A 66,666-nucleotide genomic window follows, 5' to 3' on the forward strand; every position below is an offset into this window, starting at 1 on the left:
ATACGACGGGAATTGAAATAAAATATACGTGGGTGTACAATCAAGATCTAGAATCTCTAAATATGTTACTTGCTCTTTGTTGTTTTCTGACTCTTAATATACATTCAACTGGCTTTCAAAGTGTGGCCATATACCAAAAATAGAGGAAAATAACTATTATTTTTCTCGTATTTTTATGGTGAATTAAAAGTAAGTGATATAACTGAGAAGATGATAGATTCTTCCTGTAGTAAGTAATTTTTCGTATAAGTGCTACTGAACTGAAATAAATAATAAATAGAAACAGGTCCATTAGTTATTATACCGTAATGGCCAATCGTATGTTTTTGAACTGCCAGCCTGTTGTTCCTGAGTCCTGACGTAGCTTAACGACCGCGGTCTCAGAACAACAGATGGAACAAACGGAAACGTAATTAGGAAGATTATTTTGAAGTGTTTTTCCGAAACACTTAAAACTGTACCTAACACAACTGTAAAATATATAGAAACAGTAAAGTACTAAGTAAGAAAAGTCAAGCTAAGGTTGTATAAATATAGCATACGTGAGAACCATTTTGGTACCAAAGATTCTGTTTTTTATCTGATTGTCTGTTACATTTCTTATAGGATATACTTCCACACTTGTACCCAATCTAATTACGGGATTTGGATGACAGCGGGCCGCGTCAAACGGACAGATATCCACTTATTTGATTCGTTCCATTAACTCCCCTCCTATTGTTGTACGAGAACACAAAAAGATATTCTGAAAACGTATTTTAATAATACCGTAAAAGCCGACTTTTATTATAGTTTAACCGACACATTGTTACATAAAAATCCACTCCCAGTGTTCAGAAAGTTCCCTGCAGAAATATAAAGATAAGCCTCACGATGTTTCCTTGCTAGAAACAACATTTACAACGAAAAGGATTCATTGTATTTTAAGAGGAGATATTTCTAGAATCTTTGTCCAGTATATTTTTATCGGACAGGTGATTTGCACGTTTTGTAGCGCGTAAATACAAAAAGGTTCACATTTAGGATGGAGAGTGTTGTGGCATCCCGTCGCTCACTTTGAACACTCACTTGACTACCAAAATATAGTACACAGAGGTCACACGCGTCTCGGGCCCGTCTCATCCATTATTCAGAGTTATCGGTCGTCCTACCATCGGCGTCCAACTCGATTCTCTTAATGGAGATTAAGTGTTTATTGACATTTCCTGCTCCCTTGTGGCCGCTCAAATCTTGTAGTTTACTCTCCTGAAATATTTACGTATATAATTACCGTATAATGAACGGTCACATAATGTATCACTCGTTTTGACAGGATCAGTAAACAATCCGACACCATTAACTTGGTGTCGCAATTATATTATTATATAGTTCAAAGCTAGTGAAACTGTTACCTAAAAGACATATTTTCTGGTGCAAGTCACTCTAAATCATTTAATAAAAGAAAAATTGCCTCAAAACGGCCCGTGCGCGGTGTTCCGCTTAACCATTTTCCTTTTTTGTTTGAAGAATTGGCTTGCAGCGTGCAGCGCGCTTGGATTTCCTTTAGGATTTTTTGTTAGCTTAAGCTTTATATGGCTGAATTTTCCTTCAGTTTAAAAATATTTTTGTGCGAGCCGAAATTAAGTTTAGGAATTTTCTAAACATTTCATTTACGTTATTTTACTTTTTGTTAAAAAAATATAAGCTACTGTTCCAAAAATCTAATTTAATTTCATATAATAAAGAGAGGAAACACCATTTCGTAGGAAATATGTATAGAAATATAGGTGACCATCAAAATAAAATATGCAATCACTTTAATAATAATTTACTTACCGTCCGGAAGACCTACTCATCGGCTGACTGCGTCGACTTCGTATCTCTGTAAACATTGTGTTGTAAATAGCAGAGTGTTGGTGATACAGGGCCGCTTCGCCGGTGGCAGAGAGCACATTATGTAAATTGCACCGATTACCTGCCGGCCTACCTCGGTGATCCCACCGCGTGTTAAGCACAAATCACTTTGCGTTAGCTCTCCGGAGGATTACGTACGGCAACCTTGTTACCGGATTAATCCTAAGGTAAATACCAACAACCGACGTACGCGACTCTCTCAAACATGATCAACGTCAGACTGTTTAGTCGTTTTCTCTAACAAACGGATTCCTTTGCCTTTTCGATATCTATTTGCATCGAATTAACTGAATTCTTGAGACATTGCTGTCCTATTATTATAAGGATATTGCTCTGAATAGGGAACATTCTTGACATAAAACTAGCTGTGTTCGGCACATTCCACCGTATTTAATCTTCTGTTTATGTTGTGTATAATAAAATGCTGTATTAATATTTAAGTAGGTACTTAGCTTTAAAACACATCCATTGTATGAGGTTACACATTCATATAATTATGTAAAAGCACACAGTTTAATGAAATACTTACCCACCACCGTGTATAAAACCTCGTAATTGGCCGACCAATACAGTTTTAATTGGCTACTTTATTTCGTATCTCGTAACTCTTATTATACAAAGGTACGAGTGTTATTGGAAATGAATGTGCCACTCAAAGATGACCTGACCGTAAAATCAATCTACATCGCTCACATGATGTTGACAATGACGGAGTGGATGTGGGAACACCTTAAACAAACTAATACGTGATTTCAGGCTTGAATGTTCAAACATCGAGTAAATATATTGACAGAAAGGGGCTTATTATATTTGAGGAAAAACGAATTATAGTGAAAATGACAAACGATCAAGTGGTCAAATAGTGAACAAAATTGCCTTTAGACAGTAATTCTCAAACTAGAACTGAGTGTATTCATCTTTAAGGTTGATAAAAAAAGAAAATATTTTTACTGTCGAGCAAAATAATTCAAGTAAGCTATAGTTTTCTCGAGCATACATTCAGAATACAAAATCAATCAGCATAAAGCTGAGCTTGGCTCGCTCAGCTCTCCACATGCATGCCGCGGCGAGCCCCACTCGAGAATTTATCGAGTTGTGGAATGCATCGAGTAAGTGGCCCAATAATTGGGTTGGCGTTCCGGCCTGAGCCCACATCGAGACGATATCGACGCCGCACGATCATTCTCTACGAGCTTCCAAGACGACACAAGAGGCTCTTAAATTTACTACGCCTTAAAAATGTTAAACAAGATTGATAAGTTTTTAGCATTCTTTAGCAAATATCTATTCAGTCAATATAATTTCTTCGAATAAGAAAAAACTCCATTCGAAAGAAAGTCCTTTAGAAACGAATTAAACTAGCAAATACAATTTATTACTGTTGTAAATGATTGTTTCGAACCAGTCGTATTTGATTTTATAGAAATTCTAAATTGAAATACTAATAAAATACGAGCTCAGTCTGTCGGAAATTAAAAATAAAAAGAAGAAAGATTTAATTAAAGAGGAGCTTCCAGTTTTTTCCACTGACAATGTCATTAAAAAGCGTTTCTTAGTTCGAAACAGGAACGATTGGAAGTATTTGATTCATTGTTACAATACCTGACACAAATCACTGATTAATTTGAATGGGTATTTTGCGGCAAAAGTAGATTTCATTATGTAATTTTCTTTGGTTGCTTTTATATTTTTATTATTCATTGTGATAACACAACTTTCATTTCTTTGTATGATATTTATGTTGAGTATAGTGAGTTAGTACATTATAGTGTCGTATATTTCTAAGGAAAAATATGTTCTCTTTGTGCGTTAACAATGATACAAAGATAACAAAACTGTATACGGACAAAGTCGCCATTCAAAAGATATTAGCGCCGAAAAAATAGACACTTAATAACGTCCGCTTATTAAAGCCAGTCGTGTCAGGACTGACGGCTTTCACAAATCCATTTCCTTTGCTCTTTGAGATCCCTTTGTCAACTTCGATTATTCGTGCGACAACAGCCTCTCACTTGTTCCAAAGATGTGATGCGACATCTTAAAATAACAAAAGATGCCGCGTAATACACACAATTGATGAATGATAAAAATTGACTTATTGAATATTCTTACTACGCGAGACAAAATATTAAATGGTTGAAACGTTTTGCAAATTTCCTTTCGCAGATATTATTCTTTCAATGTGAAACATTTTCTTGGAATTATTATAAAAACTCTGCTCGTCCGGTGAGTGGAATAGGAATAAAGCGTTATATTTTTAATATAATACTTTTGTATAAATGCAACATTAATGAAAATGGAAAATAGAATGGTTGAGATACTGTATTCATCTAATGAACGAGAAAAGACGGTTTCAGGCTTTGCTTCATATTCTTGGAAATAATTATGATACTTTCGAATTTCGATATTTTTGACATATTTTTTAAAGACGTAACCTCCTACCAAGTCTTTTAGACTGTAGCAGATTGAATTATTATCCGTCAGTCACTTAGCTATCTCTTTTATACTTAGATATCGATTAATGATATCATCACTGCGGAATTAACATTTGAAGTCACAGACCTACGTCAAAATTCATCAATGCGTCAGACTAGATCACAAATGACTTGCCAGGTCGATTTAAGATTATCGTTTTGTAACAGAATATATGTTATGTTTAATAGTACTACTTAGATAATAATATGTTTTATTTATACAACCCTCTGTAACTCGACCTGGTTCGGCTTATATACCCATGCTCAAAATTTCTATAAGCCTGAGATTTCATGCACCTCATCATTTCATGAACATATCATTGTAGAAAAAAAAATACTTTCTATAGCTTTCATACAAAAGCTTTTTACTCAAAACATATAGAACAGTGCTGTGGTGTTAGGAGATAATGGAAACAAAATGGACGCAAAATATATGAAGAGGAAATGAAGGTGGCTACTTTTATAAAATCCTTAATAACCTGCTCATTAAATGTTGCCCCAAGGTAAAGCAGCTTTATTTAAATATTCAGTTTTATGTGTACCGGTGTAGTGGCGTCCCGGCGACTCCCGGCGACTCCCGGCACTGGGTCGCTACGCAAAACTTTTTACCTCGACCCGGAGACAGAGCGATTACAACTTTTAAGATTGATGAATCCGGGTGTTCTAATGTATTTTTTTCTTGAGTTTTTCAAGATGTTAAAGGGTATTTTAAATTAAGTGAGTTTAACTTAATTTTGCAGCCAGCAGCGAGTCGGTACTTTATCTCCGTCTTTTATCTTAATTATTTATTATCTGTGCTGTCTTTTCGTTTATATAACGGGCTAGGGGCCGAACGGTTATCTAGCGAAATATGTTTGCCAGAATGTTTTGAATAAAATAAATATAAAGTTGCATCGTTCAGCGGTAATGATAACACGAATTGCCCACCGAGATACTGCGGTTCGCATAAATTAATGTAATAGCATGCAAATTTTATTGCCTAACAGTATGTTTGAATGTGACCACAGCTCCACAATCTCTCCCTAAATGAAAACCAAAATGTACTGGCACGTATCGTTACGTTTTACAAACATTCATCATTAATGAGTGCGCTTAGAATTAATATCCACTCATTGTTACGTCGCTAAAATCGTTATTGCATTGTTCATTGATATCCATCAAATGAATAAATTTCGTACATGCGATATAATTATTTGTTACTATGTATTAAATTACCCGCTAACAATATTACTGTGAACTCCTAGAGATTCGTTTCGATTCGTAGAATACATAATTTTGATAGTCTACCAAAGATACCGATGTAGATATGAATCAACATTTTACTTTTACTTTCTGAATTATTATAATATTGACCTTTTACTATATTTATATGAACGCGGCTTTATTTGTGAATTCGGGGACGGTGGTGAATTAATTTTAATGTATGTAAACAAGAGTTTACAAAAGCAATTTATTAATTTAAATATGATTGGATAATTTTGGTACATTACCGCTGCATTTGCAAATATGTGGGCAGCCATTGCAATTTCAGTGCAAAGCATGTGTTTCATAAATAATTTTAATAAGCGAAATTATTTCATAAATTGTGAAAGTAATTCAATTTTTCGTAGATCAATTATATTAAGAGTTTAAAAAAAGTATATACCCACTCAGTTAATCACAAAAAATAGTAAAAACATTATTCAGTCTTAAAAGAATAAGTACGTATAATCGTAAATAACTGTCAGTATATAAAACGAAGAGGTCAGGCTAACAACTTAAAGGGGTCAGTGTTCTCATTGTCACGTCTTTGGTAAAAAGCTCTTTAGGCCGTCAAAACTTTGAGGTCCAGGGACCGCGGTGAAGCTTAATTACTTTTTTCATTTCGGCTTCTTTACACGTTATATACTCGGCGATTATGTAATACACTAATTACCTAAGATAACCTCTGCTTACGTAAATGAATGAAAATAAACATTAATTTAACGGCGGAGGTATATCTAAAAAAGTTCTTTGTTCTAGACTCATCTTGCATTAAAGTCATAAAATAATGTCTTTTCTTCCCAACGGTTTATTTTTCTATTAGTGAAACTATTCAGTTTCACAAACAAGTCGTCCAACGCATTCGCTTTCAAAAAAGATTACCTCTCGCCTCAGCCGGAGCAAGCAAAAACTCGCCCGGAAAATGTGGAAAAAATACTTAAACCTGTTACATTTTACTTGTTATTCCGCTAATTGGAATTGAACTAGTTTCATTTTCCTTTCAGAAATAAGTAGTAAGAGTAATTTCTACTCGATTATTTATTCTTTTGAGCGTATTTTATTTCTCTGAACTAATTTACGATCTATTATTCATCTACAATTTCAGGAAATATCTATCCTGGAGTGATGATGAACATAGATATAAAATGCTTTTTAGAAAATATCGGAAACAAAAAGTTAGAAAGTCTTCTAGTGATTATAGATACATGTTCTCACGTCCACATGTTAAAAACATAGTACGTACATCTGCTTTTAAAATAAATTTTCCTAAGACTGATATTGTGTTTTGCATAACACAGGTTGTCTTTTCAGGTAACCGCGTTAATAAACAATTCAACAAACACGGCTCGTTGTATGTAGTATGATTCAACTATTTAGCAGTTTCCTGTGCCGTGGGATTGCAGAGTTTGCATCTAGAGCAGTTCCCCGAAGTAGAGCGCTAGGGAGTAATGCTTGAGGGACTTCCAGCTTGTACCTGTTTGTTTGTGGAATAACTGATGCCAATCAATTCCACATTGCAGTGGTTTCAATTTAATTAGATGCTATCGACACAAGCAGCGCACGTAGCTATTTCGTTCTACTTTTTTTATTAGCGTGTTGAGATTTTTTCTTCATTCAAAGTTTAATTAATTTGCTAATACCTACATATTCTGAACGTTATTTAAAATCATTGAAATATCTACATATACACTGAGCTCTAGATATTTAGAAGGTACTTAGTCGTTTTCATTGTACATCTCGGCACCTATAAAACTTACTTGTGATACGCGAGGCGTGATTATTACCCGAATAATTTGTACTTATTAATTACAATAACTAAGGTACTGTCTTATATCATATTTCTACCTGATACCAGACTCGATACTGTAAGTATAGTTTAGTTATAATGCTAAATATAAATTTATGAGCTTACATACGTGTTGGTTTTGAAGACGCTCGTAACTTAAAAGTTCCTGCAAAAGCTTTTCAAGTACAATAATTCGTTTTAATAATATCGTTAGTTGTTTAAAACATTTTAACTGCACGTTTGGCGCAGTGGTTTAAGCGGTCACCTCGCCGCAACAACCGTAGCGCCGCGTGTGGTGGGTTCGAATCCCACCCGGGACAAATCTTTGTGTGATGAGCACGAGTATTTGTTCTGAGCCTGGATGTTAATGTATCTATATAAGTATGTATTTAGAAGTATATAAGTATGTTTATCAGTTATTTGGTTACCATAGTACAAGCTCTGCTTAGTTTGGAATCAAATGACCGTGTGTGAGTTGTCCAATAATATTTAAACATTTAAATTTATTTAAACATAGGAAACAAATTTTAACTTCGTCATTTCTTTTACGCAACGAACTATTGTTACTTAGGTACTTACATATAAAGTTCAATCTATACTAATATTATAAAGCTGAAGAGTTTGCTCGTTTGTTTGATTGTTTGAACGCGCTAATCTCGGGAACTACTGGTCCGAAAATCTTTCAGTGTTAGATAGCCCATTTATCGAGGAAGGCTATAGGCTATATATCATCACGCTACAACCAATAGGAGCAGAGTAACAGTGAAAAATGTTACAAAAACGGGGAAAATTATGATTATCTTAAGTGACGCAAGCGAAGTTGCGCGGGTCAGCTAGTCAGATAATAAAATTGTTTCTCGTAGTATTAGACGTATTTTTCTGCGCAGTATATTATTTTATTTTTGAAACTGCTACAGAAAAAAACTACCATATAAATTCAATGAAGTTTTTCGTGAACCGTCCTTTTATTTTACAACTGAATTCAGCTTTTATAACTGCGTTGGAGATGCTTCTAGGAGTCGTTAGTTTTATGTGAAGCTTTCAGCAGTAAACTAAAACCTTTTTGTTGAGTAAAATGCTTCCGACTTACAAATGTAAGTAATTAGTTACAAGCCCCACCGGCTACACTGACGGCCAATAGTAACAAATTAAATTGTCAAACTTAAAACGAGTAAGAGTACTTTTGATCAAACAACTGTCAAACAAATAGAAAGTTTGCAAAATTATTTAACAAAAAAGTTAATTTCATCTTAAAATTTAGTTAAATTGTAACAAAATTAATACAGTTCTCTTCTAAAACTAACATGTTTTTGTGTCGGACGTCGACACAATAAAGCTTTTCTATTAAATTGCTTTCAAACGCCAACTGCACTCACAAAATATCAGTGAAAAAATACAAAAAGAGAATACGATCTTGTTTTCCGCTACTGGCAGCTTTTGACTTACATAAACCGAATGACCTAAATTGGATGATTCCAAGTTTGAAAAGCTGAAAGGAGGAAAGGCAAGTTGACATTTTCTTAAGCTGAGTAATAGCGACTATTTATCTCGGCCTTAGTCGGCGCCTCCGTTCACGGCTCACCTGACTCTTTGAAAGCACCTTATGCATGATTGAATTAAGAGGATAATTAATTTTGATTATTACGCGAGTACTCACGTAATTTTATCAGACTAGAGAATTAGTGCTAACAAATTGCCGACACTCGAATAAAATTGTTTTATCTACATAGATGTTATGATAAAACGATGACAGTATTTAATCAAAGTTAAATGCTGTTAAGTGACGTTTTAGTGGGGCTAATTCAGGATGATATGTAAAATAGGGGATTAGTGAAACGTCACCTGTTACAACAAACAAACGGACCTTATTCAGATCTACTGACATAATAGAGGCATCAAGTGGGCTGTAGTTATTTTAATGGGCGCTTCTAGCTTGAGGCGTGTTTAGTCGTCGCGAGCAATTTAGCCAAGCACTTAGCCCGTGGCACTCCGTCACGCCACGTTAACGCCACCCGATGGCCTCTCGGCCGTGAACATGAATATTATATAACTATCTATATCGCGTATGCATCGGGATATACGGAACGCAATCCCAAAGGCGCTGATGCATTACTGATCTACTCAGCTTGTGTATTAGCCAACGTAAACCAAATATGTACATCTCTTGGTATGTTGCTTGTACATGTTTGAACCGAACTAGTACCGAAGTGCTACGACACAGAGTTATTTCTGACATAGATAGAAAATTATAAAGAAAATTAGTTGAGAAAAGAAGTTAAAAACATTTTATTCTAACGAGAATTCTCTACAGATAAGAATAAACAAACGAGAGAACTGACAAAAAAGTCAATACAAATTTATTTCGTTGTAACAAAATAAGTTTAAAAGTGAACATTTTGTTTGTACGCAAATAGACTCGCCTAACAATCACATGTCTAACAATTCATGAGTGTCAAACTTCGTTCCCAAAAGTTCTCGCCGATAAAAAAGATGTCAGAATATATTATTGGTATCAATCCAAGTGATAGTTTCTTAGGGAATTATTTGTTACAAGTTTGGCAAGGCAACATAAAATTAGATAGATATATTAGAACTATATGAAGGCAGGCATGAACTAGCTAAGCTTTAAGTGCTTTCGTGTTCTAAATTGATTGTGCTCATAATATAAGTGAGGTGACACTAAAGAACGACGCCATATTGCGTTTAGTGCTAACTAGATTAAGTAATTACTCCTAAGACGTGAATACTCTCAGCCGCCATCTAAGATGAACTTGATATTTAAATATCTATTTATACGTAAGATAATTTTAGAAAATGTAATCAGAAAAATAATCACGGATATCCATCGCTTTGAAGTAAAGTCACAAAAAATGACATATTATTATGCCAGAAATATTTCTTCTTCCTACATTTTAAACGTGGGCGCTGGAATAAAAGCGATTTTTAAAGCTCATGTAAAGATAACATCCGAAAAAAATATCGTCAGATAAAATAACTTATCTGAAGAATAACTTATCTGCTAAATAAACTTTATGAAAATAAAATCCCGTCTTAGTAATCATATATTTGGTACTTATCTCGAGGTGGTGAAACCGGGTCTAAATAACCTGTCTCCCGATGCCTTACCTGTGTAGGTTGATTGTTTTTAATTCTGGAATCCAATTATAATAGTTGATGCATTAAGTGGTAAACATAAATCGATTTTAATCTGAAGTTAATTTGTATGAAATAACCGCAAAAAGCTCCAGTATGCATGTCGCCGCGGTTCACGCTCCATCATGCGGTGAAGCGACAACGTTGTTAAGTACATACTCGCTTCACAGTGCAAATTGCCGACAGCAAAGGACCTCTATCTCGATTGATTTCTATGTGAAAAGCTGTATCAGAGTGAAGAACAGTTAAAATTAATTGATTCTCATTTATTGCGTCGGTGTCATAGCGTTTAGACGTAAACAAAAATCCAAATGTTCTGACTAAAAAAGTTATTAGAATAAGCCAACCCGCACTCGGCTAGCGTGGTGGACCCTGGGCTTAACCCCTTGCTTATTATGGGAGGAGCCCCTTGCCTAGCAGTGGAACATTAAAGGGTTAAATAGTTTTTTTTTTATTTTAACTATACATACGTAGCGCTATTTTCTACAGTCGGTACTTTTGTCTATCATAAAGGTTTTCATACAAAATTCGTCGAATGCTAGCCTATGGTCGACAATCGCTAGTTGTAGAGAATCTCGCTACTATAGCGCGTTTTTCTACAGTCGGGACTATTGAACATCGAGTATCCAAAACTTGTTGATAGCTAGCTGACTTTCGATAGAGTAAGAAAATCACGCTGTTAATCAGTAGATGTGTCAATCAAGCTCATCAGCAAATATCCTGTTAGATAGCAACTCCTGTCTCATAGACGTATCGCTGTCAGAAACATGAGTTATAGTCGCATGTCACCTGACATTCAATACTACGCCATGTCGTGATACGTTTGACGTAAGACATGTGTAGCAAGAAGGTAGATAGCGCACGATCACCATAACCTTAAACACATCCACTACTGTTTCACAAGTCGTTTTATAAATCAATAAATTAGATTTAGAACTCCAAAGAATCACAAAAACATAAATGGCATACATACTTACGTGCCAGTAGAGGTATGTATGAAATAAAAATATATATTGATTCTAACGATTTCATACCAACAAAATTATTCGTGGCCTCATATAAGTTCAATATTGTTTCCTTTAAAGAAGTCTTAGTCAGAAGGTATAAAGGATACATAAATTTAAAAAAACAAACTTTAGTTTTTAACACAATATTAATACATAATATGTGATACTTGATTTAAGAGTTGTTTACATCTTGTAAAGTGATTCTACTAACACCGTTATTTCTCTTGGCTTGTGTTTTGTTTCCTGTGCAAATGCAAAGTAAAAGGCTTTTATTTATAATCAAAAGCATCTATTTATTAAACGGAGAGACGCGGGCTTCCTTCCTTTGACAAACTAAGATAAATAGTTACAATATTGATTGAGCTTGTAACATAAATACAAGTTTAAAGCAACTATGGAAGACGGTTGTTTGTCCAAGGAAAGGCGATAGCGGAACTGGCCCCCAAGGACAGCCGGATGCCATAGTGCGGCAAGGGTATAGAACCGGTGACGCATAGAAGATGACCCTTGAGGGGCCTTTAGAAAAGAATCTGATGTTACCCTGCTTCCTGGGATTAAGCCATTATCTGTATTTCTTAGCTTACGAATAGGAAATTCTAAAACTTAAAGCGTGTATTAACATTGTTTCTGTAAAAGCAAAACTTTTTCATGTTAATATTGATGCCAATTAAGAAAAGACAAACTACTTTTCAGAGTCATTATTTGGGTTATTAGTTGTCTAACTTATAACTGTTTTGAAATACCCAATAAAATATTCAAGACATTGGTTTTTTTTTAAACTGAATCTTCAATGTGCAACAGGCCGAACAGGCGTAATGTTATTAATATTCTAAATCTCCTTATAATTTGCGGAAGAGTAGTGTACTTGAACGTTGCGTAATTGAGTGTACTCATAACACACGCGGGTTGAAGCCCGTGTTTACCCGGTACCGGGTAGGGCCGCTGTTTGCGCCTCGCCTCGCACAAATATTGACACAAACACCAACTTATGCGTCAGAATCAACTGCGCACCACTACACCGCCAACTAAAGCAAAAACAATCATATATTATTATTTACGTGATCCCAATTCCATGTTGACTCGAACTCATTATAGAACATTGCTACACAAATAAATATCCTTTACACAAATACTTAAGTTTACATAATTCATGTAAAGTAGTAGTATTAAATGACTGATCACCAAAATATCGCGTTTTAATATTACTTTACTAAACTTATACAAAATATATCTACCACGCCTACTAATTTCAGTCGTAACCACTCGTAGCCATAGTTTCTATTGAAATAGAAACGTATTTGAAACCACAAAATTCGAGACTACATTCAGTATTCTGTTTGTATCCCCATTTCTATTAAACCGAAATATGAAATGACTTTTATTTTGTTAAAAACTTTGAACACGTAACGCTTTCACAACTTATTTCAGTTCCATAAAGCTTTTTCATACAGCTACGGCAGGTACTGAATAGTCGAGTAACTTTTTACCGAATACGTAAAGTTTCATAGTGCATTTATTTTTATTGCCCGGATTTCCGCGTTTGAAGTCTGAATAGGTTGTGGTATGTCTATTTTAAAGCGTTTGCGGTCATAAAAACTCATAGAGTAGAGTTTGAACGAGCCACGGGCAGCGCGGGCTGTGAGGGGCGTGCGGTGCGCGGTGTATGTGTTTGCAGTTGAAATTCAGCCATTTCTCCATGTAAACACGGTTCTTCCGTCGCTGGGCCGCAGCTGTGCGGTGCTTGTACAGAACAGATAAACAAAATTCTTTATAAAACTCTAAACCACTTTCGTGTGCGAGCGCAAGTAAAATTATATATTTATTCCGCTTTCACAATAAAATGCATGGACTTTATTTTACAACCTCTAAACTTTCGCGATGCATGTTTAATATATAATAGAATATATAGACATACCTAACGTCTCGGCGCAGGTTGCACTCGCCGTGGTACTATATGTATAAAGTTCATGAATGTTCTAAGTATGTCAAATATTCAACATAATGTTTTATAGCTTGAATAATTATCAGATCCCTATGATAAACATTCAAATTGGCCCCGCCCTGTAGTATAAACAAGCCTAATTAGACACGATAATTAGATTAATTTGCTCTATCATCATCCAATTATTCCATTACGTGCTGCCTGTTTATAAACATGTATAAGCAGAGATACATAATATACATCCAATGCATCAATCAAGTCCTAGTTAAAAGCATTTTTTGTATAATGTTTAATAATGTAGAATGACATTAAATATTTCGGCCAGTCCCCCTCGCTGTACAGTCAGTCAGTGGGCGTCAAGACGGAAAAATTCCACCTCTTCACACGCTCCGAATGCATCCTATTTTCTCATCTGTAAAACGAATAAAACGATTTTTCTTCCCGCTCAAATATTCATTGTCGTTAAAGCGTGACCACTTTTCGAATCAAGGAGCATTGAACTCGATCAATTGTATTCTTTCTTACTTGCATCTGTAAGATTTAATTTGTTAGGTAGATAATTTATTAGAACTGGTAACAATATAAGGTCATTAAAATTGCCTGGTAAATGTGTTCATAAAGGGAACCTCTCGAGTTTCCATTATCGCCCGCTAATGAGATTAAAATTCGATTACACGGCTTACGAAATTATATTCGCCGACAATGTTTTACCCTCGTCACAATGCTTTAAGGAGTTCAAGGAAATATTCAGCCGACCGTATCTATGGAAAATATAAGCACAAGTACCCCACGGTGTGGAAATTTAAAGGTGCCTGAAGATCTGAGAACAGCAATTTATAAAGTTCCTTTGAATTGGAAGAGGAATAAATTCGTCAAAGAAGCGAGATCGGCAAATAAATTAGCCGCGAGCGAATACCTGTGAAACGCTCTTGGGATGTCGCGGATCATTGGCGAACCCACTTAAGTACTCACTTGCCGCCATCAATATCCTAAATAATGTTGTAGCATTTATTTAACAGTGGGCTAATTATTCTAACTTACCTATATCATTATTAAATATTATGTATATTAAAACTATCACATAATAAAATAGCTATCTTGTTAATTAAGCTTCCATAACTTATTCATAAATTATTTAAATGTCATTAATTATACATTAATTTAAAACAACAACTATTTGTTTAAACATTCGGATGTGTCAGTGTAAAAAGCAATTCCTACAATAAATTCAAGTTATCATTGAACGACAACAGCTCTCGTTTGTCAACAAACCGAATAAAATCATAATGGAAAATGTAAATCTCTTTGTCACGGTAACTGTGTACAATAAATCCATTATTAAACCGATAATTGATTTCGTATTGTGATTTGATGCAAAATTTTGGGATCGCTATTCTCCGACCTAAAAGCATTACCATGTACTCGTTATTTATTGAAAGCAGTAAATCAATAAAAGGGCCATTGTATTAAAAGTATTAATTTTGAAGAATTTTGAATACGTTCAGGGTTTTTTTTAGTATCTGTAGTATGTATGCGGAGGATAGAACATTGTTTAATGTTTTATTGATGGCTTTTTATTGTTTGGTATACAGTCCCTGGCCAAATTATTAGACGCACTATAACATTTTATATTAAATGTTAATTATCAGGTCATATTATACAGATCTATGGTTTTTGCTAGATATAATGTATTTTTTTTTATTATTCACCTATTTATCTCACTTTTCAACATAAATAAAACATCATACTATCGAAAAAAAATGTATTTATTAGACATTGAAAATAAATTAAATGAATGTGACTAAATTTTAATATTTTGTTGGGCCACCTTTAGCCGCTATGAGAGCTTTAATTTTGCGTGGCATACTATCAATGCATGACTGTACCATCTTCTGCATTCGAAGATGATGATTCCACACATGTATAATCTTTTCTAAGAGCTGGGTTTTGTTAATGATCACATCTTTAGCCACTTCTCTTTTCATGAACTCCTACACGTTTTCAATTGGATTCATATCGGGGCTATTGCCCGGCCAGTCCAACAGAGGGATGATTTGTTCTACTAAATATGCTTTAACAGACCAAGTTGTGTGACAGGAAGCTCCGTCTTGCATAGAAGTGAAGGGTTCTCCATTTGGAAACCGCTCTTGGAGCTGTGGAATTAATCGATTTTGTAAGACTTCTTTGTACTCATCCTGTCTCATCATGCCATTTACCACGTACAGACGTCCAGTACCCTTGCCACTGATGACTGACCAAATCATTACTTTTGTAGGATGCTTTACAGTCTGTAGGACACAGTCAGGATGAAACTTTACTCCATGACGACGCCGCACAAATTGAGCTTTGGTTTGTAAAATTTCAAATGTACTTTCATCACTAAAGCAGACTTAAAAACAATAGAAAAAAATAACATAAACATCAAGAGTAGCACATACTCTTGCTTAAGTTCATAGAGAATTATCAAAAGTACCACTTCTGATGAAATAATAACATCTTACCGATCTCCAGAAGTCCATATCTTTATCACACCACTGTTTGGCGCATTTTAGTAGCTTTGCCTTCATTGCAGCTGTTAACTTGGGTTTCCTGGCGGGGCGGCAGGCCTTAAAACCTAAATAATTCAATTTCCTTCTAACACTGCGCTCAGAAGCATTCACATTAGCTTCTTGGAGTTGCGATGTTATTAGTTTCGTGGTGGCAAACGGTTTTCCAGGCATATTTTCTTTAAACATCTTTCTGACCTCCGATTGAAAATAGGCTTTCTGCCGCATCTCTTCTTTCGTTTCGGGCTCAATTCCTCCCCTGACTCAATTTTCTTCTTTATGCTACACTAGCTTCAGAAATCTTCAGTCTTCGTGATATTTCTCGGTTTGAGAATATGATAGCATTCACGAGGGCCTTTACTTTAGCTCTTTTACGAGGTGAAAGATCTTTTTTACCCATGTTGAAAATGCTCTTATCGATTATTTAAACTGTGCACACGAAATAAACAAATAACTGCATAACATAAAACTACGAAACAAGTAAACACAGTACATAAAGTCACAAAAATATATCCGCAACTCAAAAACGCGCGCGAACGCGACTTGTACAGGTTAGGACTTACTTACGTTAGTTTTTCAAAAGTTTAACATAGTATTGCCATACCTTAAAATAAATACAAATACGAAGTATAAAACAAATCGCTTTAATAAACTAACTATTTTATTTATGTGAACATACAAACATTCTACATAAAAACTAGTATAAAATACTAATCATTCAAAAAACTGCAGTGCGTCTAATAATTTGGCCAGGGGCGGTAGATGCTTTTGTTTACAATACGTGTAATTAGATAAGCAATTATGATACTTTATGAGCAAAATAAGGTCACACAAAATAAATCTATACTGTGCAATATCCACATATTGTTCGCGCAACGCTCGAATTGTACGAAAATCCTAACGTTTATTTTGTCCGTGACTCAATTTACGTATACTGTAAAATTAAACAAAATTGTAGCGTTTGTGCGAATGCAGAGTGGAACGAAAATTTCACAACGTTTCAGAGAAAATTCCATTAAAATCAGTGAAGAATATAAAATATTTCGCGAGAAAGAATTTGAAAACAATTTTTTGTTTTTTATTTTATTCGGAGCCATTTAATCCCCTGAGACATTGTGATTGTTATTTTCTTACAACTTCATACTATTCTGTAGAAGTTAAGTGAAATAGAAAAAAAAAGCATCGTCGCGCCGTGTAAAAAGTTTTGCTATGCATAGCAATTCACGTATTTACATTTAAATATTTCTTTAACCCGCCCTTAGCAAGCATAGTGGACTTACGGCCTAATATAATAAGTAATTAACCTATATATCAGGCAAGGATTATTTACCGCTTTCAGAACACAGGTTTCACAACAGGTACGAGCAGAATCAAAAGATTGTTATTGGTTAAAATGTCATAAAGTTAGTAGATGTCATCGGTGCCGGCAGTCGACTCGTAAAGCATGGGTGTCAGCGCTTTCCGAGCTCGCATCCATCACGGATGCACGGGAAAGGTTTAATATCACTATGTTAACATCACAACAATATGCTGGCGAGCTTTATTGTTTGATTTCGTGCACGCGGAAAAAACAAGAAATATTTTAGGGCGTTTCTTTTCTATTGTAAGGGACAAGGAGAAGGGGGTGCCGATTTATTGCATGCCATTTACTTTTATAGAATGAAAGGGCATATAAACACCGCTGCTAAAAAAACACTATGGTATTTCTGGTATATAATATAACAGGAAATTGTAAGTGAGGCAGAATTAATAACAATTTCTGGCACAAGTATTAAACCGCGAGGCTCTTAAAAGTTATGCTTGTAAAAGCATCTTAACTTTTGATGAACGTTTTAACATCTTGGGAATAAAATCACCAATTTCAGCTTACACGTCATAAAAGTGTTAGTTCCAGCTCGTTTCAGAGTCGGGTCTAAATACGTAAGGCATTGTTACGACCTATTTGCTATGTAGTAGGCTGTATGTAGGGTTGTGCCATAAATAGAGGGAGCTGGCGAGGCTGACGCTACCACACATCACTAAGCATGCAATTATAACAAACTGTTGACGCTTTATTCTTGTTTACATTTGGACTTAGGATTGCGAAAATATTTTTTGACATTGTGTTTTTTGTTAAGCTAATATTTTCGACATAAATTCAACTTGATCTAGTGTAATAAACATACTCTTACACTAATATCCATCATTAGTATTGTAAAACTGATTAACGAAATCAACTTCTCACGAATTTACAACTCAATCAAATAAAATTGCGCCGCAGTCCACTTTATTTAAACTAAGTAGTAAGTACCCACGCAGCATAAGTAATAACTTCAAAATTTTGGCATAGCAGAGGTAACAAGATAAAACGCTAAAACAGCGAAAGTTTAATGCAGTCTCAATGCAACTTCGTCTCGAGTCTCAAGACGCCGCGGCTGCGGTAAAACGATTAGTCTCATCTATTTACCGGTGTCTAGCCGCCTGTTCAAACTTCATTTTCCTTAAGTATCGATATTATATAACTAAGTAACACCAGTTATCAACAGTGTCAACTTTATCACTGAGCATTAACTCTAGTATCCGAAGTTACGAACTAGATGGAGACTTAATGCACAGCGGTTTACAAGTTTTAAGCCTTTCTAGTTTATGTAAGCTACAAGTACTTAAATGTTACAAAGGAATATGCAAGTTGCATGCTGAATAACAGATGGACAATAATAGTATAATGGGTGACCTATATAAATTTCAGAAACTGGCCAGAAATATTTTTCTGCTATATACACTTCGCTAAAATATAACCCTGAAAAACATTTTTTACAAAAAAAAAACGGTAAGAGTTTAGTGTATTATACCTGCAAAACAAAATTAAAATGCCGAAAAAAACTGATTGATGATTTAAAAAAAAACAATTTAGTCCCACATCCTTTTCTTTCCTTAAAGTCACATTCCACACCCACAAAACAGAGGAATGTTAATCACATTACCAAGATATCAGTATACAATACCTTAATGGAGAACATGCTAATGTATTCTGTTGTAATGTAAATTGGACCAAATTGGCGATTTCAGGTCGATCGGTCAATTACCAGTAATAGTACTGGCCAACCAATCAAATAGTACGCCAGCTTTTATAACAGAGTGTAAATGACGCATTCGAATGAAAACACGGCTGAAGTTTTAAATGGATTCCTGAAAGGTATTTAGTTAGGTCTTGAATTTAGAAATTTTGGCAAACGGCGGTAGGTACAGTCAGTTAACAGTTGTAGAACAAATTCATATTTTGCAAGCCGTGATTCTCGGTAGTAATAGTGTTATAGAAATGTTTAAAGTGCCAATGCCAACAAGAAACATTTACGAATGTCAAAGTGTGATCCAGCAACTTTTGTTGTATGTATTCAATACAGCATTAAAATAATATTCAAAATAAACAAACTCAAGGAGGTAAATTCCAAGATTTCAGTACTGATACTTGTATGAGTGGGTAAGTTAAACGAACGGCTTATAAACACGCAACTATTCTGAGATGCTGCAACAAAGTTTGAAGCTTTCAAGCATCGATCGAACGCCGAGCACAGGTAACTAGTTCAAGTTTCAAAAGCATCTACAAATTATAATGTTATACTCAAAGAATTTGTGTTGAGAACATCTGAGTGGGAATGTTAGACGACTGCGTGTAAGGGAGCGAATGTGCAAGCTGATCTCGGTATCTTAAAGAAAGATTTTATACTAGTGTATACTCCAGGGTATACCTATGTATGTAAATGAAGCAAGGGTTCGTAAAGATCATACCAAGTGGCGTTCTTTAGTTACTGCCTACAGTGCCTACCCCTATGGAAAAATGCGTGATTTTATATGTATGTATGTTATAATCAGGCTTTAAAAGATCGTAGCTTTGTAAACAACATTGTTAAACATGTTCCAGCAGAAGATATCCGAGCTAAGTGCACGTGTACTTACGACCCTAAAGCCGTAATTCGCAAACGATTATCCCAGTAGTAAGATACCCTAAATATTTGATAAGTCACATGCTCACACGTCACTAACGACTTACTTTAGCTTTCCTAAAACCACTCGCATAAATATTTCAGTGTGTTTGACGTTTCATACATCATTCTTACTTAAGATTTAATACGGGTAGGTTGCGTTAGCGTCTTAGACAAAGTATTAATATTAAAGTTCCATTTGATTTATGTGTTCAGACTTCTCAAATGATATATTACTTGTGTGTAATTAGCCTTTGTTTTACTAATATTTCAAAATCTCTAAACGAATGACATTAAGTTTCAACTTTTCGACGGTGTTCAAAAGCTACTGTTATTTTGCAAAGTTGTCATCGATCATTATCAATCAGTTCGTTGCCTAACGTTGACTAAAAGTTTCCGTCGGACCAAACGAACGAAAAGCGCTGGAAAAACAAAATGAAACAACGTCGAGTTTGAAAAAGTAGAACCGCCTTTGATTTTCATCGAGCTTATTAAATGTACTTCGTCATTGGAAAATATTTTTCACCTCTTTTTTCAATTGTAAAATAATTGTTTTCCGTCATAAAATTGCGGATATTACGTGGTATACATGGTCAGGCATCTACAAATTATTTCATCACTTTCGTAGTTGAACTAGAAATGAAAAGCAGTTTAAAAAATAAATTGACAATACTTTATGATCGTACATATTGATAAAGCTGCATTTTTAATTTCATTCGCCCCTTCAACCAATTTAATCCCCACTACGTCAACCTCGGTATAGATGGATAAATTAATCTGTGAGACGGATTCTGACAGACGAATTGAATTTATTAACGGGACCCTCTACCGGAAGCCGTACCGTATCTGGCCGCGATACTTCCCCATCTCTAGATTTAATACTAGCTTAAACGGCACGGCCTTGTTTTATCTCGGCTATGAAATGAGCAAACAAATTTGCGCGATCAATAAGTAATTCACCCGTGAATAGAACAAACCGGTAAACTTTGAGAAGGAATCTATAATTATGTTTGGTCGAGACCCGGTTCAATATTTATTATTTGGCCAATTTTCGAACTCCCACACTAATGTCAGGTGAGATACTTTGACAGTTTGTGTTGTAGCACATTTAAGACGACGTCGTAATACGTCGAGTAACATTATCCGCCTCGGATAAACTCTCGACGCTCAGCGCTATTCCATAATGCAGACGACCTTTTCATGTATAAGTGCATTAGTCAAATATGCCAGAGACAATTTGAAACGCGTCTTTAAAGACGTTTCTGATATTCAAATTATTATGTTGTTAAATACCTGATAATTTTCACCACTTTTTATACAGCTTCGTTAAAGTAATACATAGCAAGAATAATTAAGTTGAAACGTAGGCAGATATAAACACGTCGTATACCACATACAATCATACACTAATATGTACATACACAAGCATTTAAACAGAAAGTCCATTTGCATATTACGAAAATTATGAGGTTGGTAACTGAGGCTCCGGCCGCGCCGCTATTATGACAGTTCAAACTAATAAAATTATGTGACCTCATTTGTTACTTAGCCTGGCCGACGAGGCTTTACGTGAGAAATTACGAAAAGCTCCTAGAAGCATTTATTTCTGCCTCACTCTTCAATAAATCTTTCTAAAAATCGGTCAAGAAAGATTTAGCGTGGCGCCCAGGGTTCTGCTGCACAGTATATCTCCTCTACGACCTTACAAGAATATTTAAGGATACATTAAGAGACGAATGGCGGTCACTCGTAAAGCTAGCCATCAACTTTCCTTGTGAATTTATTTCTCAACCATAAATTGCAACAATCTATTACATTTGTAAGCAAGACAAATGCATAAACATTTGTTAATAAAATTACATTTCCAGCATTGCGAGAAATGAAGACAAATTGAATACGGTATTGAAAAACAGGAAAAAACAACGCTCAAACTGAATAAAGGACAAAGTAAATTATCATTCATTGATAAAAGTGGAACCGAGGAACACTTAGCAGAGAGCGATGCTACTGTGACGAGTTGAGCTGTACAATTTTTATTCAGGCCCTGGAGGTGATCTTATTACGACAAATGAATATTCACGAGTAATTTTGTGGCTGAAATACAAGTCTGTATTCAATTTGGCGACACCGCACTGAGACGCGAATAAATTAAAACCACTCCATCACACCATCTTACGTTGACATAATGACATTTTCCCTTACACAGCTTTGTGGTTACAAATTCGCCAAAGCCTTTTTAATAGAGCTGCGATAAATGGTACAAACATTACTAAATAGCTACATGGAAACTTTGTTGTTATTCATCGTCTTTATGAGAGCACGTGCTGTTTTTTTAAAGATTCGAAATACACCTTAAACCGAGAGCTCAGGGCAGATATCTTATGACAATGTCTGTTGCAACTGACATCATGCGACATCACTTGACACGGCACAATATCTACGATAAATCCAAGAACATCCCGGGGCGTGTCACTTATACCCAACCATTCGCTGTCCTTTCCCCGAAGGCCTGCAACAAATGTTATCAAAACACAAGCATAAAACACGCTACAGCTGAAACATCTGTGATTTAATACGATGTTAAACAGAACCTCTCTATATAGGTGTCTATTTTATTTCTAAGAAAATCTTATGAGCTATATTGTCATACTCGTACGATACCAAGAACTCCGGCGACTATATAAGACGTATCAATAATGACATAATAATGAAATATTTTATCTCGCAAAAATCTCTTTATTCGCCTGCAATACGAAATTTTTGTGTTTGCCGTAAATATACAATATATTATATTATAACGTGATTCTTGCCTTGGGTATTCCGCGGCACGTTTCAATTTTCAATAAACCAAATGTTTTACTTTTCCTTTCGCGCGTCGCTTCGGTATAAATTACATTTTGTATGACCAAAAAGTAAGCAAGTCGATAGCCATCTTGATGATTTTCAGAAGGTATTTTTGAAGTATAACATATTTTTATTTAGATCCAATTTATCCCGATGTTCTTTTAGTTTCGTTCCCCTTTTAGTTTATGACTTAAGATTCCAAAATCGATTTCAGCATTTATGTGCCTGGCCGGTGTGAGTAGTTAATGTTACTCAATTTCGTCGCAAGTTAACTGTCGTCCATTTCACAGGTAATCCGGCTTTTAGGAGCCCTGGTAGACTTGGTAGTTGGTCACACCTGGACTTACGAGGTCGCTCACTGTACTTAGACACCTGACGCCCAGAATTATAGCCCACCCAGCCGAAATAGACACAAAAAGGATGGAATAATTTAGATGAACTAGTTTCTTGAAATATTAACAACAGGTGACACGTTCGTTGTGACACATAAATCAAACTTGTTTCTAAGTTTCTGACTGAGTAACTGTAACTTTAAAACACCCGACTAAATCGTGTTAGAATTTTTGAGAAAATATTATGCACACTTGGAAACTCCTGGAAACTTGAGAAAATAATGCGCTTCTTTAATCAAGAACTACTGTGTTTCACAGAGAATAAAACTTTCTCGGCCAGGTACCTAGAAAATGCACCAGAGTGGCTCATTACCTTATATACTTAAAAATGTACAAAGGGCCAAGGCACTAATTATAAAGGCTGGAAATTGCTTATACGTATTATGTCGATAATTTTGCTGCATTTATACCTACTACCAAACTGCTACGAACTAAAATTCTGATAGTAAAAGTTTACTGTAATTCACAAATGAAATACATAATAAACAATAGTTATCTACTCATGGATCTATGACAATATTAATTTATGATTTCCACTAAATTAAAGAACAAACACAATCCAAGCGATTCCTCTGATTTATAGCAATAATAATGTGTACACAAAAACCGCAAACTGCACTGTGCATTGTGAAGCAAGCCAGTAAAAACAGGGAAGCAATTTTAAAAATTCTCTTTGCGAATTTTTTGCCTGTATTTCTGGTAGGTGGTTCGTTTGGTAACAAGGAACAGGCTCGTTTGTATAATTGTGTTTGTGTATGTGGCTGCTGTCACCGGCCCTCCATCTATTCGACCGGTTCGGAGACTGACGTGGACAAATTGACATGTCCTGTCCTTTCCACCGCCTTATTCCAAATTGTATAGACGTTTCGTTCACGTCACGTTAAACATGTTACATATTATGCTCTTTATATTGTGTTGACTTTTGCTGTGAGGTATATTGTCAGGCATTATATTAGGGAAAATGTCGATTGAATGACAATTCAGTATGTGCTCGGGGCTGTCTACAGTTTAATCATTGGATTGTTTGCGAGGTAGTGTGTACACATGCGTCTATTGTTAAGGAATGAAGGAATAGAATTAGACCACATTATGTTATTTCGGCTGCTGTGATAGTCTATTAGTGAGTTTTACGTGATAATTATTTTGGTACGTACACGTATAAGAAACATTAGGCATGCAATTCTTATATTAAACCAACTGGTTACATTCCCAAATTGTGTAATTAAATGTGTTAGCAAAGTACGAGTTTCCTCGTTCATTTTATAAAATGTCCCACCGAGATCTGCTAATGGCTTTCATTAAAATACTTTAGAGATGGACTTTTACATGTTGCTGTGAAACATACCACAGCTCTCACACAGCAGACATTGAAAATTATATTTAAATATTTTTCTAGAGGTGAATCTGTAAACGCTCAGGAAGACTCTATCCGTAGACTTACTTTTGTTCTGTGCTACTGTCTTCATGGTTATGAAAGAAAAATTATCACTACTTTTCGAACTCTAATATCATCCGTTTACCACAGAAATGTGAGAACTATTGTAGAATTATTTAGACTTCTGTGATTGTACCGCACTATAGTATTGTTATAGCAATATTGTTAGAGCACTTGACACGACAGGATCCGATAAGGCGGTCCGGTCGAACCGGCCTTTATTTTGCATAATAAATCAATGTCACAATCCACGATGGCCGTCCATAGCCCAATTTCTGAGATGTCGCCAGTCGCCACTATTGTGTTTGATGTGACATGCTGTCATTGGACAAAATTGAGCTCTAATAAAATTGTGTCGAAATCGGTTCGATCTATCGAGTGATTGACTCATCAACGTCTTGTTATATGTTATTACCGACGCCAAAAATATATCGAGGTTTAAGAAAATGCCAATATTTTTTTAGCTTCTTTCTTACGGGTTTGTTTTTTGGCGGTAGTTAAGGAAATGTTTCTTTTTAGATTTGTGCGTGTGTTGCACGTGTTTCAATGTTTTCCTTGTTTTTGTAGGTATCGGCTATTATATTTAGCTTTTTATTGGAGCTTGACATACTTTTTTAAACATAACGTCAATATTGTATGACGAACATAGATATTATTATAGCAACAATAGTTTGCACAGATGTTAGTAGGTAGCGTCCTTGGTCATTGCTGTATCTCTTGATGCCCGCATACCTACGTAGAGTAGTCTAGGCTTCATCAATTACAAATAAAATATATGTACCTAATAACTATTATTTACGGGTTCAATTCACACACTTTCACGCAGAGTTAACGTGGAATAATATAATGTAATCCAGTAGGTTAACAGGCACTTTATCTAATCCTATCGTGGTTCAATACAGTTTCATTGCTAACACAGAAGTATACGTCAATATCTGCATTGCACCGTCAGCAAAGTGACACACTTGCCTATACCTTCATATAGGAGCCGTATTTCCTCTCCATTGTTTCACACTCTCTTTATAAAAAGGTATTGTGTACATAATGAACCTCGAAACAATTTGCAATTCAATGAGACTCTTGTCTCCTTATTTCTACGGAACAATATTCTTATTCTTGTTGTAATGTATAAACAAGTATTGAGATATTTACATAATTTTGCATGTGTTGTTGAAAAAAGTATTATTTTGTCAAAAAAGATTAGGGCTCGTCCGGGATTTGAACCCGGGACCTCTCGCACCCTAAGCGAAAATCATACCCCTAGACCAACGAGCCGGTGATAGAGACGCCGAATACACATTAAACATTCTAAAGCGTTATAGATGTTATTATATATTGCGTAAACGCACATTGGTAAAAGTGAAAGGTGTTTGACCACATGTCTTTACATTCAGAGACGAATACGTGCTTGTTATCTATACTACAATATCTTCCAAGAAATAGTTTAATACGTATTTAAAATAAAATAAAAAATATCTCGCGTTGATATCTTTAACATCCCTTTCATATAATTATTACCTACTTGTTATAATTAACTAAATAGCACATATAAACTGGCACATTTTAAAACAAAACAACTGAATTTGTAATTCTATCATTAATTTCATTACAGCGTAGCGGTGTATATCAAAAAGTTTTTATCAAATAGTTTCAGTTGAAAATGAAATATGATAAGCATTAATTACAGTCCGGTGTTATCATTTCAGTTCTGAATAAAATTATTAACATTTTAGATCATACGGAAGGTACAAACGTACAAAAGAATATTATCTTTACGAATAAAATATGTACTCTGAATTTACTTAAGTACCTGTATTTAAAATTATTCTTTTCGCTTTACTTTTAGGTGCCTCTTTTAATTAACTACAACTGTATGAAACAGACGATTTATTAAAAAACTAAAATATTCCTATCACCACTACGCAGCAGACACTACGATTACTTTTCATATTCCATTTTGTTCAGAAAATTTATGTACAATACTCAGCAAGAATAAAAATGTTTGGGCTCGTCCGGGATTTGAACCCGGGACCTCTCGCACCCAAAGCGAGAATCATACCCCTAGACCAACGAGCCGCTTGTATGAAGCGTTTGAAATATCAATTCACAATCAACGATATTTGGAACGCGTGTGAGTGAACGTGGTTTTATCAATGTTAAGTGATGACGTCATCACACATAACGGTATCGTGTATAACGCGGCGTGGGACGTGAACCGAATTAGAACATAATATTTATGTTTTTCCTCCTACTTCTTTTAATATATGTTTATTATAAGTGAAATAGCTTCTCGAAGTACCTGTGATAACCACCTAGTACTTATCAAGTTGCTATCAATTATTCCGATTAACTACAGTAACCAAATACGTACCAAAATATATCTTTTATATCGTCTAAAAGTACATTCACATTAAATAACTATCACATTTTTCATTTATTCAACCATCTTGTTTGTTAGAATAGAAAAAGATACGAACTCCCAGTAGAGAAATAAAAATACCCAGTTATATTATTGTGACCGACATACCTGCCTTGCCCATCATGTTCAAATAGGCGTGATCTTGCCCAAAGTTATGAGAGTAATTCGTCATCAACTGCAATATCCCAAGTTGGAAGACGTAACATTTTGTCTGGCATAACCTGTGGCAATTTTACCTCCCGCATTACTTAATATTATATTCGTACTCGTAAAAACAAACAACTTTTTATTACTTCCATACTTCCACCGGGAGATTTACTGCCTTTTCGTTTACAACGATAGCTTAGTAACAGTCTTACACAAGGTATACAATTATCAAGTTGAAATATTGAAATTCATTAGGAATTTTCTTGTTCTGATTGAATGTCTGGATTTCTAAAGACTAGTGTATATGTAAGTATTCTGTCGTAATTGAACCTTGTTTAAGTGACCTATTTGCTTTTATTGTGTGTAGCTCTACAGTAGATTATGATTTGTACTTATTCTATACCCAGACCGTGGAAGATTACGAGTAAAGTAAACCTCACCCCAGGCCGTATACATTACTATTGCTATAAATATATCTCTAATAATAACGTATAAGTTTGAAAGATCATACCGGCTCATAAGCATTGAGCTAGTCCCTCGCTATCAAAAGGTTGTCCTGCAAACCATAAGGGTTCACTCCATTCACTACGAATGGGGCGAGGCTAATCCCTCGTCCAAAAATACTGTATTAACTTGTATTGTACCCACCAATTCTATAATATTATGAACGGAAGTAAGACCCGAAGGATGTTTGATTCGGTCACGTGGCTGTTGAACTCATTTCATATCAAAGATGAACGAAAAATCCATCTTAATACATAAGTACTATCCTATTGTCTACGGTCCAAGAAAATGGAGAAATATTTCCTCATTTCAAATTGAGAACGAAGAAGCTAAAAGTTGTTAAACTATACAGACTATAAATTACTCACAGTATATATTTCACAAGCACAAACTTTAAATAGCAGAGATAAGGTGACCTCATAGCCGTAAAAGTTACATTCGAACTATTTTAAAATAGGAAATATTTTATCTGTAGCGTGAGCGGAAAACGAAATTTTGGCACAACTCCTTTCGATACGTCAAACGACAAGACACATAAAACTAGAGAGGGTCCTATCACTTTATCACTCCATATTTATGACATCACACGCAAAGAATTCGCGATTAGGGTTGTTGCATAAATATGTATACATCTGTCAATCTGTTCACACATTTGTCACAAGAAGAATATGCCGTTTGATATATGTATATTATTTGTTTTGCTGACTCTGATTTGTAGGAATGTTTATATGTAAATCCTTTTCTTTATATACAGTATATGCACGAAATAAGTAAGATTCGTTGTACGCGTGATGAATACGTTAACACATGGGGATGTTGTTTTTTCCTGCATCACGCCCATAAAACACTTACGAAACATTTCACATTATCTAAGTTATCACGATATTTCTTATTGGTTTTATATTCGCCAAACAGACAAAAAACATAGAAACAACACGTAATATATATCAGACTTTTCAGAGTTTTAATGTATGAGCTACCATAGTATATAGGACGTAATAAGGGTAACAAAGATGTTAAGATCAATCGTAAACGTAGAGTCTGTTTTTTCAGATTCATTAAGATCTCAGTTATATTCTGGATTACTCTTTTATGTATAAACTGAAAAAATTAAAATTGACAAATAGTGATAGAGAACGTGGCACTGTGGAGTTAAAAGAAATAAAAAATCCTATCTTTAAATAGCGAATTCGAGGAAAACATTTCGCCAAAGTAAAGTATCGTGTACTTTAAGAATAGCCGTCAGTATCGTTCCGGGCTGGTCGTAAAACATGAGATAGCTCATGTATCGGACGAAGGAGTGCGGGCTTGCAGCGGCCGCGGCCCCACCACCGCACTAAAACGTATCGATGTTCAATTTATTCATGCTGTCTCCCACCGAATCCTGCCAGACGTCGATCTGATTGCCAAGCGCCTACCTATGCATTCCAATATATTTTGAACTATTCCAAATCAATTTTCTGCCGCTTCGAGTATTTCAACTCGATAGATATTTTTCGATGCTGACTCTATATTTGTATCGCCGACGTATGAGATTATTTTTTTGCATACTCAATGAAAAGATATTTCATAAATCACAAACCGCAAGAAGGTACGAGTAACTAAATAAAAAAGAGGAGCCATAATTTTTTTGAAATGAATAAATTTTAACTCGTAAATAACATAATGATAATAACATCGATTTAGTACGTAGTTATCTATAATTCTCTACATAGACCAGCCGTTCATTATTTTTATCTGATTCAGCGTTCACCGCAATATTCCAACATTCTAAAAGAAAAATTCTTCGATCTCAATTACTACAAACTGATCAAATAGTTGGGTGGAAACTTCCAACTCGTTAACCAAAGGCGAGTTAACGAGAATCTTTCTAGAATCCTGTCCAACAATTATTGCGAGGCAGGCTTGGTATTCGCGGTTCTATGTAAATTATGTGAAATATTTGTGATATGAGACGCTCCAAACTTTGGCATCCACTTATAGTTGAGACCGTGCATCTTGGGAACACAGTAAGTACTTAACAAGAGTATATAATTATATATTATCAAGTTTTGGGTAGATAACGCAACTTAAGGGTCTTTGTCGGATAATACAACAATATAGAGGCAACCTAATTATTCTGAATATTTAATAATACAAAATAATATGAACAAGAATAAGAATGTTTAAAAAACAGCACACTTCTTAGTCCTACTCTCTGAATTATTCAATAACACAAGACATATAAACTGCCAGCATTTTGTACCTAACTGTTATTTTATCGTTACTTCTATATTTACTCGCTGAGAAAATACTTATTGTTCCTAGATTTTATTCAAAAAGGATCACGTAAGCACTATACTCGCTATATAATACTACGAATTATCAGGAGAAAACCTTGTTCTGATTGTCTATTAATAACATTGTAATAAATGGATAGTCAGCGCCAACTAATATTACCCAAAGAAAAGAAAAAAGATTATTCGTTCCGCGAGGATTCATATAAAATATGTTATCCGATTGATATGAAATATTTACATGCCATCGGATATTAGATCCACGGAAATTAAGTCCCGATGGAATTCTACGCAATATATTAAAAAAAAGTTCTGCAAATGTGTGACGCGCTTGTGAACACGAGTTCCGCATCGATAACATAACATATTATTCATTTTTAATAACTTTAAATATTACTAATAGTTTGCATAATTTGCGAACATATTTTATGCAGTACTATTCGATCATCATATTTCATTCTCAACACTTTTAAAAGCCCAAACAGCGGTTCCACCTACATTATAATATTTAAATAACCAACGTTGAAAAAATCATACATAATAAGTTTATAAAAATATTACAAGACAAAAGGACGAAAAATATTATTCTATTAAATAATACGGAACGCTGAAAAAAGGGTAAAGAGAAAATGATTATATCTTAACAACATAATAATATGGCGAACAAAACTATTATTCCCGGAGGCAACTTCATGTGATTTCTTTTAGAAAATAATACGAACCATTTTTGTTATTACGAGATGAAATTATAAAAATAGAGTTGTTTGATTTTGTTTCTTGCTTTTTGTCTGTATTGGTTAACATTTAAATTTCAATATGTTACTTGAGGAATGTTAAACTTGCAATAAAATATATTAAAAACCATCCATCGACATGTCGGTATCGGTTCTACGTTGTATAACGTTGTCGAACGAACTTGACCCACTTCATAATCGACTACACTTTTAAACTCTAACATCAAAGATGATTTAAGCACCCTTTAGTCTTGAGCCACAAAGAAAACGATGCCTACTATTATAACAACATCAAATTATTGCTCAACTTTGCTATTAATAATTAATGCTTCGCCTTAATACTAAAGTTTTCGCCTCGTGTTGCCTGGAACACCAAATGTTCTAACTTTGATGGATAAAACAAGGAACATCGAAAATTTGTGCTACTTCAAACTTCCTTAAGGCTTAACCTTGACGGTTGAATAGGTTCTTGTTATAATTCCAAGCGAAGTAGGGAAGTTGCCGTGCGGTGCGCGGAGTGCGTCCGTGATAACATCGGATACCTTGTTGTTTTGTATTTTTATACGATAATCTGCGACGGAAATACAATATTCGCGGTTTGGTTCTATCAAAAACGAATCTATGTTTAATAAAAGAAAGTTACTGATAATAAATTACACCAAAGCTATTGTTTCATCGACGTTATCTAAATTAAAACGCGGACTCTAAAATAACTAAATTTTTGGCAGCCAAATTCAGTATTCGTATGACCAAAATTCATGATATTCGTCGATAAAATCAACGAAAACTCCGAATGACAGTTTGGCATCGTATGATTGATATTGTAGACATATGGGAGATAAGAGGGTTTCAGCTGACTGGGGTCCAAACCTACATCCAACGTACCATTCGATCAAAAGTTTTGCTGAAACCTCATAATATATACCTATTATGGAGTGAAATTTCAACGCACAAATATCTATATTGAATTTTCTCAAAATATAAAAACCTTTTATGATGAGCAGAATTAGTAAGAATATAATTTAATTAATAATTCCCATAAATTATGCAAAGTTCAAGAAAGCCTCTAAAAGCGTGGGACGATGGTAATGAGGCGATAATTAATGAACACCAAGCGTAATCAGGAGCACCATATTTTAGTTCTAAACCCGCGAATAGCACTTAGTCAAACGTTTAAAGCGAGGATGGTCATTATTCAACCCATTTGTCGCAGAGTCGCCGTTTCTAATGGACCGGGAGCTTGTCACAACTCACTTTATTTCCCATAGCACTCTAATTTTACTTCTCAAACGTCTCCATAACAGAATTCTTTGAAACTTTTACGAAGTTTAAAAGTAAAATGAGTGCGATTTTTATAGTAGACGTCATTTTATAGCGATAATAAGAGTGAAGTCCCGCGCCATTACCACAGGCCGGGTGCGGTTAAACCCCAATAAACAGTAATGATCCAATTATTATTTCAAAGGAATTATTTGACAGTATTTCCAATCGGTTGGGTCGATTCAAGCCTGATTATCTGTCCATTGATGGTGTTATGGGTCTGATAAATAATTGAATAGCATAATTGTATGACGATAATGTTTGTTAAACATATAACAGTAAATATTTTATGTGCTCGTTATTATATCGTAAACAGCTTCTTTAAGGGCGATTGGTTGTTACCACTGTATAAAGGGTTTAGTGTTGCTTTATATTATGTACCTAACACGTACTTTTTCATAAATAAATTGCTTCCATTGGTTTTATCCCCAAACAAAGGGAGTAAAACTAAAACAGTAACTCACTTTACGATAAAAGCTGCTGCATATTTTCTTACGCAAACTCGGGGGTGTGATGAGATTATCCAGCAAGCCCGCGCGTCCAATACCTCCCAATATTACATTACGCAAGAAAAGTTTTAAGTAGCAATTGGAGGTGCTTAAGGTGACTTACGGAGTGAATTATTCAAGTGAATTTTCTAAACTCAAAGCTCGCATGACGTAATCCGTGGAAAGCCATTATATCTGTCGGGAAATCTCATTTCCGGTTGGAGAAAAACGGACTCGCTGTCGGGCGGGCGCGAGCGGTTCGGAAGTGGGTCGCGACTTGAGCCGAGGACACTTCGCCGATGGCTCTGAAAGACGCGGTGCACGGGAAAACAGAGCGAAACAAGCTTTGCTTGTGGTTGTTGAACATTTAGAAATTGCATCCGAATACCTTTGCAGAATAAATTACTGTAGAGCCCTGATACCATTGCCTCATACCTATTTAATAGACAGTTCAATTCTTGTTGAAATGAAATCTATGAAATAATGATTTAAAAAAATAGTAAGTTATAAAAACAACATATGCATTTTAGAACTTTGTTTATCCCGAATTATGTGAGATCTTAGAATGAGCTCTTTTTACCTGTACATCTTTTGAGCGATATGATTTAATTAATATAGCTTAGAACCAATTGGGACGTTAGCGGAACTGTGCTTAATCATTGTCCTTTTTATTTCCTGAAGAATATTCTTTACATACATACAAACCCTTACATCATTAACATTCAGCGATGATGTTAATGCCTATTTCGATAACATCACCATTGATATGAGCAATTCGCGGAAGCGCGTCCATTATTATCGATAGTGTTATGTAATTAGTAAGCTTATTGTTCAAGACTAATGATGGAAGTGACATGCGATGCATTACAAAGCGGTAACTTGAGATATATAAACAAATCAAATCAATGCATCTAAACTTACATAGAAGGATAATTATAACGGGCACCGTATACTATACTTTTCGTTTAATGAAAAGGAAACCCATCACGAAAAGGTTCGCTTTCCGTATCTCAATATATATTATTAATAAATTGTTTTTTTCCAAAAGACTAACTATCAAAACCACACCAGACATATCACATTGAATCCCTTAATCCTCATGGATCATCCATGCTATATGCTACATAAGACAACAGTTCACATTAGATCTACAGTACCATGACAGTATACCTACAAAAGCTCAAACCATATGACTCATTAAACGATATAAGCCAAAACCATATCATAAATTTCTTCGTAACTCGTGTTTACTGTTCCAAAAAATATGCACATTAACTGAAACAAGTATGTAATTACATAAAATTAAGGAAATATACTTCAACTTCTACGTTTTTTGATCACGGAATACATTTTTTCTAATAACAGGTATTTGCTTGTTTAAGTTTTCAACCATTGAATTATGTCATTATGGTGCATTACATAAATACACGGGTATGTAGTATTATTAGAAAAACGCAATGTTTCATGTCACTCCAAGACTTAAATACTTGCTTGTTCGAATGAGAGTGAAAATATAAGAACTGCGACAAAAACTTGTGAGCAATTTTGTATTAAAAGTTTAACTATGCACTGCATACGGCATGACGTAATATTGTACATTATGATGTAAATCTATGCGGGCACTGAGCAACCATATTTTGTCGAATGTCCACAAGAAATAATGTTATTTAATAAAGTACAAGTTTAACTAAAATCAAACAACTATTGATAAATTTGTTTGAAGTATTTATTTTCCGATTATCTTTGTGATATCCGTGATCATTATTTCCTCAACTCCGTAAGAAGAACAATAAATTGGCAAACGCTGAAATAATTTTTGCCTCTAATTAGCTCAGATCAAAAAAGCAATCTACACAATTTTACAAAAAAAAAAATTTAACATTGTCACATATAATAAATATTCTTTTTATCAATTACAGCTATAAAACAGTGATAAGCAATGTTGAACATTTACAAAATATTTCCCTCGAGAAATTTCTTAACGTTGCTAGCTGTCGAGATAAGGTTCTAGACAAGAGAATTATCAATGGCTCTCTATAAATAACTGCTGGGTCTCGAGGTGACGCCTTCGTACTGCAGACGCGATTACGTAAATTCTTTTACAGGCTAATTTCGTTCAATTTAAGTGTCTTTATTTGCCTAAATATACAATAACTTATCTTTTATTTGGGAGCGATTGAAAGAGCGATGAATCTAAATATGATTTTAGAGATAAATCCACAACCTAGAAATTACCACAAAAGTCTACTATCTGAACTCTCTATCAAAAAGCTACCTTTATCTCCTTTTTTGTACTTCTTAGATGTACTATTTTAAGATATAAAGAAAGTAAGAATAGAAAGTATAAACCATTTTTTGAGTTACATGCTTTTCTATTTGTTTTTAATAATATTAAATGGCTACAACAACAACAAAAGCAATCTGTGACAGAAGCGGTATCGCTTAAGCAAATATTTTAATTACATTTCGAGTACCATTAATGGATTGAATATCAAAAGAGATACCTAAGTGGTCTCAAACGTCTGTACAAATTACGTTTGTTGGGAAATTGCCTTCTATATTCGCCTTTCATCTATCGAGATTACGTAAAATTTGATCTCAATGCTTTGAATCCAAGAAACTAAAGAATTTCGACGCTATTATACCCGCGTAAGAAATAGTACAGTATAATTGAGGATTTCGTTTAATTAACTAAAAGAATTTGGCCAACTTGTAACGATTTTAATTAAGAAATAATAAATCTGAAATGTGAGGAATCTTGTTGTTTTAATTATTAGTCGTTGGGATTGTAATTATATTACTTTTTGTGCTTAAAAAGTTGTGAAGTATACTTTGTCGGTATATGCCGCGGTGTTCGTCGGTTCGACCAAATAACATCGATCGTGTATTCATGTTAACAAGTTTGCTCGGGCGCGATGCGGCGCTCAAACGACGTGGTCATGTAAATTTTCTCATATGCGACTGAAATAAGATCGCATGGTGTCACCGCACAATGAATCGAAATTATAACCGAATTCTATCCGTATTGACGCGCAGGAGCACCGTATATGCATAGGTATATATGCTTTCTATTGTATCTAGTGTTAAAAGGGTTGAATTTAGGCCGTAACAGCGGGCTAGATTTTTGTTTATTGCACTAATACACTTTCTAGGACTAGGTCGCCAATATAATAATGCATAAAAACGATCACAAACTATACTGTACCTAATTGTATTACTATTCCATCCGCCTACAGAATTGCCTCTAAATGGTGAAAAGTTATCCGACATAAACAAACATCCAATCTTTTGAGCCGAGCAAATCTAAGATTATTTATCGGTGAAATTGTCGTGTATTTCCGTCTTGATATGAGATCTAAGCAATCTCCTTGTACAATACAAACGTACACAAGCGCAAGGCCGCGTCAGAGATGTGGCGCATCAATCCGTCGTCGGATCACCTCTGACAAGTACTGATGCCGCCTGTCGTCTTATAAACATTTTGTCTCCATTTACCCCGACCTTTATTTACAAGCTTACCTTTCAAGAATTCCTCGCGTCTCTCCATTAAGTACCGTTAGATCAGGGAGTAAGGATGTTATGAAATGTTTACGTATTTATAAGTACTAGTGGTCGCCCGGTAGTCGAAATTCGACTTTAATTAATTTAATATTAAAATGTATGACATTCAGTAAGACCTCAGTTAACATACAAGATGGAATTCCATGTCAATGTCAGTGCTCTATGTATACAAATATGCCTTTTGAACATCCAATCTTGTATAATTCATGTAACACTACTTTTGACCTCAATCATATCATCAAAGTTTAAGGCCACTCAGCTATTGAATCCTTTGAATTTTTTATCCCAATATTAAAATCGTTTAGTCGGGGGAAATCTTTGAAGCGTGCGTGGGTGAGTAATAAAAAAATATTATATGAATAAGTCAAAAACAGCCTGAGGAGTATCGAGGATGATTCTAATAAAAACTAAAACTTAAACTTAACTTTATCGAGTTTATACAAGTTAAAGTATTTTTTCAGACATATTCACTGTTTCTCTCAATAGTGAACCAGTCTAACCCGACTGAGTGCTCATCTAGACAGGTCCGTCGAGACATTATACTAGTCTAGCCAGACACTATGTGTACCAACCTACCAGTAGCCCTACCATGAGTTGGCGTAGTTAAAAACTAGAGTAGTTAACGTGAGAACGCAACTACAACAGTGGGCTCAAATAGGGAAAGAATGAACGACAAAGCCAATCTACATTCACTGTTGTTTAATTTAACTACACGTTATTAAATATGGCGACCCATGGTAGCAATTTTGGTACCTTAACTATCCGCTAGAGGCGCTGTTCGAGTTTTACGAGAACTACAGTGTCTCCGGGAGACTATAGTTACCAACTCATGGTAGCGCTACTGTACATCAGCACATCACCCCAGTCAGTCCTTCAAAGACCTATTATATAATCTTCCAAAGCAAGAAAAACACAATAATAGAATACTTATAAATAAACCACACAATTTCAATATAAACACAGTAGACATGGTTATAAAAAGAGCGTCCCTAAAATCGTAATAACTTCAAAAGGTACAAAAATAAGTAAATAATAAGAAGGCTTATCTGTCTACGGAGATACGGATTTTCTTGTAATATTATATTCATTTTTGGTAGATTACGTATTAATAACAAGGGCCGCAATAAAAACTAATTATGTAGGGGCGCTCACCCGGCTTATGTATAGATATTATTCTTGCGCCGCTTATCTGGGTGTAACCTCCCGGGTCACCAGTAATTACCGCTGTAGACACAGATAATTGCCTGGAGATTCGTACTGCTTTTCCAATTTTTGTGTCAATTTTCCTCGTTTGGGAACATTTGCAACACCCCCGCCTTGGCTGATAGCCGCGGTGCGGAACGCCGCCGCGCCGCTTAGATCGTACGTCGTATTGTATTCGACGTCATCTCATTATTTCTAAGACCTTTGTTCGTTTCACTGAAATATTGCTGAGAGTGTTGTGTTTACTTGTGTTTAGGGTTAACAACAATGCTTAGAAATAGATCTCATAAATAATTTAGAAGACACTACTTTTTCTCTGAGAAATAAGTCCTTAAACAAAAAATTAAAAGTGATAACTTTAGATAACTATTTATTTATTTACTTTGCTAAAATAGGCCGTGTTCTCCCTCTGGACCTAGCCTTAACGAACAATATCCTTATGCTCTTATAAATAATTTAGTATGCTGAATAAAATTTTTTTCCTGTTCTTCTTTATATTAAATATGTTTATTTATTAGAAGGTAAACTTCGCACGTGCGGGTAGACTGTTCCCCTCTCGTCGTCACGACGTAGACAAGACATCCAATCCCAAGCACGTAAAATGAAATCCCGTTAACATTTTCTAGAACAAAGAATATGTTTAACAGAATTTGTTATTAGCTAAACTGAACAAAGGAGTAAACACAGAAATCCTATTGTCTTACTTAGTCTTAAATTCGTTCTAAATACGTCATTCAGATAGGCCACTATCTAATCAATAATAAAAGTCGTTTTTCAGATCCAAACAATCCGTATGTTTCCTATTCCACGCCAAACAAACTCAAATAAAAAACATCGCACAAACAATCAATTTCCCGTATACAAACCTATTAGTGTACTTAGAAAAACCGCTTTCGAAAGCTAGTAAGAGAAACGGTAAGTCAGTGTGAAACGTGTGAAGCACGCGATTTTACAAAGCCGTTGAACGTTAAGTTTCTAGCTTTCGTCGACAAATGAACAGTGTAGCTCGCTGAGGCAGCGAGACGTGTTCAATTCATCAGTGAGAGACTCAGCAATACTTCCCGGTCGCAATTTTTCCGATGACGAACACTTTCGCAGAACATCACAGCGATCGCTGACTCAGGGGTGGTTATTACGTGTCGTCAACCTTCATCAAACGTAGGTAAAAGAACAGTTTATTCCACTAAATAAGTGTCGTTCACCCCCTATTTTTCTTTATCTAGGTATTGAGTTAAGAAATACTCGTAGGATTTTCTATGCTTTATTACATTAAAGAATGTCTTCTATTATGTTGGAATAAAAAAGTATATCAAAATTCTTTTGTAAAAATAAGTTTGAAATAAAACAATTAACACAGTTCATCAGTTAGGTTGTAAGAAAAACGACCAATTGATTTATTACATTTCGATAAAAGATTTTTCTTGAGAAAGTGATTTATTTATAAGAAATAAAAAATGCTAAGCTATTATTGGCTTCTTTTAAAGTCAGTTTTATAGACCGGCAACTTAGTAGAAAGCCCGCGCGCGATTTATGTAGATCTTATCTAAGAATTTTTTGTACCTCCAAAATCAAGTAGCTGTATTTAATATTGTATATTATAACGTATAACGTATTGTATAATATTGTATATATCACGAACCTTGCTTACAAGGCTCTCTTCTAAGTTGTCGGATTATAGTGATTAAGTAACACATAGAGTTACATTCTGATTTATATTCTTATGTATGTACATAACTTGTATTCATAATTGTCTACACAAGTATTAAGCAAGTCGGATATCGTTCATTTATTTCTTCTATTGATGTCAGGCTCAAACAATATGGCACGGGACAATTAATTCGGCATGAGCAATAAGCGAATCGTCTAACTAGCGACTAGCGACTAGTGACTAGTGACTAGTGAGAGTTGTCCGCTTTGTGATCGCTTTCTGTACATTTAACTGTAGTTTGAATAGGCCTCTCCGTAGACGCGATATTTCACTCCACTGAACACAGATCCGTTTCCAATAAATGGGATTTACTGTGTCACTGAATGAAATACAATGATACACTTTGTGGAGATGCTTCTAACGTTTTATATGCCTATTAATACCTATTGATAAATGCTCTACCGCTCTACTAGTCGCGGATCTCGCTGTTGCTCTATTAGAAACTCACGTTTGCTTTATTTGGCCCAATCTGAACGTCGCTTTCGTACCTAAAAAAATGTCGTATTTATTGATCAGTCTGGTAGGGATTTTTAAATGTTTAATGCCGTTTATAACTTAATTAATGACTTTTATAAAAGGTAACCGATCCTCTAGCAATACTGGCATCTAGTACGAAAAGTTTTCGCGCTACAAGTTAGCTAATTCATTTTTCACTTAGAAATATTGTAAATATACGTCACGTATAAATAGAAGTCACGTGCACTAAGAACTTTTAACTTTATTTCTTCAAAATAAAATAAACGTAGAGGGAAAAACGTTCATTTGAGAAAAAAAATACCTGAGCGTGGAATTTGCTGTAACCTTTGGAGCATAATAAAACACGAAGGTTCGATACCATAGCCTGAATGATGTCATGTCCACTCATTAACCTATTTAGCACACCCATGGAAACTAGCATTATTTTTATACTTCTGGTAGTACATAGCTACAGAACTTAGCAGTTTTTGGTGTAAGTAATTGCGATTTCATATAGGCTTGTAAAAATAATTATATTAGTTGTAGTAGTTTCTTTAGCACTTTTGTATTTAAAAGACACGTACCTATTCCATTTGAATCTTTTGTTCCATAAGAATTTAATTACGTATATTACAAAGTAATAAATTTTTTAACCAATAACTGTCCGACTGCTGGGCAAGGGCCTCCTCCCGGGCGAAGAAAGAGGTATTAGGCGTTGAGGTGGGGGACTTGACCATCAAGAGATGTATAAAACAATTTTTTGGCATTCAAGGTTTCGTCTCGATATTTCCTTCGCCGTTAGTGCAAGTGACAAACATAATGTCGAAAAGTCATTGATTTTACCTCGGGTTCGAACCATCGACCACTTTCGTGGGAGGTGCCAACTTATACCACTCGGCTGTCTGTATATTATAATACGATACCTTTATTCAAACCTGACAACTGTTTGAACAAAAAGCACACGTTGATGATCGCCCACATAACGGCTCAAATATTATGAACTGATAGAGCTTCAAGTCCGATATTAATATTCCCAGAATAATTTCAATCTCCGCGTAAAATATATCTGGTATTTTTGAATTTAAATTCTCACACAGGGTTTGAGTGAATATATTCGTATTCACATATTATAAAATATTCGAATTGAAAAATATCTGTACACGACAAAGTAATGCGTTTGCATCTTTCGGGATCACAAACATTCGCCATATTTTTAGCTAAATGAGGAAAAGTAGGAAACAAAATAATTTTATAAATCATTTCGTTCTTTTAGCTGTCTTGCTTCGGAGAAATAAGTCAGCACAACTCTTAATTAAATCGCAAAATAGTTAAACCTAACCAAAACTTTGAAGACCGTAGCCTAGATTGGATAATTACACATGAGATTGTTCCTTTATTTCGCTAACAAGTAAACAGGAAAAACTGTCCTACCATTAGAATAATATCGCCGTTGTTCATAATGTTCCTTATATTCTGGATTTGTACGATATTCAGTGAACGCACTTAAGCAGTAATTATTATCATTAATTCGTACGAGGCAACGGCCTATTATTATATGTATATATTCATGTAATAAATTCTCATTCTGCTTCTGACGATGCTAACACGTAATATTCCGGTTAATATTAATGACGAACATTTCACTCGGTTAACCTTGACTTACCTACAATGTCAATGTGAAATATGTGAATAACTAATGGCTGTACCATTTTATGCCTTTGTCGTCAAGTTACTGTCTACTCTAACTTTTGACGAAATAACTTCTTCGTGTATTTTTTTTACTAGCTGAAAAAAATAACAACTCCCATAGAAAAGGATGGTTTTCCAAAAACACTGAAACACGTGTTCATTAATTTCAAACAAAAATTCCAAAGATGAAGTTTCATGCTCCTAACTCCGAAAATGACGAACTCCCATATAAACTTTCATCCTAGGAGTGGATTGCTAAAAAATCCTTTCCTGGAGAATACGTCATAAAAGGCACCCCTTGTCCAAATTTCATGTTTCTAACATCTATAGTTTAGGCTGTGCGATGATTATCAGTCAGTCAGAACAAGTAATTATATGTACTTATAGATAGATTACTTTAGGCATTAGCCTCCAGCCTCATATGATGGTAGGTAAAATATATCGATACAAAACGATATCGAAAGTTGGTAAAAGCGCAACTGAAATTACAATTTGTATGACATAAGTGTTACGACCACGGCACCACGATGACACCGCTTGTCGCGGGTACGTTTCCGAACAAATATTTGTATGACACACTTATACATCGTAGGGTAGGGGGTGGACTCTGTATATAATTAGTCTGTTTGTATACTGTTAACTGTGACAGAAAAATACCAAAAACATACTGCTCTGTTATTTGAAGGTAGTACTTTAAACGAGGAAAATTTTCCACATAATTCTCCATCAATATTCTGTGTGTGACGCAAAATAAAAAATATCTACCCACAACATAGGTAATTGCCAGTTTGTTCATAAAAGTGCGGAGTTAGCTCTGCCTGTTCGGTATACTGATACTGCTAATATGTTCTTTTGTTGTGTTAAACAGCCGATTATTTCACTTGGCCTATTACACTATTGTATTGGTAAAACAGACGTAAACAATTTTAATTAGTTATATTATTCAAGGAAGAAAATCCACTGGGATCTTAGAAGGAAAATTTTGGCACAGGCGAAACAGCAATTAACCCAGCCGCATTCAGCTGTATCTTGATACTACGAATATACCCCACATAATATGTATATGTACATATGTGTTTCCACAACATAGTCCGATGTAAACACCCATTATATCGTATATCATACACCGTGGTCTTATAATATCTCCCGCCTTTATGGGGTATGCAAAGGGAACCGTTTATCTCAGATCCTTCGTAACATGTTCCGGTAAAAATATTATATCTAATCTTTTATCTCATGTACCACTCTTTCCTGAAAGACCATTTACCTGCAGCTCTGAGAGATTAATAAAGATATATTTAAAGAGTTATTATGGGTTCCTTTTCCCACTGAAATGAGATAGAGATTGTATTAAAAGCGTAGCGACTTTCGTCTATGTTAAAGTCTTCTATGGTACATTATTTTTTATGAAAAAGGCTATAAATAGCAAGTAGATCCACGCCACTTTCGTTTTATTACTAAATATTTGGGCGGCTTCAACTCCAGCGATACACTTAGCTAAACAGTAAAACACGTGAAAGCAAAAGTAGAAAAGCCTTCGCAAAATCTTATTGATAAGTTTTATTCCGTGTCGAGAAGTTTGTAGCGAAGGCAACTAACATGCTCGAATTTTCCAATACATTTTGCCGACAGAAGTTGTTATAGAACTTCGGAAAAATGTAATTGCTTGATATCTTTTTCTTTCTTTTATTAATGTTTTGTAGACATTTCCCAAGTTGAAGTTAGTTAGTAACTTAGAATATACGAGACAACATTATTTCCGAAATATTCTTCTTAATACTTCTTAAAGATAAAATGTAGAACTAATTTCCCAGTATTATCATTTCAATGGATCATAATAACTGTAGTAGTGCTATCGCAGAACCGTCCTTATCTCACAGGAAGCGTCCGTGATATCCTAGCGAGATTATTCCTGGTGAGCGCGCCGCACGCCTAACAGATATCTGTCGTTGCATTTAAGTTAAAGTAAGTCTGTTAAATATACAGATATTTTGGAGAATTAAATTATCTAAATCAATTTATCTTCAAGTTATTTTCGTACTCAGTCTTCACTTCCTATACCATCAACACAACCTTTGACGCTTTTCTTTTCATTCATGCATGAGATTTGTTTACGGTTTTCCAACATGCAGACCAAGTTACGGGAGCTAGTCATTGTAAATAAATTACCCATTTATTGAGTCAATTCCAATATCGCAATCTGAACTAATTGTGCCCTCCACAGTGTATAACAATAATAATTAAGATTGTCATCTCTGATCAGGATTCGCTCTGTGTTTAGTATTTATTTACACCGCGCACCTCTATTACGTAGAACCTTAATTGGAAATTCACTTGGAAACCTAACAATTCTGCTTAATTGGAGTTAAACGTGTCTATTAATTTTACGAAAACGATTAAATTCATGGTTATTTATTGTACGAGAACAATTCTCTACGGTTTCTTAATGCTATTGTTATAATTTCTACGTTCGTTAGTGTTAAAGAATACGTACAGTCGTACACTGAACAATGCGAGGAGAAGAGCTACTAGAGTAATTTAATATACCGATGTTATACAGGCTTTAGAGAACAACAGAGTTAATTGGAGTTCAGGAAGTAAATCATTTAACATTCGTTTTCATGCGAATAACATCTTTAGTTGAGGATAATTGTGTTATTGTTCAACTACCTGTATAAATTGTTTTGTAGTAAAGTCTGGTTATTTGTAGTCTTTCTAGTTTTCTTGTTGGCTGATAGGTTATGCTCAAAATTTCTAGAGAAACGGTTTTTTTTTCTATAATTCTCAGTTCTTGAGCCATTAAAGAAGTCTTCCTTTTCTCGAATATAAGTTATAAGAAATGTGATTTCAAGTAGAACAATTGTTTCCGTTTATCTGTTTCATCTGAATTATCTACTCTTTTGGACATTTAGTTAAAGTTGAAACTTAGCCAATTACACCGAGGCGTATAATTCAAATTGGAAGGAGGGTGAAAAGGACAATTTCTTGCTAAATACTTTTTTATCACAGCTTTTTATACAAGCAGCCTTGTTTAAAGCTTATCTGACGTTTTCTTATTACTTCTGAGAAAATACGTTAAACGAAACTATATTCTATTTAACAAACATTGACTGAGAAGGTAACCGTTATTTATAGAGCTATTGACTAAATTCCATAAAACGTAGTGAAGCCTATGAATCTAAGCGTAACCTTAGCCTCTTATTTTGTTCAAATATTGGTAATATTATACATTCAACACGATAAACGTAAAACAGCTACTTTCCAAATCCTATAATCATGATGTTTATTCAGTGTTAAAGATTTGTTCAGCACATCTCATTTCCCCTAAACGTTAGTCGCTCTAAGATTTAATGGAATTTACAAAGTTTCCTTCGCACAATAAATCTATTCAGCCATTCACATAGATATCCACTTCCACTTGGATTGTTTTAGTTTTGATTGTGTGAACGAAAACTTTGCACAAATTAGTTAACGCATGAAAACTTTTACGAATTAAACAACAATGGGTACCTGGCTTCAGCAAAAAGGTCAGAGCTATTGTTAGCCAGTCTAAATGTGTTCAATTTACCGTTGTTTAACGCGCTCTCGATAATTTTGTTCAATTCCTTGATATATAACCCTCTAAATAGCTTCCAACTCGACCAGATCGCTTAAAAGGTAAAAGTTTGCTTAAAGCCGATCTTATTATACTGAACACGTTCGTGTACCACGTATCTCAAAACGTGCATATCCATAAATCTCCTGTAATAAAAATATTAGGTATTGGGTTCCGATTGCTATTTGCCGTAATTGCACGTGCGATAAAACAAGCAATAACTTAAAAAGCGGAATAAATGAAATTCGATCGTGGTGCGATCCACATCAAACGGATTAAAAGGATCCACACACGGACAGTTTTACGGTTATTTAAACAGGATTTATTTGAGTAGGAGCGGAATTTAAACAGATTAGCGTTGAACCCGCGACCCACGCTGTTTTACTTATCTAACTATCCATGCTGTTTTTCAGTAAGGATTAACTAGTGCTTAAGCTCGTTAATTTGTCTGCAAAAATTAGGGCTGTGAGAAGAGTAAGACTTTACTGCGCTGTGTATGTATTCTGCTATAAAAAGAAAATTAACTCATTAGCCTACATTTCCGTTGCTTTAAGTCGTTAGCTGGGAAGGGAAATAGTCGTGCAACTAGATATTTTGCAAATTTAAAAGCTTGGTTACATTCTCAAGGAAATGTTGATGTTTTCGTAAATAGCATTAAATGCATGACATATTTTCCTAGCGCGTGGCGTGTAAGTTTAGAAGCATCGCTTACAAACTTGTCAGGGTGTCAAAACGTTGTAGAAGGTTAGTATAATACAGGTAACAATAGAGAAACAGCACGCGATGGCAACGTGTTGGCGGCGTGACGTGTGACGTGAGGTGCCGCCGCGGGACTCAAGACATACATTTTATGGTTTAGGCGCATTAGGGCTAATTCTCATTATGGCAACCGACTCGCTAATGGACTACTTCTCATTATGGCCACTTCTCATTTTGGCTACTTCTGAATACGGCTACTTCTCATTAGGGCTACTTCTCACTTGGGCTACTTCTCAATAGGGCAACTTCTCACTTGGGCTACTTCTCGTTAGGGCTACTTTTGTTTATTGAAATAAATACTGTCTTTAACAATTATTACCAGGAGGTACCAAATTTTCTAGTAAAGGCACAATACTGCCATCCATCTTATACGTCCACAATAATATAAGTTGTCACGTAATGCAAATAGATGGCGCTGGATAAACAAAATGTTGTTGTACCTCCTGTGGTACCTCCCTAGTTTTCGTCTTGATTTTATTGAAATTAAAGTAAATAAAAGAAGTAACACCTAGTAATGTTTACATATCCTTTAACTATTGATTTGTGTATGTTATAAATAAATGTTAGTTTCAAACCAGACTAAAGTAATTACAAGAAGTAATACTTATAACATTATATACTTACCTATTACATTGGTTCAATTAATGTTGATTTATTCTTATAATAATGTCATTAATCTCTTATGAATGTATAAACATGTTTATATGTAGGTACATAAAGACAGTATTTATTTCAATAAACAAAAGTAGCCCTAACGAGAAGTTGCCCTATTGAGAAGTAGCCCAAGTGAGAAGTAGCCCTAATGAGAAGTAGCCGTATTCAGAAGTAGCCAAAATGAGAAGTGGCCATAATGAGAAGTAGTCCATTAGCGAGTCGGTTGCCATAATGAGAATTAGCCCTAATGCGCCTAAACCCATTTTATATGAGCGTGTTACAAACGCATACAGCGACGTCACAACGACTATGTATTTCATCTTTTAGCATCCAACACATACATTCAGGAAGTCACTTGCTAGACATACAATGCGAGATTTGTTCCACCTGATATTTGTGCAAATTTTATTTCCATAAATACGTAGGTAGATTACCAAAATAGCGCTATCCTTTATATGTCGACACAAACGTATACAGTACGTAGAGCTCCGAACTAGTTTACTTTACGCACCTACGTTCTGTAAATATATGGAGATCATGCACACATTTATCCGTTATAACTTTACTCGGTGGGCGATGAGCGTGAAAACTAGCGGAGCGTGTGAACGGGCGGCGGTTCATTGGCGCTCGTCAGCTCGTACACCGAACACAAATTATTATTGGAGCATCCATTGCGTCGCGATCACCCCCGTCCAGACATACCTTTGTTCCTCTTATAGACCACTATTAATATAATCTCTATTGTTAAGGATAACGGAAAAGCCATAATACGTTTCCGTTGATCAGATCAATCCATTGCAATCCTGTCCCGGCATTATCTATTTGTTCTTCGACTTTTACTCAGCACACTAACGATGTAACACCGATATTAAATTGAATAGAACATTAGTCGTAATGGCTGAGTGTTTAGTTTTATAACACGCCATAATACTCGTGCGACCGAGCCCTCGTGACACTGGCCATTATAATTAACCGGGTCGACAAAACCGATACATATCGCTCGTACAAAATACACGTATTAATGGGATTACCTGATACTGATTGAGGTACTCATGCGTGCGAAATAACGTTCATTTAGATGAAAACAATTTCAAATTGATATTAGGAGTGCCGTATTAATGTGTACGAACTTTCACATTTACGCTCGGATTAAAAAGTAAAAGAGTTCACGTTAATTTATTTACTTAGGACGTAGAGGATACACGATTAGAAATAATTACTTTTAATTTGTATTTCTGTTTTGATATTTTGTAGAACACAATTTATAAAATAAATCTTGTATAATTTGCTTGTCGATGAGGTTAATTAGTTTTCTTTACAAGGTTTATATTTTGTCGCGAGAACTTGTTACAATCGACCGTTGATTACTACGATTGTGTGTTCTACTGAATTCGAGATGTTTACTTTGTATAGCTTTCTTCTTATTTTGAGACATTTTACTATAATAGAAGATAGCTGGTTATAATTGAGCAATAGTGTACATATATGGTGCAATAAAAACGGCAGTCGGAGCCAACAGATGGAGTCGGTGTCGTGATCGTTAGAGGTTCCAACTCGAAGTCTGTTACAATAATAGCGAAGCGCAGCGGAACAATAACGTTCCTAATCACACTAAGTTCGCTCATTACCCTGTCTCCGCCTCAGTTCCATTCAACTTGATATATAGCCGCCACTATTGTTCCTTATTAAACCTTATTAGGCAACGTTGGTTTCGCATAAGCTTATAACCATTTATCTTGCCGGATTCTTGTAATGGATACTTGTGGGACCTAAATCTTTTTTTGTTTCACTTAGAACAATGATAAATTCCTTTTCAAAACCAATTCAACGACCTTTTTTACTGCCAAATAGCGAAAAAAAGAGTGCTTTTCTCGGATTCAGTTATTGTTACGTTCACAAGTTAATGCCCAAATATAGACAAATCCTTTTGTATACCTACTGTGTTGAATTGTGTGCACTAAGTAATAGTCGACTTCCCAGGTCATGAATAGCGTATAGAAAAATATTCGGAAATGCAATATTCAAATGTTATACGGTGTTTATCTTGCTTGTTTGCTGAGTAAATTACTACGGCGCACAGTTTTAAATTAAAATTTTCTTCCGTGAATGCTATAAGCGTAGAGTGCAGTTTTCTGTAATCATTCCGTGGAGCCCAACAAGCCGCGCACTATTAAAAAGGCAACCGTTTTATTTGAAATTCAGTATTTTCTCACTGAATAAGTTATGAAAAAAACTTGTTTTTGAAACACTTTTGCGCAATATATTTTTCATACAAAAAACGGTAACATTACATACTTGATATAATATAAATTGTGTAGGTTTGTGACAGGATGTGTGGGTGGATAGACAGCCGCAGGATACTAAATGTGACGTAAAAGATGGTACGTCCACATTTCAGTGATGTTTTTTAATAGAAAAAAACACTATCTATCTACATTATGAAAACTAAAAGACGAGCGATTAGGTTTAATTTGTCGCAGAGTATAAATTGCAGAAGCGTCCGTGAGTAAAGAGGCCGAAACTCCGTCCTTGCGCCATTGGAAAAAGCGAAACTTAAAGTGGGTCAGCTATCCACTATCTTGCAAAAGTGTCACAAGTCAAATGAGGGAAGAAAAGTGACCGCAGAAATATGGCTTCTTACAACCACTTTTTCTGGCCTCACTTCAAAAAGCTGTTACAGAGATAGAACGACTCATCGTATGTTAGCTAGTTCAATTCTCTTAAGAGACAAATATTATATGACTTTTCCTTCATCTTTTCAACTTATCAGTTGGTTCAATGGATAGAAACATATGTGTTTATTAAGTTCAAGCCATTTATTGACCTAACATTTAACAAATATGTTTTAATTAAGTTTTTACTCAACTCTTCGTCTCTTCGACTGTAGACTACATATACTTAAATAGATGGTTCAACCATAATTATAATAAAATAAAATGTAAAACAATGTCATAGGCAATGATTTATTGAAATAAGCGCAAAGCTCGTTATTACTTCATTAACGGTACTGATCGATAGCTTAAATTGTTCGAACCAGGGAGATATAAGTTCGAGCCAATAAAACTTGTGATCGGTCGGTGGACCGACGCCCGCAGAGCCATTTCCATATTAATTGCACCCATAATATTCATGCAAACTTTCTACTCGGAGATATTATGGGAAATTACGTAATAGATGGCGACAGTTAAGTGCTTTTAGCCTTTGAGATTTTTTCTGTGTCGCAGTAAATCACGTAGCCTTTTCAGCTCTTTAACTTTATGAGCAAAGTGTACGTTTTCAAGATAGTTTACGTGCAGTGTTCGTACTCAGACGGCTTACTCTACGTTTCAAGTCCTGTATAAGTTTAAATATAAATTTACCATTTTCGTGCTTATAATTTATTTAAAGAATATGACGAGCGAATATACAATATATTAAAAGAGATAATAAGGTTGATTAATTGAACAATTGCGTCATTAAACGCTCACGAACTCAATTTTAGCTGGTTTTATTTTTTAAAACAGATTTTGTTATAATAATATGTTCATACGTTGTATATATTAAATTTTTCCATTTGGTTCATTCCATAAATTTTTCCCCGATTTTAATAAGGTAATGCCAGGAACTAGAGCGGCAGCGTCGGAAAAATATTTTACTATTATCCTATGGATACTTTCTTTCTCAAACGTTTAGAAGCTAAAGTATCACACACAGACACAGAGCGGTCAAACTTATAACATCCTTTATTTTCGTCGGGAGTTACAAAACAAACACCTCTATTACATATTTGGCAATCTACTGCATGCAATATCTATTTGCTAGCTATTTCATTACAACTGTAACATAAAACATATTTCAGTGTATTATTCCATACATTTCAAAGCTCGGTACAAAGCTATTTATTCATATGAATGAGCAGCACCTAAATTACGTAAAATGGCGGCACCTTTCTGACTGTTTGTTATTACCACTTAAAATTCAGCTTCCATTACTAAGGAAAAACATTAAAACAATAAACGCTACAGAGAACAGTTTAAAACGAAACCAATCCATTACGGTTTGCCTTTTCAAATATTTATTCATGTTTTAATACGAAAACGTGCCTACTACAAAATTTAACTTTCAATTATGAAAATTTGAATGCTGTACGCACACATTAAAAATGGTTGTAAAGCAATCGTTTTAACGAGAACATTTGGAAGTATAATAATTAAAAGCAAATAAGTCTGGAGGATTAATAAGACCAAATACAAAGGAAAATTTAATTTTGCGAATAGGGAGTTTTAAGCTATCTTTGGTAAACATAGATAGATGTTATAGAGGTTATAGGTACCTATGTACATATATTCTTACCATTAGTAAGGTCGTCCAACAATGTTCATACAAATTCGGATTCATATTCGATCCTCTAAAACTTTACCTTGATGTTAGTGTCCTCTAGTCGTACTTTATTAACCCTTTTAAAAATTAATATACTTTTTTCGTATTATGAACAAGACCCTAAAGTTAAGCCGTGTTTAATTATTCAAAACACGTTAATGAGAGTTGTATTTATTGCTCTTTTAGAAGGCCTTTTAGTGATTAGCCCTCATACACCGCGCCCCGCACGGCTGAATAATCCACTCGCATTCAGAACAAACTTGTGAATAGTAGGTACTTACGTTCTCCCTTCATTGAATACAAATACGAACGAACGTTACTTTATACACCTACCTACGTATTTACGTAGTACAAGACTCGATGGCGTGTTAAGCGATGCCGTTTAGGCTATTAAAAAATTCCACATCATTGCCCGTTGAAGTTCGTAAACGATTTCGCGATCATTCCCCGACTTAATCAGGGCAAGGCACTACCTGACAGGCGTAGGCGACGCCGGTAACAATGACAAATAGCGAACACTTTTCTGCTTCTTTCACTTTCCTATATTAACACAGAAACAACTTCGCTGCGAAAAATACACTCTATATTTAAAAGTCCGGAGCTGGGCACGTAAAAGTATAGTCTGCAAAGTTTGTTCTGTGCCCAATATCCGAGATCCGTCAGTGTTGACTGATTCCAATGAAACATTTTATGAACATTTCCTTTATATACTAGGTTTTTTTCCTTATTATTTTCTGACGTGGCTTACAAAATAAGCTTCTTTGCAGATTTTTCCCTAACATAACATAGCTGCATGTACTCTGTATTGTGTTTTATCTACCTATTCTGTATTCTTATTTGGAAACGTTATTATTCAACAGTTTACTCCTACGAATGTTGTTGTTTTAGAATATCCAATGCATACATAAAATACTTCCTTTGAAAATATATGATCGTTAAGTTCACCATTTCATGATAGAGAGAACATAGCAACACTTGTTCTTTACAGTAGAATTTCCAGGTAACAGTTTCTTTTATAAAATATTTGGCATTCATAATCCATTTCAGGCCAGACTTGATAATATTGTACAGAATTCTAAAAGCGAATTTTAAATTTTCGCTTGGTACAGAAAAGGTGTAGGTAAAAGAAAAAAGCTATTCATTAGTGTTCCAGTGAAAACATTGGTAGAGGGTTTTAACTCGGAAAAGTTTGGTGAATTTTTCATGTAAGCCTAATAAAATTACTTCCTAAAAGACCTGTATTCCACCCCGGGGCAACATAAAAGGGTAAAAGAGCCTTTGCTGGCAGCTACTAATTAATAAATATACATACCTACTCCCCAGAAGATTAAATTAGCTCTGTATAACGTTAAAACAACGCTTTAACAAATTCTAAGTACAAGCTTTTCCGAGCAGTTAAATCAAGGAAATAATGTTGATGAAGTTTATGTTAATACTGTAAATAGAGTTTGTCGACTGGGAACTGATGACAAACATAGTTATAGTTTGTGGAATAATGAATCGTATCCAGTGGGATATAAATAGCTCAGTTTTGCGTATTTACAGCGAGTACTAACGCGAACGGCTGGGCGCGCTCATTGTTAGAACATAATATTTAAGCTGGAACTGGAATAATTTAGTTTGAAGCAAATACGGATTCATATGGTTTGTTCAGTACATGAAATAGATGAGCTGAAGCTTAAATAATTCTAACTAAACAGAGGAAACAGTACTGTTGTGTGATTGCCGGCGTAACACTTATTACTTATTTACCAGTGTATTCTAAACTAAATTGTTGTAAGTAGACTAAAGCGCCCATATTAACTTAGTCACTTAGTTTGATGACCAAATCTTCATCTTTCACCTGCACCAAACGATTTATCAATAAATTGGTCAATCAATCAATAAATTATCGGTCTTTGGAATATATCTGTTATGAACACTGAGCATAATATATAAATAATACAGCCACCCTACATTTGTCAGTTTTAATTATTCTTCGTGGATGAATATCTAAAGTGATAAATGTTAATGCTTTTACGATTAGTCTCACCGTAAAGGGACCCAAACTCAAGGGAGGAATTACATGAGCTTTGTTGAGGTCGGACCGGTATCATACATATTATATTACTTCCATATGAGTAACCTCAGAAATTATCTTCTTAATCTTTTATGTATTTTTGTGTTCGCTACAAAAGCTGAATCGAAATCATATTTTTGTACAATTGCATTAACATTGTAAATGTTATTATGCGGTCAATCAATTTGTTTAATTACTCGCATAATTTGGACTGTCGCTGCCGCTGCCGCATCACTGCTATACAATGAGGGAACCAACCTCTCATTACCGATAACTCCATTAATTCCCAATAATATAAAAACAAATTGTTATGAAACAAAACCCTTAATAATGCAAAGTGCAGCAAGTTAATAAAGTTTTAAACGGTCTTATAGTTTGTAATTAACTTGGAAAGCCGGCACTATACAAAAGAGACACGTTTTCTTAACTGAGCGACACCGTTATTGCAGCTATTTGCAAGACTTACTCGCAGTATTAATGGAGGAAAATGTCGCTTTCAAATCGAATCTAAGCATTGAATTTCAAACTAAATGTTTTGAAACTGAATAAAGAGTCAATATAAATGCTGATACTGTACGGCTTTATCAAATGATGTATACAATCGTATGTTTACGATTACGATTTTATACATGGTTTTAAAGCTTATCAGTTGAATCCTTAGAATTTATTATATAAGGATTTTTACCATCACCAAACAAAATAATTCAGCAAAACTTTTCTTTTAAAGTTTCGTCCAGGATCCAGCTTAATCTTCAGCAAACTACAGTACAATACACGTTCATTTTGCGATGCTAATCAAGACTTTAAAATATTTCAAAGTGTTGGAAACTTCTGTTCTTGTCCTACATTCGGCTCATGAATATTCGCACGCTGCTCTGCCGTCTTGTTTGCTCATTTTAATATTCTTAATATGGAGAAAGAAAGAAAAGTATATTCACGTAACGAGGGTCGTGTCGGATGATGAAGACTATCATATTTTTCAAAGCACACGTTTCGTGCATTTCAGCTGGCCCAATTTTTTGCTTCCGCCGCTGTGGGCAATTACAAAATACCGGATGAGAGCGAGCCAGCGGCTTGAATAAACTTTTAAGCTTCACCTATACAAACAAAAACCTTGTTGTTTTTAACGTAGCTTTTTTAGATTATGTATTAGTTAGAATTATAAAACGCCTGAACTTTAAAACTCGACCTTATTGAACTAATTGTGGTTTTACATACTATTTACTTTTTATATTCTAAATGTGAGTAATAAGGCTTTGATACAGTTTTCCAAACAGTATTATCTCCAAAAAGCTTAGGTAAAAATAAACTATAGATCAATTTACTGTGGAACTACATTTATAGTTTTCACGACTATTTGACTTCTGCAGGATGTTTAATGTTACCGATTGACTGGCCTGCATATATCAAACCGACAAACAAATCACTCGAATACAACTACGAACAAGAACAATGTAAAAATATTTCTATTCATAACACAATTCAAAATCCCACTGAAAATGAATATCTGAAATACACGAAATCCATTTTCAAAGTTGTAGAGCAAATATAGCTCTTCCGCATTTATTATGCAGTGTCAACACCCTACGTCCCGCCGCACACTAGTGATACACCTTCAGCAAAAACTGCCACATGTTCTACACCGAATACTAAGTTTGTGTATAAAGTTACTTACGACTTCACACTGCTCAGTACAAGTTTAGGTTTGTTTCATCTGTCTGTGAATAGACGCTACTAAAGTTATCAACGGCGTAAAGCTTTAAAGGAAATTAACGAAACAATAGAATGTGAGTTAGATGAGATACCATAATGGCAGTTTGTTTGTTATACTTATAAATACTGTGTGTGTTGCGTGATCTACAGGATTCATAGATTTAAATTTTACTCTAATGTCCAAAAGAATGGTTAAATATTTGAACGAATATTTTCTAAAATCTTTTTTAAATCAATATTTTTGAATAGTACATATTTTTTTAACTTCATGCTCAGTTTTCTTTTTCAACATCATTAAGCTAAAAACAGGATTTTCGATAGGATGTTATACCTAGAAAACCTCTAAAGCATAAATGATTACGAAAGCAACCCATAAAATGGTAGTAAAAGAGTTATTACGGGTTCCGAGTACCTTCGATTTTATGTCAAAGGGTGTGGTCTTTCATTCTCAACATAAGCGGTCTGGAGTCAAATAGAACCTCCTGAGTGATAAGCAAGATAGTTAACCGACTTTAATCATAATAAAGAATCCCGTCATCCGAGATGGCAGATCCCAACTTCCAAGATTACTACTATTGCCTATAAATTCTACCGTCTTCTGAGTATTCTCATTGTCACATAATTTTACAGTAGATATATTTTCCTTATTTTCATTTTATAACCTGCTGTTATACTTTTTGTTTGGCAGGATTACTTGTCGGTAAACAAAAAGTTCATAAATCTTGTATAAGGCCGGTGGCCCATCCGAGTTGTGCTCCAGTAGGGCACTGCCGGGCTTTCTACCCTGCACATTATGGTGTTTAGGAGACCGCTGGGACTAACCCGCGGGCGACACAACACGACTTAGTGCACTCTCTCTTTCTTTAAGATTACCCAATACCCACTACAGTAAATATGGTAACTGCGCAGGACAAATGAAAGCTTCTTCATCAATAATACTGAAACTGGTCGTATAAATGTATGATTTCGAGGAATAAAAACTGAATATCTTTTAAAATCATCTCAGGCAGATTTATTTTCAAGTTAGGTTAAGGTATAAAATGCATGTTGACAGCGTTGTAAGCCATCAAAGGACTCCTAGAGCTTACTCGATGTCATACAGTGTAAAATATCAAAGAACTTGTTGCGCCACACTGAAGGATCTTCATTTCCGTAAGCGTATGGGAATAGCTTAAGTATGACGTCTCATATATCACCACTGTACGCTAACTTCCTAAAATAAACTAAATAATTTCAGATGATGGGTGCTTACCACGACATAATGTTCAGTTTCAATTTGTCATAAACAACGGGCAAACACGTATTTTTTATTTCAGTTTTCATTTTTCAAACCACATAAAATAGAAAACTCAATAACGAGAGTTCGTGAGCAAAATTTTAAAACTTTCCACCAACAAATTTCGTAGTTTTTATAGAATCAGCCAAAAATACTGCTTAACGCGAAAGCTAAAAAATACAACGAAATGCCAAAAATTGTTTAGAGTGGCCCGCTCTCCCCTTTATTCATCGTCAAACTTTTTGATAGGTTTATTTTTCATTTCGTTCCAGTTCAGGCGGTGCAAATTTTGCTCATCCAGTTTCTACAAATGTTTGGAGCATTCGTTTCCGGTTCCTAGCTGAGGGCAGGACAACTCCCCGAGGTGTCTGTGCTCGTAAATCCAGGTTTGAATGTTTGTTTATGCATACTGCGGACCTTGGGGATTCTGCAAGCCGTAGTTTCGACAAATATAAAATACGTGATAAGTAGGCACCCTTTCACTTAACCGATGGTTCTCGATACGATTGCTGAGTAATCGATAAAAAAAAATTATCTTCTGAAAGTGTTCACATTACAGTTCCTTTGAAGTAAACATTTATATTCTAATATCACAATATATTTACTTAAGTATTTTTATACTACTCATAGAACAAAGAGAAAGATTATAAAAAATTGTCTCGTGTATAAATATTTAGGTACAAGGCTTTTATCCTTAGATAACGGGTCGTTTCTCACAGAAATATACGTTTCGAAACGATATTACAATTTATTTTCCTTTTTTAATCTTTTTTATCTCAACGCTAAAGCGGATGAAACGTATTTATATTAAATTTTAGACCGTAATTTATGTACTTCCCGTCCGTTTTAGGCGTAATCTAAAATGTTTTACTTATTCTCTCTTTTCGTTGTTCAAATCTGTATCAAATCTGAAGGAGTGAAAAATAAATGTAACGTCTAATTGAAGTTCAATGAATTGCAAAAGACTTTCTAGGGTTTAGTAAATGCTATTTACTATGCGTAAATACGGGTAGATGGCGGCAATAAAAAGCGATGCGAGTGCGTGTGCGAATGCGGAGCCCAAGCGATAAATCGCGTCGCGCGGCCGTGATTCATGGGCGAGCCCGGGACGACCCTGGATTACGCGCCCGCCCGTTTGTTGATTACCACTGCTATCATTTTATTAAATACTGAATTAGGTACGCGAAGATAACTGATAATTACATGCCTTCATATCATTAGAATGTTTGTTTGTCTTATTTCATAGTGCTCATTATTTTTTGCTGTACCAAATTACTTACAAACTCCATTAGATGAATACTTTTTGAACACGATAGATAAAACGTAATTGAACAGACTCCACATAATGAAAACGACAATACTTCAAAAAGTTATTCCAGCATTATCCCGAGGCACGAGAGGGGCGAGCGAAAAATCGAATGTCAAAATTTGATTGATGGCGAGTTCGTCCCAGCCGACGACTCTTGCCAAATTTTCGGCCGCACCGTCATGGGCAAACAATAGCTGCGTCACTGTAACCCCTAGCGTCATTGTGTTAGAAACTAGCAATTAAACGTTGACAGATAAATTGGAACAGCGTGTCAGCAAAATATGAACAGTCAGAGGAATGATTCTTGATATAACATGCAAGGGAAATAAGAAAGAATCTACAGTAAACCTACCTACAATGTAAATCTCTATACTTTCAAAATTTTCTTTATTCTATATAACCCTAAACATTTTACAATTCCAAACACCTTTTCTAGCTATCAAATGTATGTAAACTGAAAAATGTCGCTTATTTCAAATGCTTTCTAAGATAAAACGAGACTGAGTTTTAACCAATATTATCTGAGGAAAATCGTTACAAATCTGTGATTGGTATCCGAAAAGCGTCGATCAGGCCAATACCATCCGGCGTTCTTTGGGTCCCGATTGAAAGAGGCTCCGACCAAAGCTTCGCGCGTGTCCTTCGATCTCTTTGTGATCTCGCTCTTTGATCTACGGCTATAGGTGCCGCTTATTCCAAATTCCTTTCACCTTTGACCATTCTTTTTCTTTATTTCGACGGGTTTTTGACGCTTCAAGGCACAAATGTGACGGTTGCTGAGCTTAACGGATAAATGTGCGATATATGTACATACCTATACGTGTATAGTTTCGCTGTGAACCCGTTCCTTTTCACGATTTAAATAAATGCGGAGTAAGATATATACCTATTATTAATATTTACGTATTCTCGGATTATGTCAAAGCAACGAAATAGCAAATCTTTAAGCGATAACGAGTATAACGACCGGATGGTGTCAATTCACGTAGCCGCATCTTCGCTACGTCAGCCAATGTATGTGGTTAGGACCCTCGTACTCCAATACTGTGACAGAAACTACGTTACATGCAAAACGGTATACATTGTGCGTCGACTGTGGAGTATCTTATCAAATTAGACGATAGAACGTGCAGCGAGCTACGTAGTGGAATAGTAATCAAGTACCAATGTCGAGCGGAATACAAGTCGGACCGACACTAACTTCTCTCACGCTAAGGGGCTTGCGGTTGTTCGGTTGAGCTGACACTTTGATACCAATAGCGTTTAGCGAAGTCCTGCAGGAATAGTGAGAACTTTAGACTCTCAGTTCGGGATCCCTCCGTACATTTTCTTAGGTAACCGACACGTCAGTAGCAGACATCAACTCGAAAGTGAATTACCGCGAACGTAATACAATCTTGGGTACTTAACAGAATACGTGTGCGGAATACTGAGTACATGTAACAGTATCGCTATTAAAGCAGGTCAACTCTTAGGAGGCTTCTCTTTCGTGCGTATATTGAAATAATAATGTAAAGGTTACTTATAGCAGTAAGTTGTTCGTTGAATATTATTTTGAAATATGATTGTTTTCGCAAATGTTATTCACAGTAGAGATGTAAGCGAGTCATAATTTAAAAAGTGCGGTCACGTCGCTCGCTCGCAAACGTCCTCGGTGAACGCTCAACGGCTTTCTGACTCGACAAATATCCATTTTGCTCAGTAACTGCCTCTTGTTCTTATAAGTTTCATGCTTACTGTCTCTTAATGGCCACTGTTTGCTTGAATATTTTTATCTTGAAAATGTTGCACTATTTTCTCCGTTAACCTCATTACGTTAACGTGGGAAATAATGTAGCCTTTTTCGCGTCGTGGCTTCTTGTAAATGGTATGTAATCACTTGGCAAAGCTTCGTACGAAATGTATCTCAAAGCGCTCTGTACCGATCTTGGAAGATAACGGAGGAACGCTGTTTGTATTTAATAGTTATTTGTGTTCTGTTGAAATACGTATACAAAGAGCTTATGAGCGTAAGTAGAATTACAATTAGTGCTTAATTGTGTTTTGAAACCGCATTCAAACGGAGTTTAAGGTGCAAGTAAACTTGTTCTATGCGTTTGCGAGTTGACAGCAAGCTTTTGTATCTCCTTTGAATAACTGGTATAAATAAAATAGGTTTAAAAATAATATACAGTTAGAGAGAGAAGATAATTATTAATTCCATTTGATTATGTTTTACTTGACTAGGTGTACCACCAATAAAATTTTGCTCGTAATACTAGAATAGGTTTTTTTTACCTTAAAACAAAAGAATGCACTTACAATACTACTATAAATGGATGTCTGAGCCGTGTTGTAATACTTAAAACAGTCCAAAAGTCTAAATGTAGAAGTGGAGATGCCTAGTGTATTTTATTCAGGAGTTAAGAGGGCTGCGAGTACAGTGATGAATATTGAAGCCGCCGAGATGGCTAAATAAAACATTGTGGTATGGAGGTTGAATATTATAACAGCGGTGTACCCTCCGGGCCAGCGACCCTCGCCACCGCTCACCGCTCAGCGCTCACCCTGGCTCGCCCTGACTCGCCCTGCCTCACCGCTACAGAACAATACACGGATTGTGAATAAAATTAAAAATATTACAAAGCGTCTAATTTTTTTCATTAAAAGGGTCGGCGGTGGTCTGTTGTTGAGGAAAATCTTTTGTAGAACGATGAAAGTACGTACACGTATTGTATGAAAACCTGCGTTGTACGAAACCTAAACAAATACTGTCGATGTTTGAACTAGAGAGCAAACAGCTTCTACTTGCGGGATGTGAAGTCTCACTAATCACTTTTGAGAAATACAACGTTTACTGGAATGATACATTTTAGATTAGTTACTTAGTTAATTGGATGTAAAATTGGTATGTTTGTGGCAGTAATAACTGCGCAGTAGTTTCAGTCGGATTGCGGTATTACCTGCGAAATTTGCTTTATAAACGTCAAGTGTTGTTACTGCTGCAGCGCAATGAAACGAAATGGAAGGGAGACGCAGTGGGCGTGAGCTGGATGGAAATTGCAATATCCGAGCAAGCTGAATTAGACCCGACACTCAGCTTAACTAGAAACGACTACGTCACCGCTGGAGACGCGGCACAATACAATATTTCATTTCTTCAAAAAGCCTTTGTTCTACGACATTTTAAAATGCATTTATTACGCACGGTTCTCTTCTAAAATGACAGTTTAATTTTGTTCATGAAATAATATGGCAAAAGTTTCACAGTATTTCATAATGCCTAAAGCGTAGTTACATTAGAGCATGAGCCGGAGATCCTACTCGCTTACTACAACTTTATAATACACTCTTAAACGACAGACGACTTTTAAATTGTTACAGCGAAGTAGATTCTTGTGTATTGCTTACAGTGTTCTAAGACAATATGAAAATAGTATCCGAAGCGGTGTTTTGTAACAGTAACATCAGTTAACTATAAATAACTAACCAATAAATTAAAGAAATAAGGATGCCTGCAAAAGAATTTTGTTTGTTTTATCCTTCTGAAATTGGATGAAATTGGATAGATAAATCAAAACGTACGCCGCAGGTACGTGCTATCGCATCCAGTAGTGATCTTTATGTCGATAGCGCTAGGCCTGGTGGGAGATTGGATCGCACGAGCCAGCCTAACTAAACTTCATTAGTCAAGTTTGGATAACAGTGCGATGTCAGATTATGTCGTTAAGTATTAACTTGCAAATTTACATACGTTTAACTAACGGGGGATAGCATCGTACGTTCGTCGGCGAGGCGGCGCAGCACCTTGATTTATACCTACAACTTAATGCAAGATTTAACGCTAGGCATATCCGTTATATGAGGTTTTAAGACGAGAACGAGATAGAAACTCACTTACATAATTACTGAATTCAAAGTCGTTTTAAATTTCATTAAGTCGCGTACAAATATTGGTTTTACAAATTCAATTTAGATATGCAAAATAGAATGTGTTCGAGTCAAAACGGGTACCAAAAAGCCTGGCTGTGTTCCCGACAAAATGTCTTCGGCATACCTAAACGTCGCAGACGACGCAACACTTTGACAGTGTCCCCGGAGAGCAGATACCTCGATTCTCACTTAAACGAGAGCCTCGCATATTGTCTTATTCATACCTTGATAGAGACGAACTATGGAAGTGCTCAAAACTATGCTCGCCCGTCACACACCTGAGTGTTGTCATATTATATTCAATAGATATTGATCTTACTCGTCACCTTCACCGCCCTTGCTCTTTCATATTGTATGTACTAATATATAGTAGAGCTAAAAGTGATCCTATTCGACCTAATATATTCTGAGAAACAATATATCTTTGTCACATGTGTAGGTACTAATTGAACAGGTCGACATAACCTTCATCATTTAAATCAATAATTTAACAATAACAGTTCGTAAATTTCAGTATGTCATGACAAAAAATCTATGCTTAGTCGCACACAGCTGCCTAAAAGCTTTTTTAGGAAGCTGTCAGCAAATTGATTGATGATGACAGGATATGAAGTTTTAGCTGAATATGCAGGATTTTTCCACAAATCACATCAGGTCATATGGACGTGACTTGTATACGTTTGATGTGAAATAACATATTGTTAAAATGAGTGCTCATTTGCATTATGAAACAACAGTACGAGATTTGAAATTTTTAATCTCAAGTGATGAGTTATTCAGCGATAGAGCTCAGTGTTCTCTCAAACATCACCGGAGCACAGAGAGAATGCTAATTACGAACAATTTTGTTTAGCCGCGCCGCCGCGCCGCCGGATCTGTCAACCCATTGGAAGACTCCAATCTCATTAACGTTATCTTTTAAATGTACTTATCTCAAATAAAACCTATTTTCACAATATTCTTTATTTTCTAATTACTTGTGTTGGAATTGTGTGAAACCAGAACACATAGTTACCGGTTAGGTTTTAGGAACAAATTCGTAAACATAAAAGTATAGTGACCACCCGAACCGCAGCGCCAGCGACGATAACTAACATTTAAAAACTAGTACCGGGCTATTTTTCTATACTCAAAATGAGCAACAATACAATAAAGAATTGTAACCTAACTAGGTACGTAAACAACAGTGTTTCGTTTATATAATATTCTTGCAATTAACAACATCACTGACTTGATATGAATAAAAGAATTACTATTCTCTTTGGTGTTCTCTGCGCCTTAATGTGATTCCACTCCGAGGATAAGCAAATTACCGTTCCATAATTAGCTAGGTACCCACGTTAATAAATTAGCCTTTGTTTATGCTACCAGGAAACAAGCTAAACAGATAAGGCACGCTTTAATCTTAATTGGTTTTACATTCTTAGAATTAAAGAAAAATAATAAATTCCGTCTTCTAAAATTCCCTAAAGCGAACTAAAATATAATACTTGGTATACCAGGACTCAAATTTCACATTGAACAGAACTCAATTCGATGCCAATTTGTGTCAATATTGCTTACACCTACGCTACCTTACATTCGCTTCTTTCAACGTTCATTTACCAGTATCATCTTGAAATGTTATCAAAACAAACGTTAATGGGTATTATTGTTATAAACACTCGTATTTATAAACAAGTACCCTTAAGCGCACTCGTTGAAGCAATTAGTATGTGTAGCGCAAAATCGGCTCTTTTCCGTGGAAATGAAAGTGTAGAGGGTATCAGCTGCAGACGTTTTTCAGTGTAAACTGTGTCGACCGAGCCAAATGGGTCGCTTTACTACCTATTCGTAGGCAGCTGGCGTGAGCTGCCGTTTTGTAAACCATTACAAGATTACATATAGGTCAAGTCTTACTATTCACGAGTAACCCTCGTACCTATCCTCTTGTGCAAGCCGTGATATTCTCTTAGAAACCTTTTCTATTTCTATATCATTTTAATAAAAGTCTTGAGCATAGTTTTCTTTTTTATAAAATGATCAGGGAGGGGCGTTTTAAAAATAAATATCACACCAACATTTTCTTGCTTTAAACGTACTTAATGAGGTTTTACTTCCTACTATCCTGTGTGCACTCAAACGGTTAAAAGTAAGGTAACGTATGTAGTTCTCTGAAAATTTGATTGTATAGTTAAAAGTACTAATTAGAAAGTTTTAATTTGTACCTAATGTTTAAAGCAATGCTTCCTACAAAGGCTCTTTAACGGGATGATAATTTAATTGTTACGACAATTTTGTTACTCTCACAGAAAGAGAAAGTACTTTTTGTAACCCTTTCAGTTATTCAACTTTTACATTAAGCAAACCTAAAACAGCTGACCTCTTATTTCTCCGTCGTCTCTAAATCAGGGGAAAGTAAAAAATAATGTAGACATTAGGCGGTTTTCGGTCGACGCCGAAAATTATACAGCACTCAGACGGACTGAAATAAACGGAGGCTTAATTAAGGGCGGCCAAGTAAAATTTATACCTACCTAACTATTCCGGACTTAGGCTTCGGTCAAACTCCGCAATCAAAAAATTCGAAGGTCGCCGTCAATTTCAGATGGCTAATTTACATTCGATCGAACCTCTTATTCAGGCGTTTTTTCTTACTTTTATTTAGATCAAAATTAACTTGAATATTCTTGTACTTTGCCTTTGTCGAATGTCGATGATAAATCAAGTTTTAAAACAGTAGTTAAAATGATAATTAACGTCATCTTGCCCAGTTAACAGAGTAATTATTTTATTCTCGTAATTACCTAAACTATTTTCCTAAAATCCTTTATAATGTAAACTAATAAATGAAACACGTTCCGGATATTTTCGAATATACATGTAATTAATTACATTTTAAAACGTAAATACCACTGTGAATAAAATAAATAATAGTAAACCACCAATATTCAGAAGAAGAAAAAAACTTCAAAACAAATTATAGTACTTTAGTGCCATTATCTGCATTTTTAAGAGAGTAGTCTTTTAGAACGACTATTCTTCCTTTACCGGTACTTTCATTTTGGGGTAATATGTCACTGGTATTGAAATAAACGTCAGTAGTACTTTTTGTTGTCGATGTAGAAGTCTTTATCGGTACCATTATGTCTTCGTAGTCATCAGGTTCGGTCTTTCCAACCGTGGCATGCCATGGTCGCGTTGAAGGATGTTCTGTCCTGGAAAACAACATTTATTTATAAATAGAAAAGGACAAATTGAGCGTAATTTTCTTAAAATGCTGTGATATCAAACGAAAAGAAAGCTCATGTTAAAATCCAAAACTGGATGTTTTTATAACCAAATAATGTTTTCTTGGTGAAATAATGTCTCTTACCCGTTAAAATGACATATTCTATCTATCATTAGCGCATAAAATGTGCTGTCGACAGGGCCAGTGTCTTCAACACGATTGCTTAACACTTTTTCAAAGGCCCAGCCTAGCTGCGCGCCGCAGCTCGGGCAGGTGCAAATATGCCAAAGGTAGCCTGGGAACCAAGAACGACCTCCGTACGAACGTTCCCCCTCAATACAATTAGCTTTTCTTGAAGTAACGACTTGAAACAGTTGTTGTAATGGATTGATCAGCGTCTGTACCGTGACTCTCTTTCCAAACATATCCTTATATTCGTACATCGTAGCTGCGGGACTGAGGTATTCAGAAATGAAGGCGTTGTGTGAAATGGCCGCGCCACATGTGGAACACCACAAGGTATTTGAACCATGATCTTTACTCCCTACGTTCCGTTCAGCAGAAGCAAGCAAATTCCGCGACATATACGAAAGTAGAAATAATTGGAAAACATATGAACCGCCCATTTGGAATAATTTTTTGGTTACTTAAAGTCACCTTTCACCCAAATAGTTCAGCTTATGATTATAAAATACCAAAGTAGCCACTAACGGTTTGATTGCTCAACAGTAAACTTACAATAAAAATGAATTAATTACTCGATTCCCAAACACAATGTTTTAATTATTCCGAACGCGGTTTCTTAATTACATTTATAAAGAGTGGTATTTTACGATCCTTTGAAATCTGAAATTAAATCTACTAAGTCATTTGAATTACATTTCATTTTTCATTTTATTGCCGTCTGTACGTTTGTATTTCCATGTTTATTTATATAACGAATACTACAAATCGTTACTTACGAATAATATCTATATTTATTATATGCATTAGATGGCGATAACATAACATTACTTTTAATGAAGAAAATGAACTAAAGTAACGTAAACTTTACTATATTTTCTTCACATTACCCGTTCCATGTGGGTTCTACCTTAAGAAAATTGTTTACATTTTAAGCTGTCGTTTCTTATTAAATACGTATTAATGTAACATGTTACACTAACATATAAACATACAAAGTTACGCTAACATATAAACACCTACAAGAGTATATCTAGTACAACACTATACATAAACATCTTAAGGCAATGAGACGGGTGTTTTTCATCTATTCATTCTACCAACAGCCATTTAAAATGTAACACAAATTACTCTATTCCGTACCTTAAAATACATTAGCTGAATGAAACGCGACGTAGAAGGCAACTTTGGTTACAACATTTTACGTAATTAGAAGATTAGCTACTAAAACACAAACATAACTAAATTACTTACTGAATTAATTATTCATAATACTCCTTGAGGATAAATACTTCAATTATTTTGGTATAGAGTATCTACTACTTTTATTTATATTAATTGGGTATATATTATAAAGATTTTGTTATAAGATATAGACAGTACTAGTAACATATCGCATTGCAACTACAACAATTATTTTCGAATGTAAATTAAATTGTGGGTATAAATCTAAGAAGCATTCACAGACTGTCTCATGAATATCGTCCATAATTTACCTACTAGTATCTTGTTGGTTAAAAATTCTAGCGTGATCTTTTGTTTTATCATCACTACATAGTATAAAACAAAGTCGCCCATTTTGTCTGTAGTCCCTTCGTATGCATAAAACTTTAAAACTACGCAACGGATTTTGATGCGGTTTTCAATAATAGAAAGAGTATTTTCTCCGACAGGTTTTTATATATAATTGAAATACATTGAAACTATATTAGCTGAGTTATAGCGATTTATGTCCAAGAAGTCAGAAAAAAAATCTAATTGAAGATTGCATTTGTGCGTGCGCCGCTTATACCGTTGGATACAAGTAAGAACAATGTATAGCAAAAACATTGGTCTTTATTAGTTCTACAAAAAAGTCCGCGATGACATATATCCAGCTTTTTTATTTAAGTCACAAAAACTACTTTTCTGTATTAAAAAAACATTTAATTCGTTGGGTGATGTTTAACTGGTGATATAACCAATAATACATATATCCTTATCAAAATAAGTAAGTTCATCATCACGAGCATTTAATTTAGATTATTTTTGCAGTTTACAGTGTGTTATTTAGACATATAGTTTAGGAGATATCACGATATTAGTATTGCGGCACGGTACGGGCCGGCCGCGGCGGCGGGGGCAGCGTCCCTATAAATAGCGCGTCGGCGGCAGCGGCTCCCCATTAGCACTTTGAAATTGGAAGCGATCAAAAAAAAAAACAAAAAATATAAAAAAACGGTACATAAAAAATAAATAATATTAAAAAGTAGGTACTACGACTTTGATCTATACATATAAGACAAAAAAATTCTGTACATTACTTTAATATTTTTTCCAAAAACTGATAGGGGGGGCGATCAAAGAAGAGTCACAGAAACCAAAAAACATTTTAATATTTTAAACGCGGTTAAGGGAAAGAGAAGTTATTGTGAATTGAAAATTAGTATCCAATATGTGTTGGTGCGTTGACTGT

At 35.1% G+C, this 66,666-nt stretch overlaps 2 non-coding genes across 2 annotated transcripts; both read right to left on the minus strand.

Annotated features, from left to right (window-relative positions):
• Positions 1–25,879: 25,879 nt before the first annotated feature.
• On the minus strand, positions 25,880–25,951 carry TRNAP-AGG (transfer RNA proline (anticodon AGG)). Its single transcript has one exon. It is a non-coding gene; the product is annotated as a tRNA-Pro (tRNA).
• A 729-nt stretch (positions 25,952–26,680) lies between these two features.
• Positions 26,681–26,752, minus strand: TRNAP-UGG (transfer RNA proline (anticodon UGG)). Its single transcript has one exon. It is a non-coding gene; the product is annotated as a tRNA-Pro (tRNA).
• Between the last annotated feature and the right edge of the window lie 39,914 nt (positions 26,753–66,666).

Source organism: Anticarsia gemmatalis, chromosome 3 (assembly GCF_050436995.1).
Source record: "Anticarsia gemmatalis isolate Benzon Research Colony breed Stoneville strain chromosome 3, ilAntGemm2 primary, whole genome shotgun sequence".
Taxonomy (NCBI): domain Eukaryota; kingdom Metazoa; phylum Arthropoda; class Insecta; order Lepidoptera; family Erebidae; genus Anticarsia; species Anticarsia gemmatalis.